A 72,089-nucleotide genomic window follows, 5' to 3' on the forward strand; every position below is an offset into this window, starting at 1 on the left:
ACCCGCTATTTTCCGGGCACAAAATACCGATCATAATCCGGCCACCGTTACCCAGCTTGTTTCTACTGAGACCAGAAAGGCGAGCACATGACCCGGCATGACACGGCAACCGATTACCCAGATCGTTTCTACTGGGCTTGTTATCCGGTATGACCCGGCACGGCACGGCATGGCACGGAATTTGGCCCTCAGTAGAAACACGCAGTAAGACATATAGCTGTATATGATGTGCTTTAGAAAGTTGGGAAATATCTTTCATTAACGAATTATGTTACTTTAAAAAGCAAAAACGTTGACCCCCAAAAAAGCTCGCGGGACAAGTTGAAGCCTGTGAAAATCGAAGATCTTACACTAGAAGCCTAAATTTCACACCTAAGTTTTGATCAATACTTTTGTATAATAATATTTTCCTATTCCTAGTTCAAACTGACTTTCAGGACAAGACTTTCAGAGACATAAATGACCACCGCAATACAAAAGCGCATGGTAGCGCTAAGACATTATTTTTTTTATATTTATCCTACTTATTTTTTGGTCTAATCGAATTCTTAATACAGAACCACGTTCGTTATATAAATTAGATTATGTTATATCATAACCAACCGGTCCCAATATCTCATTGTAAATCCAAACGTTTAGGTTTGAAACACTTATCTAAACATTTCGATATGTTTACTTGTAGCACTAAATTGAACAATGGTAGTGAGCTTTGGTAACAATTGCATTGATCATTTCATAGCATGTGTGTAGAAGAATTCAAATATCACAGATATACTTTTGTAGGTCCTGTGGTTCTTGAGTTATGTCTGTTCTTTCAATTTTTAATAACAATAGTGCTTAACTTTAAACACTACATGTTTATTCATAAACAGGGTGTTTTGTTCTCAAAAGCAATTAGATATTATTTTAATCTAAACGTATGAATTTACAGACTCGTCAAATTGCTTTATTCTTGTTTTTTCACCGCAGGTGCTTTTCTCATTCCGTACTTTTTAATGTTAACATTATGCGGTATTCCGTTGCTCTTGATGGAGTTGGGTGTTGGTCAATATTGTCGTCTTGGGCCGGTTGGAAGTTTAAAAATGTTGTGTCCCTTCCTAAAAGGTAAGTAGTGAGGATATCATTGGGTGAACAAAATATCGGTATCAAAAAGACTTTCAGTTTGGAATTTGCATAAAACTAAAATATCAGCAGGATTAAAAAAAAAGGACGCGAATGATGCGGTATGAGCGGATTAATGTTCGGAAAATGTTTTTGCTCATTCGTATACACTTATATTATTGTGCAGCAAGTTCGGAAATATCTGCTTCGTTTCCACGAGGTTTGGTGCAGACCCTCCTCGGGTCCATGGATATGTGTCGCTTTTAATCAACCCAAAACAAGGACCTTCTGAATCTGGACATAGTTTGGTAGCTACTTCATTCAATAATGCAAAATAACCCTTATCCTAACCAGTAACCCATTGATTTGAGTACCTACCCATAGTTTGGCTTCCATGAAGCAAATGTCATTTTGATGTTGATTTGCTTACAAAACACAAATTGTGCACTCTTCTTTAGAATTAATATCCTCCAAATGTATATAGATAAAAGAGATTTGACTACTGAATGTTTGGATATAAAGTCTGCATAAAAAGTAACGCAGCTGTTATAAATACGCATATAGATTCAAAACAAATAATAATTATTGTTTTCACAATATTTCAACATAGAGAGAAGGATGATTTATTTACACGCATTTTGATACCCCATTCGTCAAATGTTGTTCAATATTAACGATACAGTAGTGCTTTTACAGAAAAATACCCGAATTTAAAAGTTGCAGTTTACAGCGATCAATGGTTATAATGCCAGCAATGTAAACACGTAAAGCCCGCCGTTATCTTCGCGCTTACTTCAAATCAATACAAATAACTGCAACTTTTAAATTGGGGGTATTTTTCTTTCAAAATACTGCTGTATTGTCAATATTGATATAATATTGATGGCTGAGCATGATACCATAACATATCGGATGAGTCATAAAAATATCGGACGAGCCAACGATTATTTGTATGACGAATCCGATATGTTATGGTGTCATGCGAAATAAGCCTCAATATTATCATTATTAGGTTTTCTTAACTCCTAATAACCCTGAAAACATAATAATGATATAATATTGGATGGCTGAGCATGGTACCATAACATATCGGATGAGTCATAAAAATATCGGACGAGCCAACGGCGAGTTCGATATTTGTATGACAAATCCGATATTTTATGGTATCATGCGAAATAAGCCATCCAATATTATCATTATTAGGTTTTCTTAACTCCTAATAACCCTGAAAACATAATAATGAACAAATGGGGTATCAAAATGCGCATAAATAAATCATCCTTCTTTTTATGTTAAAATATAGTGAAAACAATTATTAGTTCTGAATCTATAGGCGTATAGGCCTATATAACATCTTTATTTGAGACGCACTTGTGAAGTATTAGTATTACGAAGGACTTCAGCAACAGTTGTAAGGTGACCTTGTTACTGGCATTTACTTTATCTTCTCATATCAAGGTACTGGAGCAGCTACAGTAATGATAACATTTCTACTGACAACATACTACAATGTAATTATAGCGTGGGCTATATTTTACTTCATTGCATCATTTCAAAGCGAACTACCGTGGAATAAATGTAACCAGACTTGGAACACCGATGATTGTTTTTCAAGTGAAGATTACCTGAGACTAGGGCCTGGCAACAAACCTAATAACACTGTTGCCTCGACACAGGAATACTACGAGTTAGTAATAATTTTCACTTTGAATTATGGTAAAAGCAATAACATTAGGTAAAACATTTTATAAAGATGTCTAAAAAGATTTGAAGCCGTTTCTTTTTAGGAAATATTTACCGGTAGTTTGTTGATAAACAATGATGTCAAGTGGTGTAGGTAGTTTCCCATGCATGAAATAGTTGCTTGCATAATACATCACTCATTGTATAACGTGCATATCTATATCTATAGTGTGCAAAGAAAAAAAATAGCCTGCTTCGATGAATAAACATTACTATAGTCTGGTCGATACAAAATGCGCATTTTTTAAAAAATTTATCTGAAATTAAAAGAACCACTTTTTAGGTAATAAACAGCTGAAGTTGTGGTAGTATTGAGATACAACAATATCATGATAAACAAGAATATGTTCTTCTGGTAAACATTTCTATTGTCTCCGCACATAAGGTAAAAAATAACTTGTTTTTCATTTAGATCTTCAGGCCGCGGGAAACAAACATATTTTGCCTAATATGAGTACAATATATAAAACTCCGGGTCTTTCCCCCATACTGCAGTTACTGTCCGTTTTCCTATACACAATACACAGTGCTCTCACCATTGACGCGTGACCCCTACAAATGATGTACGTTGCAAGAATGGGCACTTGCCTAGTTAACATCACTGTGTGAAAAATAACCAGCCAATATGTTAGGTATTCTCCAAACTTCTAGCAAATATATTTCTCTAACATGACCTAAAATTACAGCTAGGTTAGATGTTCAGAAATAGTCGCACTTTTGTAAAATATGAGTGAGGGCAAGGCATAGCTAGCCAACTCCCCGTGTTAATTGAATGGAGATTTGACCGAAAATATTGGTATCGGACCGCTCACTTCTGAAGGATGCCACAAAAAAACGGTACAAGCTACATCTTAACTATTCTCTGGCAATCATCATGATGAGTTTCTTATATAGTATGCCGAAATTGGGTACTGTAGGTGATTGACAAAGGGTCGCACTTTTCTGATAAATAAGTGACAGTGAACATGAAATATCAGCGCCCATAAACCCAAGTTAGTAGCTAGTTAGTGGAGGCCGTCACGGACTGATTATTGATTATTGAAGTGCCTTATTAATAGATACGCACGATTTAGGGCAAGAAAAACAAACCGGGACACTTTTGGAGACATCATCATCATCATCATCATCATCATCATCATCATCATCATCATCATCATCGACATCATCATCATCATCACTTTCTACATTTTTTCTAAACAACATAGGGCCTACCGTTTTAATATTATATTTTTCTTGAAATGCATGTAACTATTTTTATTGTTTAGAGCGTGATGAAATAAACACTCGATTTTCATCACAAAACAAATATAATGCATAAGAAATCGTTTGTTTTAGAGCGTGATGATGAAATAAAACATCACGATTTTCATCCCGAAACAAAGTAATACATAAGAAATCAATTTTTCGTGAGTGATGAAATAAAACATCAAAATTGTCATCACGAAACAAAGTAATACATGAGAAATCGTTTGTTTTAAAGCGTGATGAAATAAAACATCACGATTTTCATCACAAAACAAAGTAATAGGCCTACAAAAGAAATACATTTTTCGAGAGTGATTAAATAAAACATCACGATTTTCATCACCGAACAAAGTAATACATAAGACATCGTTTGTTTGATTGCAATCAACCGCGACAGTTCGTCTCACACACATAACAATGCACTGCGATCAAATAGGTTGATGACAACATTTGATTGAATGGACTGCACTGCGCCATGATTACGTGCACCGGTTCAAATCCTTTGTTTGGAGCCAATCAATAATTTCACGTACAGCCTCTATGTAATTTAGAGTTTACACACGCTGCAGCTGGGGTAATCGACCGAAGCTGATTGCCGTTAGTGATCGAATGCATGAGCTTATTTGCTTTACTGAATCGATTTACTGGATTAATTTCCTGTTAACTGGGTTTAATGCCACAAAGGTCGAATCGCCTTTGCCATGGACCATGACTGCATCATGCCCAATTATAACGATATTTGATTGGTCACAGTGGTGTAGGTTGGGGTGGGGGGGGGGCAAGTGCCTTTTTGTACTTGCAACCCAATTTTCATCAACACTTCTTGCAAACAACAGCAAACCTGAACTTCTTACACTGCACTTACTATTTGTTCATTAATTAAAACATAATCAACTTTGCAAATTAAAACATTATTTAAAATGCTTGCTTTTGTGTGACTTTAAAAGTATACATTTCGCCAAAAATGTAAAATTAATTACGATAGTTTTGCATTCTGTCGACCATAATTGAATCGTGCCTGAAGTAGGTATGATTAGTGCAAGATGGTCTAAAGATGTAACCATGCGGAACACCAGTATTTACTCTATCCAATTTACGCATATTTGTTACAGTTACAGAGTATTAGACATCAGCACTGGTATAGATGACCCAGGTGGTATTAGAGGGGAGCTAATTGGCTTACTTGTTGTAGCGTGGATTCTAGTGTTCTTATGCTTGTTTAAAGGTGTTGCGTCATCTGGAAAGGTAATACTACATGATATAAAATCTGTAAGCTATTTAGTTGATTGGCTGATCGATATTGCATAGCATATACACATTCCAACACGGGATTTGAACCGGTGTACTTCGCCGTAATCAGTAGCGCAGTGCAGTACATTCAATCAAATGTTGTCATCAACCTATTTGATGGTAGTGCATAAATTTGTTATGTGTGTGAGACGAACTGTCGCGGTAGATTGCAATCATTTGTTAAATGCATTTGAGTAGTCCGCCATATTTAGGGTATGACACATCATATGCACAACATCTATAGCCGTACATGCGCAGGGTATACGCTGGCGAAGTTACGTAATAATCGGATTAACTACCATAGCAATAGGTGAAAACAGTTTTTGAATATACCGCGCTGCACTGATACCTTCACGTGGTACCTCTGCATTGAACCATATCATGCTGATCACTTGCCCCTGTAAGATTAGTATCTTTGAAAAGACCAGTATTGTATTCAATCTATGATTGCAGACATACACAGGTGATGAGTGTAACCTGATTGTAGTGCAGCGCGATATGTTCAAAATTGTTTTCACCTATTGCTATGGTAATTAATCCGATTAATTACGTAACTTTGCCAGCGTATTGAGTACATTATCATTTACATTATGATCATCCTCTCGTGGCAGTGTGTGCAGTTCTCATGAATATTTGGCAAACAGGCCAATGGTGCTCCAATTGTATTGGCGGTGGACGGCGAGATGTAAATTGGGTGATGATGTCACAGCTCAGTATAGTTTGTCACTCGGTCTGTGGTAACTTGTTGTAATGTTCGGTGGTGTCAAATTACATTAAGGTTATTGTTTTATATAAAGGTTAGTCTTGCTTTCCTGCCCCGCGGGGCCCTTATATTGGGGTCCCACTTGTTGTGTTTAGTCGTTGTATGAGAGTCGTCGGCTTCGGGCCTGCCAACCCTGCGGCCTTGATGTTTTACTTATCAAGTAGGACCCCACTATATGGGCTCGCAGGGCAAGAAAGCAAGAGCAAGCTTAATGTAAAACGCATTGAGGTACTTTGTAATAATGCGCTATATTAAGTGTCTGTTTATTATAATAATAATAATTATTATTATTATTATTTAAAAACAAAACATATTCATAGTGTTTTCAAACTGCGCTTAAAAGTTGCCTGAAAACATTCTGAAACGTTGGCACAAAACATTGGAACACATTGTGTAAATATTGACAACGGATTATTTGTCTTATCACAAATAATTTCCAATAACGTTTTCAGCACGTTCTAATACCAATTTTTAATACAGAATGTTTTAAAACCTTGTTTTCGTGACCTTTTGATATCCAGACATTAAAAGTTATGAAAACATTTTATAACTTTTGAAAAAAATAATGTCTTCAAACGTCTTCTTGGTTGCTAACGTTTCATTCGGTGTTTCGTTCTCCAGGTTGTTAACTTCACAGCAACGTTTCCGTATCTTGTACTCTTTGCTCTTCTTATTAACGGGGTCATGCTTGAAGGTGCAATAGAAGGCATCAAATTCTTCCTGATACCAGAATGGGAAAAGTTACTAGAACCTGGCGTAAGATTAATTTGATTATATATACATTCAAATATTCTTACATACATCCAATGACAGTTTCGTGCTAAGACCTGGTACTTTCTGAAATTGTATAACAAAGTCCAGCTCATTATCGGTTGCTTAGTGTTGTCGTCTACCGCAAGCTCCAAGAGGAAGATCGCACTCCGTAGTCAACAATTGTTCCCTTTCAATAAGAGAAATTGTTCAGTCTTAGCATGAAACTGTTCTTGGGAATATGTGACATCGTCATGTTTGATACTTATATCGGATGAAATGGGCATAAAAAGTCCCATGTAATTTGCATTTACTTTTTACTGACTCAAATATGCGTTGTTTTACTTATTTTGTGGGTTAAAATCATACATCCAAGATCAAGTAAATGAAAAAACAAATATCATGCTAAAGTGTTGTTGTCTCGACTGAAGACACGATGCAATCACTATGTCTGTCGGGGAGTGTAGTAGGTGTGTGTATGTTATCAATTTGGTTTTAAGTTTCGTAAAATATAGAAGTGTCATTACTAGGGAACTGTAACAATGATCATTGGATGGGAGAGGGGGCTTATAATACCTTAACGGATGTCGAGGTCAAAGGTCATTTAGAGGTCAGAAAAATAATTTGGTGAATATAAAAGCAAATCAGAGGTCACTGGAGGTCAAAGATTATTCATGGGTCAAATTTCGAAATTTCTCCAATTACACTCAATAGTAATTCAATTGTGAATGATAAATTCAGGCGAGATTTCACCAGCATAGCTGCTCTTGTTTTTAGAAGATAACTTATGCCGGTGTCATAGTTTCTGCCCCTTGCCGCTGAGCGGCGTAACGCTTCATATTATGCCGCTTGTATTTTTCTGCAAGCGGAGCGGCACGCGGCAGCGGCATGACTATGAAAGCCCATGTTGCCGCTCAGCACCGCCAAAAATCGTTTCCTGTTCTCATACGTCAGAGCAGAGCCGCTCCCGATTTGACTTGAGGTTAACTACTAGCGATGCTACCGCTTGGACAAAGCGGTGGAGGTGGAGTGATCGATATATCGGCTTGCCGCTGGTCACCTTTAGCATTTCTGGTGCGATTGCGCAGTGAATCAAAATTGTCGTTAGAGCGGCAAGGCGGCAAGCGGCAGAAAAGTATGAAACCAGCATAATTCTTACGAATTTTTCTTAACAGGTATGGGTTGCGGCTGCTGCACAAAATTTAGGCTCGATAGGAATCGCCTTCGGCTCTATGATTGCATTATCTAGTTATAACAAATTCCATAGCGACACTCTATTACGAGATACCTTCCTTGTAAGCCTGTTGAATGCAGCTACCAGTATATTTGCATCATTTGTCATCTTTTCTGTGATTGGTTACATTGCTCATATTCAGGGTGAAGATGTTGAAGATGTTGTTACAGATGGTAAGTCTTATTGATACAAAACCTGTAGGGCCTCTTACCACTTGGGAATAACGTTAGCGAAAAGTGGCAAAATATTTGGGTTTGGGTGAGTTTGAGATTATGCAATTTCTTTGATTATTAGATATTTGTTTAATCAATATAGAATACATTTTGTGTAATTTTCGGTTAAGATATTCTTGTCGTAATATGTTGATCAAATCGAGTAAATTTTCTACATATTGCATGACATGGATGGGTACTAATCATTTTGGACTGTTTCCCTTCGACCCACCTCGTCACGAAAGAGGCAATTGAATACACTCTGAAGACGAGTGGGATGACAGGGGCCATATCAGGTTTTAACCATATTCACATAGATCTTACAGTTCTTATATGAAACGAAACTTTTGGGCGTTTTCCCTCGCTCTCGAAAAACCGGCGGCGGCGACATACTTTTATCAGGCCTTGGAATCTCCTTTATAGAACCCATATCATTCCTCTTGTGTCTCAGCTTATTTGTGTTAATATTTGAGTGCAAACACCTCTAGGTTATGCTCCCTTCCGACAGCCTTAAATCGTCTTTTTACTGCCCGTTGCACTGTCGTTTCAGGTCCTGGTCTAGTGTTTGTCGTCTACCCAGCCGCCTTTGACACCATGCCAGTACCTCAACTCTGGTCAGCATTGTTCTTCTTTATGTTAATATGTCTCGGAATTGACAGCCAGGTATAATAGTAGGTATATCACCTCAAAAATAAGGGCAGCAGAAACACGTTATTTAATGTTTCTACATGAATGACCTTTATTAAAGCATCAAAAATCAAAAAACCGAATTGAAATCGGTCAATGCATTGTGACGTAGTCTCAATTTTAAGATGCTCATAAATGGAATGCAAATCTGCCACAAATTGCTATAATTACAAAATTGACACATTTCGAGATTTTGAAGGTTTATTTGGACACTTGCTTGAAAAAGCAACGTTAATTTAAGTATCACAGGTTAATTGCCTATCTTTTTTAACTTCGCCAAAGAAAACAAAATTAAAAAATCTATCATTAAATCATTATAATAAATTAACCAAATATACTATTTTAGCAATTCCGGCCAATCTGCAGACAAATAAAAGTTGAAAAAATGACTAAGTTCAGCTAATTAATATGCAAAATTGATGCCAAAAGAAAACCGTACATGATATCAGGGTGCGGTTTTTTCACAAACATATGTATACAAAGTTCTTTCAATTGATAACAAAAAAATACACAAAAAAGTAATCAATTATGCAAATTAGCTTATTACAGCTAATTATGTATTCATGATATTATTATGTAAATTAGGCATGAGTAATTTTGTTTTGTTTTTCAATATTTAATGAAAGTCTTTTCATTCATCATGAATTTGTCAAGTATGAACCTGTTATGATGTTGAGTAAAGAATCTGCAGTTAATTACTTTAATATAATACAAAAAATACAAACTGAGACATTTTGATGGTGTCTGGAATAGAATTTTAAATTTTTCTGTAAATATGGTATGTGCCACCATTGCTCAAAGCCAAATCCGAAAAGTAAAAATAAAAAATCAATTGCAATGAGACTTTAAATTAACATTTTGTTATCTGGATTAATAAGGGAATAGAAACGGTAAAAGGAACAGCCCCTCTACTATAGCGTGTATACAAAAATGGTGTGGCCTTGGACACACACAATGACTTAGAGCTATTGTGGTTTGGAATATTACTCCCTTTAAACTCACTTAAAAAATGTTTTGTTTCAAATCGTTTTCCTCAAGTGTGCCATTCGTTGTCGACGGAAATAATTTACATGCTTAGAAAGATTAGTATTTCAGCTAAATGGTGGTAGATCTTGATTTTTCAAAATTCCTATATTTATTGATTTATGAGGGATCTTCAACAATCCATAAAAACAGGTAGTAGCTCTTAAACGAAGCAATATTTATTTTAAAGAAACCCGATGGTAGTCACAGAAAGGTTTCACACACCATATATCAAAAATTCAAACAATTGTGATAAATAGCACATATGAGGAAATTAATTTTTCGGCATGGATGTTTGTCAAAATTGAACAACTTTTATGCGCGCGCTTTTCAATTTACTGTTATGCTTGCATGCACAGTGTGGCAGAAGTATTGTGCAGCCACTGTGACATGCCTAATAATAGTATTATATGAAAGTACATTATGCATGTGTTTTCGAGCATTTAATTATTTAGTGTTCCTAAAGTGATGAAATCTATGATGAAATAGGACAATTCTATCTAGGAACCCAGGACTTGCTGCGTTACATAAACTTAATGTTAAAGTCCCATTCAGTGATCCCAGCGAAATTGTTTATTAATTGCTTAAAAGTGAAGAATAAGTCATTTTGAAATGAAAAATGTGGCAAAAAACAAAGAAAACGGCAGTATTTAAATACTGTCAGTAAATAACAGATTTCCTATTTCATTATATATTTCATCATTTTAGGAAAACCAAATAATTAAATAAATTACAGATACATGTAAATGCCTTATTTTGTCTTAAATACATGGCTTTCGGCTGAACCACTAACAGGCTATGTCAATAACAAAGGTACCAAAATCTGAATTTCGATGATTTTTACAATCGTCCGGATTAGCAAATCACTGAATGGGCCTTTAAGTAATGAGTCATATTCATTTTCGAAACAAGTGACGAGAGCTGACTTGCGTTACCTTAATTCTTTTAAATTTAAGAAAGTCCATTATATCCATAACTCTATAAGATTAAACTGTTGTTGTTGTTGATTTCATTTTATTAATAGTTTGCCATGGTTGAGGTTGTGGTCGCTACCTTTCAAGATGGGTTTCCTTCTCTTCGCAAATTTTATTTTAATCGTAAAGAGATCCTGGTAGCTTATATTTGTATATTTACCTTGCTCCTTGGATTACCTAACGTCACCAGGGTAAGTGAAATGATTACAATTCGAGGGCTCGCTACCACAGTAAACTCTAAAATAGCAATTTTGAGAAAAGGAGAGAAAATAATCTCCATAGAAATGCAATATTTTGACACGGACTCCTGCATCTGATTTAACTGGTGTTGTCAGCTTCATTTATCAAAATGTAATTTTCACTAAAAATTGCCATCCCATATCATTGTTGTCAACGGCAATTTTATCATCATCATCATCATCATTATCATCATCATCATCATCATCATCATCATCATCATCATCATCATCATCATCATCATCATCATCATCATTATCATTATCATCATCATCATCATCATCATCATCATCATCATCGTCATCGTCATCGTCGTCGTCGTCGTCGTCGTCATCCTCCTCATTATCACCATCATCTTCTTCATCATCGTCGTCATTCTACACCACCTCCACTTCCTCATCCTCATCATTATCTCCATCATTATCATCATCATCATCATCATCATCTTCATTGTCATCGTCGTCGTCGTCATCCTCCTCATTATCATCCTCCTCTTCTTCATCATCGTCGTCATTCTACACCACCTGCACTTCCTGATCCTCATCATGGGTTGCATCATTATCTCCATCGTCATCGTCGTCGTCGTCATCATCATCATCATCATCATCATCATCATCATCATCATCATCATCATCATCATCATCATTTGCAGGATATAAGCAGCTAAACTTATATCAATAGAGCAAAGTATTCTACTTTGAATAGAGGGTATGATAATGTGTCGCCTATAAAAATGAGCTGTTGATACGATTTTTTCTGATGGGTTTTTTTTACTTATCTTTTCTTAAAGGGTGGTATTTATTACTTTCAAGTGGTGGATTGGTACATTGCTGTTGTTTCCGTATTTTTCATTGCTATATGTGAAGTAGCGGCCGTTAGTTGGTTTTACGGTAAGCTCCTTCAATACATTTTCAGTATATTCACTGCTAGAAGTCCTCATGGTCTTTAAAAATAGTCAAAAGCGATCAACCTCAATACCAATAATGGCAATGTCTATTACCTTAAATCTAATATTTCAACCTGTATCATTATCAAACCATGGCTAAGTAATTAGCCCTTTAGTCGTCTCTTTAAATCGAAGATTAAGGCCGCTACACACTCCAAGTATTCGACGTAGAATATTCGATGTAAGGGACTGTTGCGTTATTGACCCGCAGAATTTTCCGGGTCGGACGATCAAGGTAGACTAATGCATAATCGGGCCGTGTTCTGTACATCATCGTCCCCTGGAATCACTGAAGAATGAAAAGGTCATTCATAAACCAGATAATTGAGATGAGCATCACGACCGCCCGCCGTGAGAATCGATCTTGTAATTTGCCGGTACTCGATGCTATTGTTATAATTGGTAATAACTTCTCAAAACCACTTATCACAACACAAAAGGAAGCTGACCGCATGTAATTCAGTATCGAAGTTACGTAATGTTACTATGTCAACGGGATCACGCGCTAGAGTAATGAACCACGATCGAAATGATCACCACATAAAGTATATGGCACTCGAAGGCATACCAAAGTAGCGTGATCCGGTAACCAAGAGAATTACGTAACCACTTCGATGCTGAATAGCATTTCGCTGTCAAATGTTTGATTCTGATCGATGATTGCTATTATAATAAAATAATTATAAGAAACATTTTATTAAATTTCATCATTAATTTTATAATAAGTGTCATATTTTGTTTCATTTTTTATTTTTTACTGACGCAATTGATGTTATACCACGTAAAATACGGGCCGAAATTGCTATCAATACATACCGCGGCGAAAACTCCTGACGAAAACAACGATAAAACATTGCTGAGAATGACTTGTCATGTGACAATTTACTGTATAACCCTGTCCCAAAAGAAAAAAATGGTCTGAACACCTTTATTTCATACCTTATTCTTTATCTTGTTCTATTTCACTCTGTTTTTCCGTGTCATGTGTGAGTTACTATATATATAGTTAAACTTTTTTTTAAATAATAATAAGCATTAGGCCTATATACAAATTTGCTTTTGAAAGTTATTTATTTTAAATCTTACACAATCTAAAAAAAAATAAAGTTTTATTAATTCTATAGTCAAAAAGTCAAAAGTAGAGAAAAAAACCTTCAGCAGTATTGACATATTTTCTTAAGAACTATTCGATCTGTTTGGAAAATAGTAGGCCTATATGTTTTTAATAATTTTGGCTAAAAACCTAGTAGGCCTACACGCAAATTAATAACTCAAAATGTATACTGGTAGCACGCACTATATTTTGGATCTGAGCCAATCAGCAGTGGTATAGCCACTGGGAGCCGGAGGTATATAACCCCCACAGAAATTTTTCAGGGATAAAATGGGAACAGCAACGAGAAAAATGTCGTTAAAATTACTAAAAACGGGACGAGAAAAATGACAAATGGGACGAATATTTGGCTATTCTACTTCACTCTAAAAGGCTGGCTATACTGTTGCAAATCATGCTCTCGAATCACAACCAAGTAATATAAAAACACGATTTTCTTAAAGTGCATTCTACTTTTAACAGATTATATGATGAAATATAAACTAGGCCTAAACGAAAGCCCCCAAAGTTAAAATTCAATATGACCCTAAAGATACATAAATAAATATGTCAAAATAAAAATGAATTACTATTGAATAAAAAACAAGAAACGGCTTAAATATTGAAATGAAAAATGAATATGATAGATGAATATTAAATAAATAAATAAATAAATAAACAAATAAATATAAAGAGTTAAACAAGCAAATAAATATATACATGGTCAGATATTGAGATGGATATTCATGCAAATAAATCGGATAGGTCAATAAATGGGTAAGTTGGGGCAAAGATAAGTAAACAGATAGATAAATTAATGAATTAAAATAAATAAGCAAATGATGCGTATACGTAGCTCGATGATTGCGACATGGTCAAAACATTTTTTTTGGGGGGGGAGTTTTGTCTCGCAATTTAAAAAAAAGTAAAAGCAAGAAACGTACACTAATTATACCTTCATAATCAGCATTGCCTCCGTCACATACAAAGATGATCAGATGAGTGGAAAGTTGCAAAGAGTTTGAGAAAGGAAGGAATTTTTTCATAAAAATACATCACGTATTTCGATAAATTTATCATCTTGAATAGATGCAAAATTGTGTCAAGCAGTACATATGTCCGCAAACGTGCTTGATAAATGCATAATACGTATTACCGTCAAAAGAGATAACATGTTTGCATCCAGTTCTTTTACGTCAAAAGTTATAGATAAAATTGTAAAGCTTTTTCAATGAAATAAAAATTATGTTTATACAGCTAAAACATGTTTAACATTGTCTTTCTTGTTGCGAAAGTTTAATCGAATAAATGTTTATAGCTTGGGCAGGATCGTCCATAAAGCATGATAAGTAGGCATATTATAATATTGCTCGTGATTTAAATGTTGTATCATTTTATTTATTATTAATTAAAGAAATATATAGTAATTTAAGACGGTTTAATCAGGAATCGGAATAACATAGTTTATAAAAACTAGTCCAGTACTCCAGTTACAATCAATGTAATCGGTGATAAAACTAATTGACCACTTCAGCATAGCAAAGCACTTGAAATTGGCCACCGCAAATTGCTGTTTGAATACACGATCGATCTCGGGGTCATCATGGTCATGCTTCTTCCGTCCCGGTCTTTGAAGTTCATCGGGTAGCTAAGCTTGTTTCGTCCCGGGTCGTCCCGGGCAGGTCTTTCGGGTCAATAACGCAACAGTCCCTAACATGTCTTCGATATTTAATATATTCCCATATTATTTCCAGCAATGTTGAAGTTATAACGAATATTTGATGACGTAAAACCGATATATGTTATGTAGAATATCTGGTGGAAATGTATTATGAAGTTAAACATTACTGGAAATAGAATGGGAATATATTTTCTTTGCATTCACTCCTTACTTCCTGTGATTGCTGTCAGTCATGTGCCAACATTTTAATGTGATAGCAACGTGATCTGTCCATTTACGTAGGCTACCCCAGTTTAAATCCTTACATGCCCTATGATATGGTCTTATTACTTCACATACGGGTGTGTTTTTAAAATGGAGCCACCCATTCAGGTAACCCCATTTGGAATTCACAATCCCTGTGTGGAAGATTAAGGTAATGTCTTCCAATTGCAAGTGGAATAGCCCAATGCCACTGTAAAAATATGTGCAGTTTGCATCTCAGTATTATGAATTTTAAAACATTTAACATGTTTAATATGCAAGATTTTCTATTTGTGTGACATTTTTCTTTTTAATGCCGTAAACAGGGGCCAACAGATTGGGTCGCAATATTCGACAAATGACTGGGTCTTACCCTAATATATATTTCCGATTTTGTTGGTATGTGCTGTCACCAATATTTATACTGGTAGGTGCTGTATACGACCTGTATGATTGTCAGATATTGATTGAGAATTTTAGTGTAGGAATACCCTCTTTGCAATAGCTGCCTTATAGACATTTAACAATTCCTGCATCTATATTTTACACAGCTACGAATAAGACACATGCATGGCAGATATGACAGATATGGTATTCTTGCACTAAGCCCTCGACATATTCTTCTAGAAATCTAATATTTTAAAGAAACAACCACAAACTTGCACCCAATCTTTAATAAGTTAACATCTCAAAAGGTAATTAACCCCCCTTAAATAATGGCCATTATTCAAAAACCAATACCTGTACTCTTTAGCTCTGATTTAAGACCTTATTTGTTATAATTGGTTGAGAATTAAAGAAACGGTGATCGAAAAAATATGCGGCTATTGGCTGATGGTTCTTATTATGACATATCAATCATTCTGTCTTTGTTTAGGATATACAGCGGGTGAACGTAACTGGTACCTTAATTTTTTGGCTTACTGTATATAAACCCACGCGATGTACCTTATAGAGTTGTAAAAATCTATCTTTAGCGACCTGTATTAGTTTGAAACGCTAAAACGTTAAGACCAAAAAAAGCTCATGGGCAATGTACAGGCCTGTAAAAATCAAAAATCTTACACTAAACGACACAATTTAAATTTCATGCCAAATGTTAACACCAGGATATTTGTTTAAATATTTATCTAAGCACTATCGTCATCTGACATTACTCTAAAAATACTATTATTATTTTATTTGACCGAGAAAATTAATTTCAAAGCAAAAAGGTGTATCTCAGAATTTTGTTGATTTCAAGATGTATCGATCGACTTCCAGCACGACTATGCATAACAATAGAGAGTCGTCAGTAGCGTTCTGAGTGATTAGGCAAAAAGAGGCAACGCCATTATATAAATTATTTAAAGCATTAGAAACTAAGTTAGATACTGTACCATTACTTTTATTTTTTCAGGTCATACTGGTTTTCAACATTGTTGATTTCAATCCCGTTAAATATGGCGAGTACGAATACCCATCGTGGGCTCAAGGGTTGGGATGGTGTGTTGCCGCCCTTTCCATGATATGGATACCGATTGGCACTATACATGCTCTTATTAAAGGCGATGGATCCATCACCCAGGTAAGACTAACAAACCAAAAAGGACGAAAGATATGCCATCACTGCTCGTTTAGCATTTGGTTCTCGTGAGACAGACACTGAAAATGTGTGATGTGAAAGAAGCCACAATGAAACGTTTTTCTACCTCTCTCAACCGGTCAGTCTTAAAAACGATGCAGAAATATCTTGATCAGACATAAAATAGAATGTTTCGTGAACTCTGAAAATGTAAAACTTGGGAGAAAATATATCTGCATTATCTTAATGATGGAGCCAAATAGTGTGAGAGTGTATATAATAATAATATATAATTGTGTATATTTTACATAATTATACTAGTCCAGGTTAAACACACTCTCGTACTGACGTTTCGATAGCTACCAGCTATCTTTCTCAATGCTACTGTTGTGGTGATGATCGTTGAACAGGTGTTTTCGATCGCTGCTTGGCAACGGAGTTGCCAGACGATTTCTCCATCAACAGGTCGTCAAAGATGTCACTTAGATTATATTGGCCCTCGTCTCAGTTCATTGTGGTGCCTAACTTTCTGATGGTGGTGGCCTCTTTTATCCATCTGTCTTGTGTATTTATCTCTCTCTTTACCGACAATCTTGTTGATGGAGAATTCGTCTTGCAAAGATCAACAACAGCTGTTCAACGATCATCACATCAACAGTATCATTGAGAATGATAGCTAGCAGCTATCGAAACGTCTGCACGTAAGTTTGTTGAACCTGGACTAGTATATGAAAAATATATAGTATTGTGGAACAGTTCTGATGAATTTATTCAATAATATATAATTGTGTTGTATGTTTTCTTTTGTTATTCAATTCAGCGGTTACTAACCAGCTTCAAATCTGAAATAGACGAAGGCACATATGAAGGAGAGATGGATCAGACTATTGTGACTTGTGAATTCCCTCCTTCTTATGACGACACTATGGCAGGACCAGAGGATATTGACATGAAACAAATAAAGCACGAATCCTAGTTGCCACTGACTATTAAGTTTTGTGATTGTAACGACAAACGCGACATGATGGCTCTTGTTTCTGCTTCGACACGACACTGAAGATTCATGTACGATATATGAAGCTATATGATATGCTCTTGACTGACGTGATTATCGATATATTTGTTTGTACCCTTTGTTAGAAACTTAAAAGTTATAGCAAGCAGTTTCGGATTTCATTTCAGTTTGTTAATCGTTTGGTTTGAAGTTACCTGGTTTAAATATACAAAAGGAATGTTTAAATTTCGCAGTGCACTATTCACGAGCAGAGAAATCGAACATGTCAATTTACATTCCCTGTGAAAAAGTATAGACCATTGAATTTTTTGCTATCGAGATTACAAACGAATGATATAAATGATACTCGAGTGATATAAACAACATCTACTCATATGCTTCTCGCATGCAGGAGGATATAGAAAGCTATATGACTTCCAATATAGGTTATTTGACTTTGATTAAAGTTATCTATTACTCGAAAGAAATGAGAAGAGAGCGAGAGAGAAGAGAGAGAGGGAAAGAGTGTGGGGGTAAGGGGAGGAAGAAAGAGAGCATTGGAAGTGGAAAGGGAAGGAGGGGAGAGGAGAGCTCGAGAGTGGAGTTGAAGAGTGTGTGGGGAGGAGATATCGAGTGTAGGGAGAGGCGGGGATAAGGAGACACTGGGGAGAGGGAAGAGGGGGTTATATAGGTTGAGGAGAGGGAACCTAGGTAATTAGAGGTATGGGTTGTAGTCCGGCTGCCAGTGACGTTGTTTTGGTGTCCATAGTTTTGTTTATGATGGATATGGCTTCTCAAGACCACCAACTTCAAAAATAAGTTTACTGGAACTCTGTCAGCATTGAGCATTTTGAGATACGGCGAGTCAAAGTTCACACAGAGGTCAAAATTCAAATTGCTCGAATGCTGTTGAAAAGGTCTCCAAACTATTCCTCTTGTCATGGCGATCCAGAAAAAGTATACTTTTACCTATCTGAGACATTCCCTTCTGGAGTTATAAGCAGAAACGTCAAAGGTCACGATTTGACCTCCATAGGGGTCAAAACCTAAAAAATACTCCGATTTGTATGAAAATAGTCTCAGATTTTTTGTCTTCTATTAACAATTAAAAAACAGAATAGTTTGCCATAGCTAGGATATTTCGTTACTATGGTAACGTGGTGATAAAGGTCAATGTCCACTGAATCATATATAGACCTGGCCCTTTTGCTATGTTACCATGGTTACCCATGTAAGGAAGCATCATACACAATACAAACTTTATTGCATTTTTTTTCTAATTATTCTGCATGGATTTTCTATGATGAACAATTTGAGACTATTTTGGTGAAGATCGGAGCATTTTTCAGGTTTTGACTTATAACTTTTGCTTATAACTCCAGAAGGGTATGTCACAGATATATGTAAAAGTATACTTTTTCTGGATCGCCATAACAAGAGGAATAGTTTGAGGAACGTTTCAATAGCATTCGAGCAGTTTGAATTTTGACCTCTGTGTGAAATTTGACTCGCCATAACTCAAAATGCTCAAAGCTGACTGAGTTCCAGTAAACTTATTTTTGAAGTTGTTGGTCTTGAGAAGCTATATCCATCAAAAACAAAACTATGGACACCCAAAACAAGCTTCTGTGGCAAAATTGAGTTTGGCAGCCGGACTATTGTACTTTCCGGGGACAATAAACTAATTCATAATCAAATCATCTCCATCACCATGCATCGTTTATGTTTCATACAAACAAACAAACAAACAAACAAACAAAAGTTTTTATAACGATTATATTTCCAGCACCCATGCCACGCCAGTCCTGTTAGCGTCCACTTGTGATTGATATCCGATCCATATACAATTGTCTACATTCAATATAAACACAACCGGATATGTATCCGATATATGCTTAGGACACTTATGTCTGAATACACTTCTAGTGCCCGTTTCTATTCATCGTTATGTATTCTTCTCCCGTGCATTATTTTTGCGAACTACCCTTCATAGCCCAAATTATATAAACCTGCACGCTAAACAATGCATTATCTAAAACCCGCACGCTAAACAATAGATTCTAGATAATACGTGCACGCTCAAATACTAGAAATACTACTTTCACATAACTATGAGTTAGGTGGCGCTTTCGACACAGAGGTCACATAACTATATAATTGTCTGTTCGGTATATATACCATCAAAAAAGTACGAATATACATTCTGTGGTGTTAAAATGGTATAGTTACAAACGTGTTCTATTTTGCAAATATCATTGTCATAAATTATGATAAATGACCTCAAATAAATCAAACATCAAATTAGAATAATCGAGCTTCTATTAATTAAAAAGGGCCAAAAACAGGTGGATCATAATTATACAAGATGACACCATTGCAAAAAATTCAGCATTTTATAAATGAAATACATGTAGGCCTATATCTAAAATAACATGGCCTGGCCCGGGAAAAACACACTAGCGTATAATATCATGATCATGCTTTATAATACTGAACAAATTGTAAAATCCCAATGTCGTGTGTTTTAATGTAAGTAGATTTTTTAAAGTTCAAATTATAGAGCTATAAAGTCCAGTTGATATGTTTTTTTTCTCATCTCAATTCACCGTAGTACTAGTCGGACATCTAAATCGATCGTTTCCAGTTGAACTGGTTCAGTGCTCTCTGTGTTCGAAACCACGATATTAAATGATCACAACATAAAGTCAATTGGTTACAAACCATGCGTGAATAAGTTATTAAAGTATGACGTATGGCGCAATCGATACCATTGATAGTTAACTTATACAGGGATTGATTTTCTTTACCAGTTAAATTTTACCTAGCTGGTCAATGACCTGACGGTGTTTTTAAAATGTAAGATATTTTCCCTAATATTAAAACTAATATAATGAATGCAGCAATTAATATTGCCTATTGTTTTAATACACTCAAAGTGTATGACGGATAATGTACACGTGCAAATGCATTCGTCAAGATAATTGCACTTGCCATGGAGTTATTGCATTTAGCTCTCGAGCCTATCGGCTCTCGAGCTAAATGCAATAACTCCACGGCGCGTGCGATTATCTTGACTAATGCATTGCACTCAGTTCATTATCCTTATCATACACTTCTAGTGCCCGTTTCTATTCATCGTTATGTATTCTTCTCCCGTGCATTATTTTTGCGAACTACCCTTCATAGCCCAAATTATATAAACCTGCACGCTAAACAATGCATTATCTAAAACCCGCACGCTAAACAATAGATTCTAGATAATACGTGCACGCTCAAATACTAGAAATACTACTTTCACATAACTATGAGTTAGGTGGCGCTTTCGACACAGAGGTCACATAACTATATAATTGTCTGTTCTGTATATATACCATCAAAAAAGTACGAATATACATTCTGTGGTGTTAAAATGGTATAGTTACAAACGTGTTCTATCTTGCAAATATCATTGTCATAAATTATGATAAATGACCTCAAATAAATCAAACATCAAATTAGAATAATCGAGCTTCTATTAATTAAAAAGGGCCAAAAACAGGTGGATCATAATTATACAAGATGACACCATTGCAAAAAATTCAGCATTTTATAAATGAAATACATGTAGGCCTATATCTAAAATAACATGGCCTGGCCCGGGAAAAACACACTAGCGTATAATATCATGATCATGCTTTATAATACTGAACAAATTGTAAAATCCCAATGTCGTGTGTTTTAATGTAAGTAGATTTTTTAAAGTTCAAATTATAGAGCTATAAAGTCCAGTTGATATGGTTTTTTTCTCATCTCAATTCACCGTAGTACTAGTCGGACATCTAAATCGATCGTTTCCAGTTGAACTGGTTCAGTGCTCTCTGTGTTCGAAACCACGATATTAAATGATCACAACATAAAGTCAATTGGTTACAAACCATGCGTGAATAAGTTATTAAAGTATGACGTATGGCGCAATCGATACCATTGATAGTTAACTTATACAGGGATTGATTTTCTTTACCAGTTAAATTTTACCTAGCTGGTCAATGACCTGACGGTGTTTTTAAAATGTAAGATATTTTCCCTAATATTAAAACTAATATAATGAATGCAGCAATTAATATTGCCTATTGTTTTAATACACTCAAAGTGTATGACGGATAATGTACACGTGCAAATGCATTCGTCAAGATAATTGCACTTGCCATGGAGTTATTGCATTTAGCTCTCGAGCCTATCGGCTCTCGAGCTAAATGCAATAACTCCACGGCGCGTGCGATTATCTTGACTAATGCATTGCACTCAGTTCATTATCCTTATCATAAGCTATTGTATACTTAATGGTTCTCTCTACACTAAAGTTGTATTTATTACTCTATCACTGAGCGAAAGAGCGAAAATCGGTTGGTATTTGACCAATGAGGTAGAAGTGTTTTTCCCAACGCAACAAAAAGCGCTCTACCTCATTGGGTAAAAGCCAATCGCTGTCGCTCAGCTTTAGATGTTATGATTGCAGACTAGTTCTGCCCCTCTTTTTAATCGGCTGATATTTGATTTCTGAACAATAGATGTCTTAATTAATTTTGAACAGAAAGAAAGAAAAAAGAAAAATGATACATTTCAGCATATAGCTTCATATTGAATGAATCAATTCATTCACTCGAAAATTTAACCCCAATCACTCAATGATAAGGCAAAATTGGTGATGTTTTAACGTGAAATTTGTACAATATTTTCTGTTTGCTGTTTTTTGTGTAGGATCAATTTTGAATATGCCACAAATCCATGTTAAACGACCAAGATTTAAAAAAAAAACATTATTTCGGCTTAAATTTGTTTGGTAATTTTTGGTAAAGATTAAGATTTGACAGGAATTTTACATTATGGCGTTAAATGTCAATAGGCATACACTCCTGTATACATAATTATCATGTGGAAGACGAGTAAATTAAGTTGAAACTGCTTCTGTTATTGTTTGTGTTTTAATGAACTAAAAGACACTCTGTACTTTAATTCAGTTAGTGGGGTGACCTTGATTGCAATCATACATCATTATCTAAACCAATAAATCCCCCACTTTGTACAGGTGCTATCACTAGGGGTAGGTTAAACAGCCTTTTAAATAGGGTGATGTTTCATATTTCTTAGGGAACAGGCTTATTTGATGCAGTATGATCTCCTGAGCATTTTGACACCACTTTCATCCAAATCTACAAATGAACTGTAATGCTGGCATTTTCACTTTTGTTTATAAAGATGTTGAACAGGTAACTTGTCCTCAAGTTAATTTTTAATACAAACTTGGATCTGTTTACTTTCAACTATTTGCAAGTGTCATCTTCTACAATCCCAGGCCAGCACTTTCGTTCATTCAAAGCACCAAGTCCTTACCAGTATTGTGTAAAAATGTGACAAATTTGCTTTATTCACTGCGTTTTCTTTTTAAAGACATTTCTTGTTATAAAGATATTATGAGTTGTCGGAGCTCTCTATGACTTGAGCTAGCTTTATAAACATGTTGCTAGTTGAGCTCGCTACTGATTGAGACTTCTAAACGTTGTTGCAAGATCTTTACAAACCATAAATTCTCGTTTTTCGTTACGTCTTCGTGTAGGCGTGGTATCGAATTCCACTCCTTCCAAAGGACCTCATATGCAATTAATGGAGCAGCTAATGAGAGAATATGGACCTCCATTTTGTCGACCTGTCCGCTAGAAATAACTGTAATGCTGGCATTTTCTCTTTTGTTTATAAAGATATTGAATATGTAACTTATCCTCAAAATAACGAGTAGTGAAATCCTTTGTTTTCATAATAATAAGCTCTGAACACAACCTCATTTCTTGAAAATTAGACCACTCATGACCCATCTCAACATTGTCCACATCGGGTGTCACAAGCTTCACCTTAATTATTAGCGATAAATAGTAATATTTATATAATGCTTCAACTAACTTGACATATATATTTTAAACGGTACATCGAACAAGATTAACTAAGTACAAGAGTTAATTCAGTGAACGACACCCTCATATCATTGGCTCTTGAAGGACTCACCGCTAGTCATTTTCTGAAAACCAATGATTAAGAGTCAGACTGCTGGCTAGTGTACACGTTAATCCATCCACATGTGAAGTAAAATACAATCGACTTGTATCGGATAAATATGACCAAGTGGAATTCTCACTCTTCAGTAATAAGAATTTGATATGAAAGAACGGCAAATAGAAGAAACTACACAGGACTGATAATTTATTTTACGAGATGTTTCGATGGGGACATGGATATTTGAAGTATATTTTCATCCTCCATTATTACAACGGTATGTATACAAATATGCTGCAATTTGTTTCCAAGTAAGTCAGTGAAATTGATACTTATTATTGTAGTGACCCTCATTCGACGTGAATGATACCATTTAACGGTCGCCGCTTTTTGTTGCAAAAATGAAACTACATTGGATTCATTTTATCAGAAAGAAATCTGAATGAATAAATGAATGAATGACGATTTCATGAACGAATGAAGATTACCATGTTATGCACGTGTGTGTATATAATTATGGCGTAAATATGCACTCAGAACGCTGGTGAATCGATGGCTATTGTTATACGAGGCTAACTCAGTCATTTAATGAGGCAATGCAAATGATCGAATTTGGTGTTGAAATGAGCAAACTTTACAGTTACACCTTTTCACTGTAACATTAATTTTCTCGGCCAAATGAAAAGGAATAATTCTCTTCTTTTTTTCATATGTCAGGAAAAACTATAATGTTTGGTACCGTGTTTTTTTACCGTGTTTTTGTTTTGTTTTTTATTGTTGTTGTTAAACTTCAAGTTTAAGATTTTCGATTTCCACTTGCCCCATGAGCTTTTTTGGGGTCAACGTTTTTGCTTTTCAAAATGACATAATTCGGTAATGAAATATATTTTCCAACTTTATAAAGCACATCATATAGGGCTATATATCAAAGTTTTGTCAGAATTTCGGTTTTGATTGCACCATTTTTCAATTCCGACTACCAATTTTGTCAAAATCAACTCAAGAATGTACCCATATCGATTACTTCTGCTGGTTATATAAAAAATGATGAGTTGGACATTTTGGCATGAAAAAAGGTGAAATCAAAATGAATATTCTGACAAAACTATAATATATGGACCTACACGATGTGCCTTAGAGGTGGGGGAATCTTTCTTTAACGAACTATATTAGTTTGAAACGCTAAAAAGTTAATTCCAAAAGAAGCTCACGGGCGAAGTTGAGGCAAATAGAAATCAATAATCTTACACTAAAAGACACAATTTCATGCATTATTTTAACACCTGGATTTTTTAAAGGTATATCCAAGTGGCATGTAAACCATAAATTCTCGTCTTTCTCTACGTCTACATTTAGGTGTGGTGTCGCATTTGACTCCACCCAAAGGACCTCATATGCAACTAGTGGAGCAATTAATGAGGGAATATGGACCTCCATTTTGTCGACCTGTCTCTGAATATAACAAGACAATAGTGGTTGAATTCTTCATGTTCATTAACCAGGTTCTTAGTTTCGTAAGTAATAATATTTTGTTCGATCTTCTGATAAATGAATCTTACGCAAACTAAGCAGGACATAACGACTCTAACCCTATTCGTTTACTTTCGTTTATTTAAAACAAAATACATAAATGACAACGTTTACGATTTCAAAATTTCAAAAATACAAGTTTTTATATTGTTTTTGGTTTCCTTATATTAATAGAATGAACGAGATCAGATGCTAAAGGTGAGCGGGCAGCTTGATATGGTAAGGCTTATTAAACATATCACATTGGTAAATTACAATAGAACCACAATTATTTTTTATTAAGTTGTAGGGAAAAGCATTAGTTAATAAACAAAACACCTCCTACAGAAAATCAATATTACTGCGCCAACAGTGGCCATAAGCGTACAAAGTCATTATGTTTATATCGATATTAGCCATTTCATATTTGCACTTATATTAATTACATTTTAGTTGCATTCAGAGCGTGTCAGGATTTCTAATTATTTAATGGCTGACAATCAATAAAGGTTTGCTATAAAAAGCTTTCTTTAGTAAGCAAAATTACAAAAGCTTATTGTTAATATTTGAAATAATGCCCTTTTAGATCATTCTAAACGGATTTTGCATTGAAACGAAATCACTATACCGACATAGAAAGCATACATCATAATTTCATCAGGATGTTATTTACTTTAATGGGTGGAAGGATACATTAACTATCAATGATTGAAAATGAAGGTGTATCAAATGCCGCGCACAATAAAAGAAGCATATTTAAGACGTTAATTATAAGGATTATTATTGTTTTTCAAGACGTGGTACGATGAGTATCTTGTATGGAATGAAACTGAATACCCAGCAGTTGAAACTGTTAAAATACCAATATCAAAGATCTCGCATCCTGAAGTACATCTTTATGAAAGGTAAGGCATCATAACAGTCACTGTGGATACCATTTCCAAAATGGGCGTGTGTGAATTCAAAAAGCCACTTCTATAAACTTACTGATCGACCAACAATAGCCAATGAGAAGTCTGCCTTGAGACTAAGAGCTGCCATTATCAGTTTATACTATAGGCCCTATAGACCCAAAGCCTTGGGCCAAGGCTACTATTGCTTTAAGCAATGCGTAATGTAAAGCCACAATATTTATTATTCAAGGTCTGACCGTCTGTCATCGACCTGACAACAGACACGCGCACGGTACAAACAGTTGTAACTTGTAAAAGATATTGTTTATTGCAAAAAGCATTAAAAATGATACTTTAAGGTATTGTTTTGTTAATTTCTGTATTTCGTTCGTGCATGCACTATTCGCCGTAGAAGTGATAATGTAACAGGATTAACTACCATAGTAATAGGTTAAAACAATTTTTGGACATATCGCTCTTCACTACAAGCAGGTAGCACTTATCACCTGTGTATGTCTGCAATCATAGATTGAACACAATACTGCTCGTTTCAAAGATACTATCTTACAGGTGCGAGTGAATAGCATGATATATGAATATTCTATTCGCCATCGAAGTGACGTAATAAATCGGATTAACTATCATACCAATGGGGTAAAACAATTTTTGAAATACCGCGCTGCACTGGTACGTTCACGAGGTACCTCTGCATTGGACCATATCAAGCTGATCACTCGCACCTGTAAGATTAGTATATTTGAAATCTATGATTGCAGACATACACAGGTGATGAGTACAACCTGCTTGTAGTGCAGCGCGATACACTCAAAAATTGTTTAATCCATTGCTATGATAGTTAATCCGATTATTACGTCACTTCGACAGCGAATAGAATTACGATCCCTGCTCTTTGACATCTATAGTTCAATGCAGAGGTACCGAATGAACGTACTAGTGCAGTGCGATATATTCAAAAATTGTTTAAACCTATTACTATGGTGTTAAATTATCACTTCAACGGCGTATATGGATGGTTGAGAAGTTATTATTTGCTCACTTGCTCAAGGAATGCTTATTTAAGATCAGTGTTTGTAACTTCCTTATGGTTCATAAATTAATAAGTTCATCAATAATGTGGTGGGGTGGGGTGGAAAAGTTGGCACCTTGGACATTTGGTGCCCCCCCCCTTTTTTTTAGGGTCTAAATTTTGTTGATCCCCTCAAGACAAAATTGTGGATACTTACTACTTTTATAGTACTAGTATATGCAATTTGAAGTCATTTCTAGTCACATTGATGTATTTGCTGTTTCTTCAACTCTGATATCATCAGTACATAGATACTTCACAAACAACTTCGACACACATATTTTAGGTCAGGGGTTAAAAGTTTCTATACAAAATATCATTATAGAATAAAGTAGTTGTCACAATCACGTTAAGTTGTATAACGTTGTGGTGTTAGCAGGGAAGGACTGGATTTCTAACCAAGATCTTTTCCTTCTCATATAAACTCCTCAACGAAAGTTTGGAAAGTTTTTTCAAGCATCTTTATCTCAGATTATTTGTGACAGTTTCATATCATGTTGCATATCAATGGATAGCTACATTAGTTCCCTTTACAATGACACCACATTTGAAACGATCTCTTTTTTCACGGCTGAGTAAACGTCTTGTGAATGTAGTGAGGTCTCAAACAGAATGTGCCAAATTGACCATTATTCTGTGCTCAAACAACACTAGTCACTAACCTCAACGGTTGGTAAAGCCATATGCAGCCAGCACAGCCATCACCTCCTCCTCATGTTGCTCACCAGCCTGTTAGCCCCCTGTTCACACATTGCTGTGGGATGGCACTCCATTCTTCAACCAGGATTCGTCACAGGTCATTCAATATGGTTGCATTGGCTACTCCGTTACGCACAACACGTCTAAGCTGGTCACACAAGTGTTCAATCGGGTTGAGGTCTGGGCTGATGGCGGGCCATTTCATTCTCTCTATTCCCATATTCTGCAGGTAGTCATTGACTACCCTGGCTCTGTGGGGGCAACCTTGTCATCTGGGATGATTGCCTTAGGTCCCAAATTGTGAAGATATGGAATTGCAGCTTGGTGCACAGAATAATGGTCAATTTGGCACATTCGGTTTGAGACCCCACTGCATTCACAAGACGTGTATTCAGCCGTAAAAAAGTGATTGTTTCAAATTTAGTGTCATTGTAAAGGGAGCAATGTAGGTATCCATTGATATGCAACATGATATGAACAGGTCACAAATAATCTGAGATATAGATGCTTGAAAAAACTTTCCAAACTTTCGTTGAGGAGTTTATATGTTTTTGTTTAAAATCTACCCATTTATAGTGCGTCTTTGTGAAAACCAGCGATTGCACAATGTTTAAACATTAAAATGTAATTATTATGCTCATTATTATGCTCTGAGCAATTGAGGACAACGTTGTGACAACGTTATTATGACGTTTAAACAGTTCACCACAAGACAATACAAAATAAATGTCTGACGAATATTTTAATATCCAGATCATTAGAAGAGATCCGATAGTACTTCCTTTGTAGCGTTGCCATTGGTTTCCATTTATCACTAAAAGGTTTGGTCGGTTTGAATGGTTACCATGTAAAAATGAAATAATATGAAATTTGATTAATTGTGCTGTCTTATACACTGAAAAGAATAATTTGTCAAAAAAGTGGTCTAATTTGACAAATTATAAAATCGTCATTATATATGAAATATTTATCATTCAAGATGAAACTGTTTTATGTGCTTGGGATGTCGAGGAAACAATTTATAGCAATTAATTTTCATCATTACAAATATTTTCACGACTTATAAATGTTCATTTTGTAATGACGAATTGATAATGATAATGAATAATTTTATTTAAAATGACAAATAAATGTAATACGACAAATATTTTTAGTGCATGACAAATTCAATGACAAAAAATGACTAATTTTTAATTCATAATTCATCATCAATTTGTCATGCACTAAATTTGTTAATGCATTTCCTGTGTTTATTTAGCCATTTGTGAAATAAAGATGTTGAGAATAATAGTAATAATACTTAGTAATAATCGTGTAATTTAGCTTATGGGCTGCGATTTGATCAATTGTATGTAATAAACGTGTTGTAGATCAAATCAGAGATACTGTTGTTAATTCAAACTCAACGCACGCTTTGTTGAAGCTAATGACCGTTGAGTCTAGATTTATATACTTTCTCATTTGCAAGCAAGAAATGGCTGTACACCATGATATTAATTATCATCACATAATTATTTTCATATTTTCATCCTTGATTTAAAGTTCAGATTTTGCAACTCTAATCGATGGCCTTCCGTGGATATATCCCGATGGACGTATCTTTTTGGCTGTACCAATGATATTTACTACAATGTGTCGAGTTGACGCTCGATTTTTCCCATTTGATACTCAACGATGCCAATCAAAATTTGGATCTTGGGTATATCCGACACGACATATGAATCTGGTCTTACCAGAGCGTAATGCTTCAGATTCAAGTATAAACTTTGTGGAAAATGGTGTTTGGGACTTAACTGACGTGCTGTTTCATCGCAATGATACTCTTTACGTTGAATATGGCAATTTTGCAGAGATTGTTTTTACGTTAGTTCTTACTCGACGTCCGACATTCTACGTATTAACTGTAACCATCCCCTGTATTCTTTTGTCTGTGATTAATGTGATGGTTTTCATTTTGCCAACGGAATCCGGTGAAAAGGTGTCATTGGGTATCACTAATGTATTGGCACTGGTACTTTTTCAACAGTTGATTGCTGAAATTATGCCACCAACATCTGACAAGTCACCTTTGATATGTAAGTACGAAATAAAATACATAAAACAGCGTAATTATGTTATATCAGCATGATTTATTACTCGGAGTTTCACGCCTAAAACGGCGATCATCAGATAAATAGCTGAACACTGTAACTCCAAAACAAAACAAATAAATTCACAGCGTTGAAGGCGTACGCGTCTTCACTAGAAAAGCATGACAGCACGCATGTTTAAAAACGAATGACACAGTATATACGCACGCATGTTTAGCGAATAACGCGATGGGCGCAGCAACTACGCATGCAATGAAGTGCGTAATTATTTCTTTTCATACACGGACGCACGCAATTTTGAAATGCGAAAAACAAATGCACGCATGTTTAGCGAAAAACGCAATAGGCGCATCATATACGCATGTAATGAAGTGCGCAATTTATTTCTTTAAAATGCGGAAGGCGCAGTAGGCGTAGCAACTACGCAAGTAATGAAGTGCGCGATTTATTTTTTCTTTGCGCGGCTTGGTGGTTTCCGACCGTGTCGGCATTTTGCGATGAGTTCGGTTTTATTATTGAGGGTGTTAGGCCCTTTCGCACGCAGTATTTCTAATTTCTCTTCAATGCATAGGTTGCATTGTCCTGAGTCACGTCTGTGTGTGTTTGATTCTTTCAAGATTTCCCAGTAGATAGAGTAGTTACTTCCTTTTCTTTTAAGTTGCCATACATATTTTGAGAGTTCTGTTTCCTTCTCATATTTGTCATGTTTGAATGATTTGGTGTGGTTGTTGAACCTCTGTTTAAAGGTTCCGCCTGAAAGTCCTATATAAGATTTAGATTCTGTATTCGAAGTTACACTGGCTTTATATACTAAAGCACTAGTCATGCACTTTCCACGGAGGGGACAGGTTTCTTTGACCCTACAGTTGCAACTTTTTGTTGATGGCATTTGGTTGGCTTTTTTGGTGATTTGTGAGTTGTGGGATTTGATGATTGATTTCATATTTTTCATACAACTGTAGCTGATTTTCACAGTGTTCCTGTTAAATATTTTGTTGAGTTTGTGTCCACGCGGGAAGTGCTTGGTTAGAAGCTTGATGAATGTACTCCCTACATTTCATTTCACGGCTTTGTTGTACGGAGGGTTAAACCAAATGACTTTTCTGGTGCGGCGTCTTTTCTTCTTTGCTGGTGGTCTTGTATGTAACGAAGTACGAAACATTATGCATACAGTGGTTTAGCAGCTTTTAGCTAGCGGGTACCAGGTTGAAGGATGTTTTTCCTTTATTGAATGCGGGCAGTGATCAATAGAGTGAAATTTCGCTCCTTTGAAAGAGAACTGCACTCCCCGTTGCAGAGTGACTGTCACTCTAAAATCACGAAATTTACAGTATTTTCTCTTCACTCCATCATTCGAGCCATTGGAGGAAATCACCAAATCACTACGGACATTCTGTTAGAATGAAATTGACTCGTTGATTTATTTCGAGATTTAATTTGGTTCCCGTACACGTACAATGGTCCCGAAAGTAAGGTTCTCGGATACGTTTACGTACTAACAAGCCCAACAAGTAATGTCGAATTTGTCTTTTTACCTTCAAAATTACAAAAGAAGTAATGCGGGAAAGGTTGGACCCTTTAAATTGGGAGCAGTGACGTAGCCACGTGGAGGAGGAGTGTGGTCTTACAAGGGGAGGACATCTTCACCCTTCTTGCTCCCCAGTGGGATTCGTGCCACCGTTATATTTTTGGCATTTTTACCACCCCTCCTCTCTGGAAAAATCGTGGCTACGCCACTGACTGGGAATGAAAGTTACAAATGCAATCCTATGATACCCCTTCTCACAAGCCTCTTTCACATTTTTTTCATTAATCTACAGCTTACTACTTCACACCTATGATAATAACAGGATGTCTTGCAGTTATGACAGGTGTCATTGTGGCATATTTACACCAGCAAGATGGCAAATCAGACGTCCCCAAGTGGTTTTGTTTATTAGCTAAGAAGAGTCAGATTCAAACGAAACCAGTATACAACTGCAGCGTTGGACAGAATATCATTGACAGTGACAATGAAGGAAATGGGAGTTCGGATCCCAATTTATATGACAAAAGTCAGATTCAAAAGCACCAGACATTAAGTTTAGAAGAGAATAACGCAGAAATTGAGAACACTTATACAAACTTATACAAATCAACAGATGCCGGTACCAAGATGGGAAATACTACTAGCATGTCTGATACCAAATACAATGGTCATTTGTTTGATGATATTGTAGCGTGGAAAGACATTGCCACAGCTATTAACCGCATCATGTTATCTGTTTGTCTTTGTATCACGGTAGTTTCAATTGTTGTTATCGGTTTTTGTTTCAAATTTATGTCACGGGATTGTTAAACGTCTGTTACAAAGGCCCAATACGTAACAATTGATACGTATTGGGTTCTTTCTTTAACCTATACCAAAATCTGGCAATAAATAAATCATCCTGCCCAATATGTAAAATTTCATTAAATTTAAAAGTAATTAAAATTAAATTATTCATACTCCCTCCCTCTGTAGTGAATAAATTGGATTTGCTACGTATTGGGCGCTGGTTGTTTTTAAAGCAAATCATGGGCAGTAGTTGCATGTGTTTTTATAGAAATACTTTATACTAACCCAGTAACTCATTTTTAGTCATTTTTAGTCTCTTAGAACAAGTTATTTAACAGCGTTTTTCCTCTAGACTTAGAATATTTGTTTCGTATTGGGCTATGGCTGTTTTGAGAGCAAACTAAAGGTTTTAGAGGCATTTGTTTGCTATTTAATTATTTTATATTGACCCGGTAACTCCGATTTTAAGTCTTTTTAGAACAAATTATTTGTCAGTGTTTTTTCCTTTGTTACGTATTGGGCTCCGGTAAGACCGCAACATATCTAGTCTTCTTCTTCAAAATGCTTCTCCTCCTACATATACACACGTTACACCTTACAATTACCTCACTTGCTATATCCAGTGCCCATAGGGTGTACATAGAATTGGGGTCAAATGTCATTTCCTGTATATAACCAAACTCCTTCAAAATGCTTCTTCTACCACAAATTACATAACACAATAACGTCACTTGCACATATGCATCGGCCATACCCAGTGCCTATTATAGCTTGTACACATAATTGCATTATCTGGACATCTGTAAGGGGTAATGGGCTCAAACGTCATGACCAGTTGAACATTTTGCAGTGGTTGGGTCAAAGGTAATACAAAGGTCAAATCTTAGAATCTTGGACATCTGTAAGGGGTACGGAGCTCACACTTGGTGACAACAAACTTCATGACCAGGGGAGCATTTTGGAATATTTTGGAACATTTTGCCGGGGTCAGGTCAACGGTCATCTGGTGTCAAATCTTAGAATCGCATTATATGGGCATCTTTAAGGGGCACTGGGGCTCAAACTCAGTGACAACAAACCTCATGACCAGGGGAACATTTTGCAGGAGTCAGGTCAAAGGTCATCTGGGGTTAAATCTTAGAATTAAATTGTCTGGACATCGGTAAGGTGTATGGGGCTCAAACTCGGTGCAACAAGCCTCGTGACTAACTTTTTAAATTAGCTCTTTTAAAAGTTGGTGTTTTTTTTCCATAATGTGTCTATAGAGAAGGGGAAGAGACAGACTCAGTCTGAGTTACTTATTAGCGAAGCAAATGTACATGTCACGAAGGGACCGATTCGACCCCGCTCTCTTTCGTGCCAAGTCTTATGCCCTACCAATTAAGCTATAGGCTATGCTCGTTAGATACCATTAATATGCCAACATTAATAGATTGGTGTTACAAAATTGGAATGTACAGCCACCTGTATCGGTAATATATTTGCCCAAACCCTAAGGTTTAATTCTATTGAGGGCGTCTCGTTGGTCTATGCCTGTAGACAAGGTCATACGGTATCCAAAGACAGACAGAAAATGACATTTTGTCGAATGTACATGTAACTAAGATTTCATAATTGAAAAAATAAATGAGATATTTAGATCTTTCTTTTTATTACGAAAGCATTAGTTAAGATGTATAAAGTAGTGCTAAAAGATGGGAACAAATTGATTGCAAATGTGGTTTCTAGAAATCTAGTGAATATGTTGTGCTGCAAAAGGGCGTACATCTACAACAGGCATGATATAAAATAAATAATAAAAATAAATATGAAAGCTAAAAATGATATACTAAACCTGTTATTTTAGTTTCAATCTATTGACACCAAAATAAACCAGTTCGAACCAGTAATATAATGCACAATTAAAATAAACGGGTGTTTTCAAAAATGTAAGCTCTTTTGCAAAAACACTTCATCCTTTATGCACATAGACGATCAGCCGTATCACATAGTGACGTATTCGACATTTTCTGACTATGAATGTTATGTTGCTTAATTAGTGAGAAAATTAATTAACCTGGCTCTATAGTGCTTTATTTTAAAGTGTCCATTTCACATTGCGGGCATATTTACTAAAAGCCGTTCATTTACACGTGTTTTATCATAGTGACCTATCTTGCCGGTCTTGAAAATCGTGAAGTATTTGCCGTCGTATTTGTGTTTGTGTAAAAATCAATGTTTTTGCGGTTTCACATACCGACGTACTCCCGCGTTGAAATGTCTTTCCGCAGTAACAGTTGTTGAATTTTTAGTAAATAATACTAACTTGAAACCTATTTATTTACTTCAATATCATCTATAATACCTTTAATCAGTTTTAATCAACTTTTCAACATCAAAACATTGCTGGAAAATAACGAAACAAACTTTCTTATGATCTCATGAAAAACATGTACAAAATGTATGAAAAGTGGCGGCGCTGTGCTTAATTAGCTAATTATGACGTCAGTCTTTGACGACCACCATAACAACAGATGACGCCCGGGGTATTTTAAAACATGTGATGCATAACAAATGATCAAGGTTATGAATTGTGATACTAGAGGAATAAAGGTATCTTCCGATTACAACGGATTAGTAATTTTTATGCGATTATGTTATTTGCCACGATCCAAAAGATATAACTTCCATACAGTTAATATCATGCAGCCTCACTACAGGCATTTCCTATCTAGCAGCGCATTATAGTTTAATTTCGACTTCCAATATTGTTCATTTTTAACATCAGATCAGGCTCAAAATGACAAAAATTAACGATCACCAAAAGGGAATGATAGAAGCATATCATAGTGAAGGAAATCTAACCGTAAAATTGCAAGATTATCGAATATTGACGAGGGATCTGTTCGATGTAATTTGAGAAAAAAAAAGAGATTTATGGCTCAATGGACAATCGCCCAAAATCTGGACCGCCAAAAAAAAAAACACCAAGAGGATCGGCAGCTGATACGAACTTCGCGCCGAAATCGTTTTTTGACTGCGCCAGCATTAAGACAGGAATGTAACATGCAACACCTGTCAGTATCACTTGTAAAAGACCGTTTGGACGAAGCAGGACTCAATGAACGCATTGCCAGACGGAAACCAAAATTAATGGATGATCATAAGAGACGGCGACTGGAATTTGCCCGGGAACATTTAAATTGGACACATGAACAGTGGAGTCCTGTGGTCTGACGAAAGCAGGTTTGTGCTATTTCAAAATGACAAGAGCCGCCAATATGTTAGAAGAGCCATCGGTGAGGAGTATAATAACGAGTGCATCCAAACCACTGTTAAGCATGGTGGTAGAGGAATCATGATTTGGGTATGCATGAGTAGAGATGGGCTTGGAGAGTGTGTCCGCATTGAAGGGAATGTTGACCAACATATTTATCTTGACATTTTGCAAGATCATATGCTACCATCAGCTCATCATTTAATTCGACCCGATTTCACATTTCAACAAGATAACGCACCATGTCATACCGCAGGAAGAGTTACCGATTTTCTGAATAACCCAACCCCTAATGATCTTGCAGCACTCTGAATTAATTGGAATGTCAATGTCATGTTGTGGCCCGCGCAGTCACCGGATCTCAATCCCATTGAACATTTGTGGGACCATATAGAGATGGCGGTAACAAGAGATGCCATTCCCCGTGGAGGACTAGATGACCTTTTCTCAAGAGTGAAGGAAATATGGGATAACATTGATGTGGACGTTTGCAGGAACTTGGTTGACTCGATGCATGATCGCCGTCAGGCAGTTATCAATGCTCGTGGAAGTTATACCCGTTTTGAAATTTGCCATAGACCTAAGATTGGGTAAGTAATTGATTTTGGAAATGTTGATTTAAATGTTGACTGATAATTATTAATAATACCAACCGAACCCAAATAGCGTTTGTATATATCAAACATTGTTGATCGGATGACCAGCAGTGCAGTCGGGATAACTGCAAGTCGATCATGATAACTTTTTGATAGCAACAGGGTAGTGTGGTCATAAAAAGCCTCATTAAACAGCGCCGCCACTTTTTTCAATGTATTTTTACTGTGTAATTTACCGATAAATAAATGATTACATTTTTTTTAAAGGCGGTTCTCGACAGGCACATACTCGTAATTAATTGCCTCGGGGGTTTTAACTAAAGGCCCGGTCACACTATGACGGACGATAAGCAACGAAAGGTGACGAACGTGAAAATCACAAAATGTTGACGGCAAAACGACGGCAAAAAGAGGAAAAACGAGATTCGCTGACGAGTGGGAACGACCTTCAGCGACAACACGACGGCAAGGGACGAAAAGCTGCCGCAGGAAACGGAGACTTGCGCCCAAAACCGGACGTTGTCTGGGCGACGAGTGACGATGTCTCGACGGAGCCCGACAACAAGCAACGAGGTCGGACGGCTGGCAGCGGATTTGCTTGCGGCAAGGAACGGCAGCTGACGGTGGATTGCGGCGATGATGACGTGACTCAGCGGCCGACATCAAAGCCTGTGTGTGTGCGGGTCGTATAGTCCACTTTGGCGTTCCACTCTTCACAACGTTCTGATCATCCACTCAAAAATATCAATGATAATCAAAAATATTAACATCAATATCAACAATAATCAACAATATTAAAATCAATATCAATAATAATCCAAATTATTAATATCTATATCAATGATAATCAAAAATATTAACATCAATATCAATAATAATCAAAATATTACACATATCAATAATAATTTAAAAAAATAATATAAATATCAATAATAATCAAAAATAGTAAAATCAATGTCAATAATAATCTAAACTATTAATATCTATATCAATAATAATCAAAAATATTAACATCAATATCAATTATTATAATCAAAGGTATTAATAAGAATATCAATAATGATGAAAATTAAAATATCAATAATAATTTTAAAAAATAATATAAATATCAATAATAATCAAAATATTAAAATCAATATCAATAATAATCCAAACTATTAAATCAATATCAATAATAATCAAAAATATTCGTGCCGGACAGTCTATTGAAATCAATAACGTCAAAAAATGTCAAAAATCGCACAAAAGGGTTAAAATCGTGGACCATTGTTTAAAGATCGTAACCCATCGCAGACCACCGTTTCAATGCCGCAGGTACTCGCAATCGACCCACGATCAAAAGTCAACATCCGTCACCCTCCGGCCAAAATTCGTAAGTCACTGTCGCACCAAGATCGTTACAATTTCGTTTACTTACCACAATGTGTCGTCAGAGATCGAGATGTGACGTTACTTGCCGTTGTTTTTTCGTCAATTGTCGTTGACAACGACTACCAACGAAATTGTGACGACCTCAAAACGACTAAAGACGGCTTCGTACGGCATGGAAACGTCAAAGAAATGAGGGTTGCGGTCTCCAACGAAATCGGAACGGAATCACAACTACTACTTCTGCCGTCACAACATTTTCAACATGTTGAAAATTTGCCGACGAACGCGACGAATAATTTCGGCCGTCTGCGGTCGCTAACGGATTCGTCAGCGACAACTAACGGCAACACACGATGAGTGACGGTAAATTCAAAATTGCAATTCGCAGCTTAAAGGCCCGGTCACACTATAACGGACGATAAGCAACGAAAGGTGACGAACGTGAAAATCACAAAATGTTGACGGCAAAGCGACGACAAAAAGAGGAAAAACAAGATTTGGTGACGAGTGGGAACGACCTTTAGCGACAATACGACGGCAAGGGACGAAAGGCTGCGGCAGGAAACGGAGACTAGCGACCAAATCTGGACGTTGTCTGGGCGATGAGTGACGAAGTCTCGACGGACCCCGACAACAAGCAACGAGGTCAGACGGCTGGCAGCGGATTTACTTGCGGCAAGGAACGGCAGCTGACGGTGGATTGCGGTGATGATGACGTGATTCAGCAGCCGACATCAAAGCCTGTGTGTGTGCGGGTCGTATAGTCCCCTTTGGCGTTCCCAGTCTTCACAACGTTCTGATCATCCACTCAAAAATATCAATATCAATAATAATAAAAAATATTAACATCAATATCAACAATAATCAAAAATAGTAAAATCAATATCAATAACAATCCAAACTATTAATATCTATATCAATAATAATCAGGATTATTAACATCAATATCAATAATAATCAAAAATATTACACATAGGCCTATCAATAATAAACAAAAATAGTAAAATCAATATCAATAATAACCCAAACTATTAATATCTATTTCAATAATAATCAAAAATATCAACATCAATATCAATAGTAATCAAAATATTACACATATCAATAATAATAATAAAAAATTATATAAATATCAATAATAATCAAAAATAGTAAAAGCAATATCAATAATAATCTAAACTATTAATATCTATATCAATAATAATCAAAAATATTAATATCGATACCAATAACAAAAAATATTACACATATCAATAATATTCAAAAATATTACACATATCAATAATAATCAAAACTATTTATTGATTATTATTGATATTTATATTGGTTTTTTTATATTATTATTGATATGTGTAATATTTTTGATTATTATTGATATTGATGGTAATATTTTTGATTATTATTGATAAAGATATTAAAAAAACCAATATAAATATCAATAATAATCAAAAATAGTAAAATCAATATAAATAATAATCTAAACTTTTAATATCTATATCAATAATAATCAAAAATATTAACATCAATATCAATTATTATAATCAAAGATATTAATATCAATATCAATAATAATAAAAAATATTACACATATCAAAAAAATATAAAAAATTAATATAAATATCAATAATCAAAATATGAAAATGAATATTAATAATAATCCAAACTATTATATCAATATCAATATATCAATAATGATCAAAAATATTATCATCAATATCAATAATAATAAAAAATAACAATGTCAATAATAATCAGAAATATTAATATTTTTGATTATTATTGATATTATTTTCTTTTTATATGAACTTTAAAATTGCATCGTGTCGGGTAGTCTATTGAAATCGAAGTGACGTTTACCAACGACTACCAACGAAATTGTGACGACCTCAAAACGACTAGACACGGCTTCGCACGTTATGGAAACGTCAAAGAAATGAGGGTTGCGGTCTTCAACGAAATCTGAACGGAATCACAACTGATTCTTTTGCCGTCACAAAATTTTCAACATGTTGAAAATTTGCCGACGAACGCGACGAATAATTGCGGCCGTCTGCGGTCGCTAAAGGCCCGGTCACACTATGACGGACGATAAGCAACGAAAGGTGACGAACGTGAAAATCACAAAATGTTGACGGCAAAGCGACGACAAAAAGAGGAAAAACAAGATTCGCTGACGAGTGGGAACGACCTTTAACGACAACACGACGGCAAGGGACGAAAGGCTGCGGCAGGAAACGGAGACTAGCGACCAAAACCGGACGTTGTCTGGGCGGTGAGTGACGAAGTCTTGACGGAGCCCGACAACAAGCAACGAGGTCAGACGGCTGGCAGCGGATTTGCTTGCGGCAAGGAACTGCAGCTGACGGTGGATTGCGGTGATGATGACGTGACTCAGCAGCCGACATCAAAGCCTGTGTGTGTGCGGGTCGTATAGTCCCCTTTGGCGTTCCCACTCTTCACAACGTTCTGATCATCCACTCAAAAATATCAATATCAATAATAATCAAAAATATTAACATCAATATCAACAATAATCAAAAATGGTAAAATCGATATCAATAATAATCCAAACTATAAATATTACACATATCAATAATAATCAAAAATAGTAAAAATTAATATCAATAATAATCCAAACTATTAATATCTATATCAATAATATATCAATAATAAAATATTAACATAAATATCAATTATTATAATCAAAGATATTAATATCAATATCAATAATAATAACAAATACTACACATATCAAAAATTAATATCAATATCAATAGGAATCAAAATATTAAAATCAATATTAATAATAATTAAAATTATTATATCAATATCAATATATCAATAATTATCAAAAAATATTATCATCAATATCTATAATAATAAAAATGTTAATATCAGTATCAATAATAATCACAAATATTAACATCAATATCAATAACAATATCAATAATAATCAGAAATATTAATATTTTTGATTATTATTGATATTATTTTCTTTTTATATGAACTTTAAAATTGCATCGTGCCGGGTAGTCTATTGAAATCGAACTGACGTCAATAAAACGTCAAACATCGCACAAAAAGACTTGATTAGAATTTACAGTCACTCATCGTGAGTTGCCGTTAGTTGTCGCTGAGAATCCGTTAGCGACCGCAGACGGCCGAAATTATTCGTCGGGAAATTTTCAACATGTTGAAAATTTTGTGACGACAAAAAGTTAGTTGTGATTCCTTTCAAATTTCGTTGGAGACCGCAACCCTCATTTCTTTGACGTTTCCATACCGTGCGAAGCCGTCTCTAGTCGTTTTGAGGTCGTCACAATTTCGTTGGTAGTCGTTGTCAACGACCATAAAAAAGACTTGATTAATTTCTACAATCCTACAAATGCATATATATCTATTTCATGAATCGCACAAAAAGTTTAAAATCGTTGACCATCGTTTAAAAATCGTAACCCATCGCACACCACCGTTTCAATGCCGCAGGTACTCGCAAACGATACTCGCAAACAATATCCGTCACTCTCCGGACAAAAAGTCACTGTCGCACCAAGATCGTTGCTTGCCGCAACGTGTCGTCAGGGTTCGAGATGTGACGTCGCTTGCCGTTGTTTATTCGTCAATGGTCGTTGACAACGACTACCAACGAAATTGTGACGACCTCAAAACGACTAGAGAGGGCTTCGCATGGTATGGAAACGTCAAAGAAATGAGGGTTGCGGTCTCCAACGAAATTTGAACGGAATCACAACTACCTTTTTGTCGTCACAAAATTTTCAACATGTTGAAAATTTCCCGACGAATAATTTCGGCCGTCTGCGGTCGCTGACGGATTCGTCAGCGACAATTAACGGCAACCCACGATGAGTGGCGGTAAATTCAAAATTGCAATTCGCAGCTTAACGTCGCTTGCCGTTCACCCCTATTCGTCACAGTGTGACCGGGCCTTAACGGATTCGTCAGCGACAACTAACGGCAGCACACGGTGAGTGACGGTAAATTCAAAATTGCAATTCGCAGCTTAACGTCGCTTGCCGTTCACCCCTATTCGTCATAGTGTGACCGGGCCTTAACGTCGCTTGCCGTTCACCCCTATTCGTCATAGTGTGACCGGGCCTTAACTGGACATTTTAAAAGGTACATGGAACAAGATTAACTCCCGGGGATTAAGTAATCATTGTCAAGGGCGAACTCAGGTACCCTCACTTCATTTATTTGCATTGAAATATACTATTACCGCTAGTCATTTTCTGTCAACCATTCATTCAGAGTCAGGCTGTTTGCTACTACACGTTTAGGTCCAACTGCATGCAGAAGCATAGACCCTGGAAATAGAATCATATATCGTCGTGGTTTTTTTGACGATCTATATGAATGATAAACACTAACGATTGAAAAGGACTAAGCAGAATTCTTACTTATATCAATCATGAAAAGGTGATAGGAACGGCAAATAGAAGAGACTGCAGGACCAGTATTTACTATTCTACAAGATGTGTCGATGTGGATATGGATACTTGAAGTATATTTTCATCCTCCTTTATTGCAATGGTTCGTATAAACAGTGGACTTCGGTTGTATATATAAATGCGCATATATAAATGCGCACGTGACCAGATGGCCAGTGCCATGTTCGTGTTACCTCACTGTCAATCACTGAAATTGCGACACAGTTCCAGGTGGTGGCCGCATTGCATTCTCTAAATTCAGTAAATTTTCATCGTCAACCGTGTAATTGAATGGGATTATTTTGAAATTTTAAAACGCTTGAAATATCACAAACAAATAGGCCTATGTTGATAAATAATATAAATACAAGCTAAAACCGTTGGGGTTCGATAATGAACCCCACAAAATTAACCGACTATATTGGAAAATGTCATACGGCCGGGCGGTTTCACAAGTTGCCGGCTCGATCATGTCATCCGCCGCCTGCACAGTTCTGACCTTAAAGCCAATCATGTCCCCTTTCATACTTTCATGCCGTTGCGACAAGAGGCATGACTGTTCAGCCATTCACAAGTCTTGATTGTGTCTGTTTGTCTACAATGTGCGTGTGCCACGCCGCTCGGCGGCAAGCAGCATGATAGTATGAAACCAGCACTACGTCATAGATATGGCCAATTGGCACGCCCATTTAGCACGGAAATTATGAAATATAAGTTTGTAAATCAGCTATATCTAGCTTTTCCGTAGTTAATTTTTTTTTCCGTGATGGAAAACGTTAATAAAGAGTTTATCTTTCGGGTCAAGTTATTTTACCCTTTGCAATCAATGCCACTATTTTGCAAAAGCAATTTTCCTTGCGACCTGTCATTTTCCCCCATACTTTTGCACGGGGAGTTTATGTACATCCGGGTACCTTATATCGTTTAATACGGTATGGCGACTTGTAGATGTCACGTGCGCATTTATATATGCGCATTTATATATACAACCGAAGTCCACTGATAAATCTGCTGCGCTATGTTTAAGTCAGTGCAATTGATACTTACATGTAGTGACTCTCACAAGATGTGAATAATATTGTTGGCGTTCGCAGCTTTTGTTTTTTGCCTAAATGAAACTGCGCGTTTATATGTTTTTCATGGGTTATTGTACATTGTGTTAGGGGAAATGGAATGGTCCCGGAAGGATATTACAAACGCTGTTGTTAGCAAAACGTTGAACGGGATGGGGTGGGGCGGATCTAGACCAGTCAAAGAATTAAGTGGGGTTTGACTACATAAGATTCACAATTATACACTATGATCGGCCATGGCGTCGCGCTTGCTCCACAGAGTTCGAGTTGGAAAAGGTTGACATATTTTTTAAAAAGAAGATCCAACTAAAACAATTCCTTTAATTATTTTTACACTCTTATTGCTTTAAACAACAAATAATGTGTACAGTTGTCCAGGCAAGAAACTTGAAATATCCATAACAGCTTCGGAATCCAGTGGACCAATTGAGATACAGGTTCTGTCTTGTTTCTATAGCAGTGACCAGCAAACCGAGTCCTTCTTTCTCTGATCTTGTCTGATAACTTTGGAAGCTCTTTGTTTGTCATAATATGTTGTTTCCAGTGGACATTGCGCATTGACCTCAACAGTCTGGTATAGCAGCCACCCAGCTCTTTTGACAGTTTGGAAGTGACTGTCCATGCCTCACGCCCATTATAGAGCAGTACCGATTCCACTGTTGCTGTAAATAGGCGCTGTTTGAATCTTGCTGAGAGCGATGACTTTCAGATCTTGGCCATTCTGTTACAAGCTCTCCAGGCTGCTGCTTTTCGTATTTTTACATCCTTTTCTGAGCTCTTCATCCACGCCCCTAGGTACTTGAAATCTGGGACCTCCTCAATCTGTGTTCCACTGTTTGTCTTAATTATTGTGATACCTTTGTTATGCTCTAAATTATCACAACCCGGTTTTGGATTTTTATAGGCAAGAAGGAATTCGTGAGAGCTCTGGGTGGGGCCCGCCCCTCCTGAAAACTTTGATTTTGACCAAATTTGTGCAAAATGTCTTTACTCTGAGGAGGAGGGTACCTCTCAGGTTCTCCAGAATGGCCCATAGACATGATAAGTCACATTTGCCGTAAAATTTGGGAGGAAACTTTTTCATGATTGGTCTTTCGGCCACTTTTCTTTCAAACCCTGGATCCGCTCCTGATTATAACATGATAACAGTGGGTCTGGTAGAGTATGTGGAAAGCTAAGATTAGGATATACTAATGGAGTAAAGAGAAGATAATACAGCCTGATGTAAATGGAAAAAGAAGTGGAGGAGCAAAACATCTATTTAGAGGAGATTTACATAATCTAGCCCACCAAGAGCAATTATGAGGCTGGCTACCTCCTTGTTTGGTATTAAAATGACAAGAAACGCCGATCTCAAAAAAATATGCAGCAGTATAGGCCTACATGGTATGAAAAAGTACATCATGTACGGGCGAGTTTCGACGAGAAGGCGAGTTTCGACTGACTAGACGCGATATCGAGAATTGGCTTCTTACCCAAGACGCCTACACTCTGCATAAACCGAGTAGGAGGCGATTTCCCAGAAATATTTATTTCTCTGACGGTATCGATCAAACGTGGCAGATCGATCCGATAGAATTTCAGAAACTGGCCAAATATAATCGAGGATATAAATTCGTCCTCACCTGCATCGACGTGTTTTCGAAATTTGCCTGGGCGCGACCCTTGAAGGACAAGAAAGGACCTACCGTCGCATCGGCGTTGAAAAATATTTTCGAGGAAGAAAGGCAGCCTACCCAGTTACAGAGCGATAAAGGGAAAGAATTTCTAAACAAAGACGTGCTAAAGCTCTTGAAAGATAAAAATATCCATTTCTTTACCACTCAGAACCCCGATACCAAAGCGTCTATCGTGGAAAGGTTTAATCGAACTTTAAAAGGTCGCATTTTCAGATACTTTACGAGAACGAACAGTTCCGAATACCATCGCATCTTGCAAGACGCGGTCCACGGTTACAACACCAGCTACCACCGCTCCATCAAATGAAGTCCCGCGTGACTAAAGACAACGAAAGCGCCGTATGGAAGACATTGTACGTAAAATATAAACGTTCGAGAAAAACGAAAAAGCAGAATCTCCTCGAGTCCGGCGACCTGGTACGCATCTCCGTCGAAAAACTTCCTTTTAGAAAAGGATATCTACCTCAATGGTCCGAGGAACTGTTCGTGGTGGCGAAGAGGATCGATAGACGAATACCGGTGTACGTGTTGAAAGATTTCAACGACGAAGAAATCGAAGGCACCTTCTTCTACGGCCGGGAGATTCAAAAAGTCACCAAGGACAAAGACGGTCTGTTTAAAGTGGAGAAAGTAATCAGAAAGCGAAAACGTCAAGGCGTTACCGAATATTTCGTCAAATGGTTAGGTTGGCCCGACAAGTTTAACAGTTGGGTCGTGGATCTGGAAGATTCCGTATAATACTCGTACGTAACAGTCTCCAATCATCACTCGTAGTTCAACATCCGATCATGGCGGTCGACGCTGGAGAATTTTACGTTACGTTACCTAGTAATAGTTCCTTCGATTATTACCCCGACAATACTCTGAACGATTTCACCACCAAGTTATTCAAACCTATTGATCTGTCCGGTGATTGGGAAGTCGCTCTGACCGAAATTTCCTTCCCTCACTCGTTCTACAATATCGTCGAACCTTTCAACAACGTAGTCTACAGCGGAGATGGGACGGGAAGTAACCTCAAAATGTTTACCATTCCTCAGGGTTATTACCAAAACCTGAAAGAGTTATCCCTGACCATACACGAGCTCATGGACGATCTCGGAAAAGAGAACGTGAAAATAACTTTGAATAAAAACACTCAAAAGGTCAAGGTGAGACTTCAAAACAACGCCTTTATCGAATTACATCGACAGCTCCTGTCCATCCTCGGATTTACGAAAAGGGACACTCTGATCGACAAAACTACCGAGGCGGATTTACCCATGGATCTAAACGGAGGGCTGTACTCTCTATACCTCTACACCGATATCGTCGAAGATCAGATCGTGGGGGACGCGTTCGTGCCCCTCTTGCGTTACGTTCACATCGATAAACGCGACGGCGTGGAAGTCGTTACGCGTACTTACCAATCCCCTCATTTCGTCAAGGTAAAGATGAAACGTTTCGATACCATCACCATGAGTGTCAGACAAGACACGGGCGAGAAGATTTTATTTCAGCGCGGCAAGATCATCGTCAGACTCTGTTTCAGAGCCGTCAAAACGGGATTCTTTAAAAGGTAAAACGTTACGATATATACGTCATTATCATCATGGTTGGCAGACAACAAGGAGGTTACGTCCAGACGAGTCGCGGAGATTTCCCAGTTTTTAGGGGATCCCGAATGCAAAGGGGGTACGGGTTAGGAAGTATTCTCTCCGGAATGTTCAGAGCGGCCGTTGGGTAAAGAAGCCCTTAGAACGGGAATCAACGGCGCGTGGGTCAAGACGTATTGAGCGGTCAGAAATTAAGAACCACCGCTAGACAACGCGGTCTGGAAACGGTACGAAATGTTCTTTCAACCAAGAAAACGACCGTAAAAAAGAAGAGGAAACAACGTCGAACGTCTAAACAACCCGTTCAAAAAGGTATAAAGCGAAAGACGACCAGGAAATCGGTCATTTCATCGCGAGTTAAGCGAGCGAAAAGACCTCTGGATATCTTCGACCGTTAAGTCTACGTTACACCAAAATGTCTCTCGTCAGTAATCACTCTTGTCCCTGTTCCAAAACGGAAACGGATTTATTCAGCGTTCCACCGACTCAGACCGATATTCTAAGCAGTCAATTTCTCGAATATAAACCGTTGAACACCGTGACGTCAGACGGACCGTTGGAATTTACGGTACCTGAATCACCGGATGGTTACTTGGATCTATCGCAAACTCAACTGTATATCAGAGCAAAAATCACGTTGCCCGATGGAGCCGATATACCGCAAGACGCACCGGTCGGACCAACGAACCTGTTTTTGCATTCGATGTTCAATCAGGTGGACGTCCACTTGAACGATAGAATGGTCAGCGTCGCTTCCAACACCTACGCCTATCGCGCCATGATAGAAACTCTGCTCACCTACGGATCGGACGCTACGAAATCGCACTTGACATCGGCGCTCTTCTACAAAGATACCCCTTACAAAATGGACATCTGCAATCCCGCGCTAACGGGCGATGAAGCTAACGTAGGACTTAAGAAACGTGCCCAGTTTACCCATAATAGTCGAGTCGTGGATATGGTCGGGATGATTCACTCGGACATTTTCTGTCAGGAAAAGTTTCTATTGGGAGGCGTAGACCTCAAACTCAAACTTCACAGGAGCAAAAATGAATTCTGCCTACTCAGGGGTATCAGACCTCAAATTCAACAACCCGCGTATAAAGTACAGATCATGGACGCCACTCTCTGAATCCTACATTGACCATGTCTCACGCCAAAGAGTTGGAACGCGGAGTCACCTCCAAGTACCCTATTCGTCGTGTAGACGTCAAGAGCTTCTCGATCCAGCAAGGTAATCTCTCATTCGTCCGCGAAAGCTTGTTTACGGGACAGATACCCAGACGCATCATCTTTGGACTCGTGGATAATACTGCCTACAACGGAGCGTACGCCAAGAACCCGTATTTCTTCAAACATTTCAACTTAACCTACCTCGCCCTACACTGCAACGGAGAAACCATTCCGTGGAAACCCCTCAGACCGTGTTTCGAAGAAGCCGACGCTCAACCTAACCTTCAAGGACATATAATGGCTTATCAGACATTGTTTCAAGGCACAAGCAACCCGCACAAGGACCGAGGCGTACAGATAGCCAGAGAAGACTACGCCGGCGGATACACTCTGTTCGCCTTTGATCTATCGCCGGACGCTTCGGACGACGCTCACCTCAATATTTTACGCAACGGATCGGTTCGTCTCGAATTACAGTTTCAAGTACCCCTTCCTAACACGGTCAACCTGATCGTCTACGCCGAGTGGGATTCCATGCTGTAAATCACCAAATCTCGCAGCATCGTCATCGATTACGACCATCAAGATGGATACGGTAGATCTGCTTCGATGCGTCAAATCTGATCCTATCATACGCGACATATTCGCGAATGTTCTACCCAGGGATAAGATCGAGAAACCTTTTCCTCGAGCGTACATCGTTAACACGGATACCAGTCAGGAACCCGGGAAACATTGGGTCGCTTTTTACTTCGAAAACGAACGATTTTTTCGACTCTTACGGAAACGCTCCCAAACATTTTCTTTTGAATTTGAGACTTTTTTAAAAACGTAACGTAGAGAATTACGAACATAACGTCAAAAGACTTCAAGGAGATTACAGTACCATCTGCGGACAATTTTGCCTATTTTACCTCTATCATCGTTGTCGCGGTTACGACACGCGAGAAATTGCTCGAATGTTTTACAAAGACCCCGAGCTCAACGATATACTGGTTAATGAATTTATCAACGAAAAGTACGATGCCGATTTCGAAGTGACGGATTTAGAGTATTTAGTAAATCAGATTGCTCGACCCTTCATGAAGTTGAGCCGTAAAAAGTAGCTATTAGATTATAATAAAGAATAGATAGCTTAATTTTAAGTATTAGTCTTAAATGTTCCTAATAAAGGTGAAAGAATAAGAAACAATTCTCGTGTATCTCGTTTGTTTTTTTCATCGTTTGTCAAACGTCCTTAAATATTAACGTCCCTAAATATTAACGTGGACTCAAAATGGCGGTATTTCCGGTTGACCTTTCAAAATGGCGGTATTTCCGGTTGACCTTTCAAAATGGCGATATTTCCGGTTGACCTTTGACCACTTCCGGTTGACCTTTGATCACTTCCGGTTGACCTTTGACCTCGTGACCTCATGAATATTAAGTAGGCTCTAAAGACGTATTTACTACTAAGAAGGAATATTGTTTCGAGTGAAAAAGAACACACTTTCATCTCCTCAAATCGATGGTAACACACAAACAAAACACCATTTACAATCGATTCAGCCCATGGAATTGCATTATTTGTGATCAAGCCTTTAAAAAAAATTAACGCGTCATTTTGTACGTGACCTTGAGGATATTATGCCATTTTCAATTTTGGAAACATACCATTTCGTGCCCAGGACACATGTCCCCATCATCTGGTATGTAACAAAACCGATTTTGAAGACCCAACGAAAGGTTTTTCGCTGCGGCCCAGCTCATAGACTGTACTGTGTCATATAATAACATGGAATAAAGGTTGCTTTTAATAAATGACATCAATGAAAAGCAACCACTTTCCAAAGCAATTTTCATAATCAAAGCTCGAGCTATATATTTAATTATGATCATTCCATTATAGACGATATTGCAAACTCTATATCGATTTGTGTTCTTTCCGGGGGCACTCCTATCCTCTCGTACTCTGGTACTTACCACGGACGTAGGTGTATTTCTAGATGAGTAAGCCTCACGGTTAACGGTTGAAACCACGTCATCTCACCCTTTATCCAGTATATTTTTTCCTTCAAATTTTACGAGGCTCTGCTGTCCTAATAATGCCACATTTTCCTCTTAAAAGCAGATCCGAAGTTTCCCTGATATATGTTAACAGGAGCACCCCTAGGTGATCAAACAGGAAAGTGCCACGTGCCGGGGCCAAGTGGCAGTGGATCAGGTAGTCGTCATGTTTGTTACATTTGGGCACCTGGATTACAGATGAAGATACATCTTGATATATACCAAGTCTATACCATTGGTGTCTCCGTGTCTGAAACGCAATAACTTTATATGCAGTCGTAGTTTTGATCAGCCCACATTTACTAAAGATTAGTATCAAAATCTACAGATTCTTGTGTATGAATAAAACGCAAAATGATTAGAATGGAATTGGACGTTTCTTTCTTTTTGGCCATCATCGTTGCAGGTAAGTTTACATATTTTGCTCACTTTATCAATAAATGTTATGGCTTATAACGGATAGAATGTCACAAAATGCCGTCTGATACCATCCAACCAAATACAAAATGCTTTATCGAAAACGTTTAAACGATTATAGAATAGGGCATATAAAGGGCATAAAACGTTTTCATAACCATGATAACATTCAGCATCTGTAAATACTTGCTAAAAACATTTGAACAATTTGACATGTTAAAATATTGTTGTAGTTGTTGATTTTTTCGTATAAAACGTCATAAAAACCTTTTTAACCCGATATTTAAACGTTATTAAAACATTTGGACCAAAACCATAACATATTTATAACAACACGGTTTACGTTTCACCGTTCCAAAATGTGTTTGTGTTTGCTGAGAATGAGTTTTAGCTGCTCGTTGCAAATATTAGCAGGAAAAATGACTATGCCAGATTTGTCACCCGAAATAAAGTAACAAATTCCCAAAACAATTATAAAGCGCTTCGTATCTTTTGTATTTGAGAAGGGGCTTTCTCATCTTCTCTGGTATTAGGAATTAAAACGCATGAAACGAAATCCCTTTAAAGACATTCTGCGTTTAAAGGCATTCTGCGTCTCCGCACTGATAGCAAGTCTCCCTTTTCTATTTATAGTGTGTGGGGTGCGCGCGAGTGTGTGTGTGGGATTCTTACTATTTAGGAATTGTTTTAATATTTTCACAAAGTTTTTATTACTCACATCAATATGGAAAAGTACAACTCTGGATTAGGATTCTTTTTGTTACAAAAGCTGTACATGATTTCCCGCAACTCTTTAACATTTAAAAAGATGAAAATCACGCAGAAATTATAACCTAGTCCCAAAACACTTTCCTCTCGCCAAAATCACAATAATTAATTTAGGATTTAGTATAAGCTCTTACGGCGAAAAAAGTAATAGGCAATATAATAATTGAAATTGTACTTCAAAAAGAATTAAGAGATATGTAAGCAAATTGCAACCTACTATATGAAATTTTGGAAACTGTATGACCAAATTGTTTTTAAAAACCCAGGAAAAAAAACCCCAAAAGGTTCAAATCACTCAAATCACATAAACCGTTAATCTCGAGTATTGTTGCAGATGTTGAGAAAATGCAACTCAATGTATATCAAAATAAATTTAGATTAGTAAATTACACGGTGTGTACAATGTGTCCCGCCAGAAGGGTTGTTCGCGGACATTTCGTGGTTGTTAAAAAATTAAACAATTGCTCTTTACACACTTGGAAATGACCTCAAGTAACCAGTGGATGACCTTTGACCTCACACCTGTTGATATCACACATGTCAATGTACCCAATGGTCATTGTGTCCAAGTTCCATTGAAATCAATCAAAGCATGTGGGAAATCGAGATATCATCAACAGAATTTGGGTTACTACTTTTTTGCAAAACATTTCTGCACGGAGACACACCTCCCTTAACATACATCGGAGCTCATTATTATAATCTCCTTTTTGAACTACGTTTGGCGGAGACAAATATGCAAACGTGAAATGTCAAATTTATTAACACTTACAAAACACAAGGGCATATCTTCAAAAGTTGTGAGCCGATTGAAATAATTGAACTCACCGCTTACAGTTGGTTTTTGCGGTATATCAATTTTAAACGTCTTATTTTCTCAAAAAGGAGTCATTTTCATTGTCCTCATAATATTAGCTTGCCAATGTTGTCCGAGCAATATATTGACCCTTAAGTGATAGCAATATTTCTAATGTATTTATGAATATTATCAATCATCCAGGTAGATCAAATAGTTGACTAAATTATAATTCTATTCAACTGGACTTACTATTTCATGATGGCTACGGTATCACGTTTTTATCCATGACGCATCATCAAGGACGTTACTGTGCTTGATAAAGCTCTAGGTTGACCTGTGAAAGAGGTGAAGTGAAGCTATATATCGCAGGAGGAGCCAACTTTGAATCGCGGAGGGGACTACGCCAAACTTGTCCAAGAGTTTGTTTAACCCTCCTGCAGACATATATAGCGTACGAACCGACCATCAGGAAGATCCCTCGACGATTCTCGTGTGACGTCACTTCACCATCGTGACGTCACAGGTCAAGAATACAGAGCCAATTCAAGACCAGTCGGCCTGATGATGCGTCATGGATATGACGTGATACCGTAGCCATCACAAATAGTAAGTCCAGTTGAATAGAATTATAATTTAGTCAAATATTTCTAATGGATGAAATGAAGTATGAAACGCCAGAAATGTAACTCGTATTCTTAGTTATCTACAGTTTTTATTAAATTAAATCGCATCGTTCCGTGTCTTAAAACCATAGCAACCGCCAAAATTATGAAAATTGCTCGTCATTGCGGGAAGGTAAGGCATTTCTAGCTTTAAACAAATAGGCCTTATACATGTATTGCAACATCATATTTAAAATAAAGGATAATATTGGGTGTCGTAATTTTGGCGAAAATTCCTTTACAATTTTTGTTTTGATATCCGAGGCATGTCTGTTTACCGGTGGATATGGTTATTCGAGGAATGGCATAAACTTAGATTCTTCTTCAGATTTTTGACGCTGTGTCAAAATTGAAAAATAAAATTTAATGTAGTGATAATAAATAGCTTTCCTACAGCTTCTTTTCACATTGCCCATATTTTGAACTGACATGACTGATGCTGACGACATCATCCAACTTCTCCGTGTCGTCCTCATCACAACATATTTTAGTTTTCGGGGACAAATCTACCGCCAGATTTTTGGTGCTGCGATGGGCAGCCCTGTCAGTGCGGTCGTCGCAAACTTATTCATGGACTGGTTAGAGAAGAAAGCGGTTGCCACAGCGCCCCTTGATTGTTAACCCAAGATCTGGAGAAGATACGTGGATGATGTGCAGGAGATCATACAGAAGGACAGCACCCAAAAGCTAACTGATCATCTAAATTCTGTTGATCCGACTGGAAATATAAAGTTCACCTTTGAAGAGGAAGATCAGGGTAAAATCCCTTTCCTGGACACATTAATCGTCCGCAAACAAGATGGGTCCATGAAGCTGCTGGTTTACCGAAAAAAAAACCGCACACGGACCAGTACCTAATTTTCAGTCGCAGCACCCCCTGCACCAAAAACTTGGGGCCATCCGGACTTTGATGGATATGATGGACAACATAGTGACAGAGGAAGCAGATAAGAAAGAGGAGGAAATAAAGATCAGAACAGCGCTTACTGAGTGTGGCTATCCAAAATGGTCTTTGGATAGAGTAAAACAGCAAATGAAGGACAAACAACCGGCCGAAAGCAAGAGAGAAAAAGAAGGATGACACACCATCAAAAGGCATGGTGGTCATATCCTACGTAGAAGGTTTGGCGGAGAGGCTACAAAGAATATTAAAAAAGCACAACATTTCCACGGCAATGCGACCTACCAACACGCTAAAAAGCCTGCTAGTCCTCGATCCCGAACAGACAAGCGATGTCGTCTACAATATCCCGTGTAAAGGTTGCGGCAAAACCGACGTAGGGGAGACGGGAAGACAGTTTGGGACAAGCCTTAAAGAACACAAGAAAGACACTGAAACAATAGCGGACAGGAAATTCACAAGAGCAAACCGAAAAGAATCAACTTCTGAACAACACAAATCAGCCATCACTGACCACATCGCTCAAGAGAACCACGTCATGGAAGGGGCGAAAATTCTTGACAAGGACTCCTCAAACGCTTTCACCAAAAGAGAAGCAATCCAAATTAGAAAGAAGGGGCCAAAGCAATCAACCGCGACGAGGGCATCGTCTCTCTAGATCACGTATACGACCCACTGCTCAAAACAAAAACATCACCACTTCCGAGAAATGTCAACAAGCCGTTTCGCGGGAAAAGCAGTGGACCAAGTCACTTGTGATCAAGCCGTCAGACCAGAAGGCGAAAGCTAAAGTAGTGAGTTACTTATTTCATTGGATTTGCCTAGCAAAATGTTTGAATTATTGTGGCAAATTTCATGAGCAACATCATATAGGAGCTTTATTTTTCATTGGATGCTTCTGTTTTGAGTTATATGCAAATTAGCTAATTAGCATAAAAATGCTCAAATTTTGTCCAAAAATGTATCGTCCTTGTTACCAAAATGTAGCAAATTTCATAAGCAACATCATAGAGGAGCTTTATTTTTTCATTAGACGCTTCTGTTTTGAGTTATATGCAAATTAGCTAATTGGCATAAAAATGCTCAAATTTTGTCCAAAATGTATAGTCCCTGTTACCAAAATGTGGCAAATTTCATAAGCAACAACAAAGAGTAGCTTTATTTTTTCATTGGACGCTTCTGTTTTGAGTTATATGCAAATTAGCTAATTACCATCAAAATTGTCAAATCAAGACAGTGTATCGACATTTGGTTAGGGGTGTTATGCTGAATTAAGGGGATGTCATGGTGGATCGGGGGTGTCATGGTGGTTTAAGAAGTATCAGGGTAGGTTTAGGTGGTGAAGGGGTGCTAGGGATGTCATTGTGGGTAAAGGTTTGTTAGGGTAGAAAACATGGGCATAAATATTCGTGTTTGCTCAAAAACAGCTGTGCAATCTAGTTTGTATTGTGCTATAAACTGATCAAAGAAATAATGTCACCATTTACCAGAACCAAACGCGGCACCGATTCAATTTTAGAAGCATATTTTAACGAAGGTATAACATGCCAGACACAGGTTAACGTAAGTCGTATTCTTAATTATCCGACAGTTTTTATTAAATTAAATCGCATCGTCTACATCTACTTCTAAAGAAATACTGGACAGGACCAATTGGTATCGACGTCCAGATTCTGGTGGCATCACAAATGTCTAAAAACAACTCAACTGAGGGTGCATAATCCAAGGGTGCGCATAAAAAACAGTGGCTGGTACAGAGTGGCTTAGTTTGATGAGGCTGGGGTTGAATCTACGGGCTCGCCTGTGTACAGCTGAGCTGAGTATGTCTGTATGTAGCTCCAGACCTTGGTGTTGAATGATTTGGTTGATGTTGACTCATGAATGATGGATGCAGGAAGTATGTTCCACTGGGTGATGGTACGGGGGTAGAAGCTATACTTGTGAGACATGGTTCTGGCACCGTGGTTGATGTATTGGTTTGGTCTTTGGCTACGGGTTTCTGCTCTGTCAGGAATATCATCAATAGATATAAACTTCTCGGGGATGGAGAGTGGAAGATCACCTGAGTTGATCTTGTGCAGCATGTCTTAAAACCATACACTAGACGAAATTGATGGTGGGTAATTTTACATCCATTAGCTCAGTCGATAAATTAAAAAAACGAGTTTTAAGACAATCTTGTAAATGACAGCAATATTTCTAATGGTTTAATGAAGTATAACAAGCCAGAAACGTAACTCGTATTTTTAATTATCTACAGTTTTTGTTAAATTAAATCGCAGCGTTGCGTGTCTTAAAACCATAGCAACCGCCAAAGTTATGAAAATTGCACGTCATTAAGGGAAGGTAATAATAATTATTAGAGACTTTGCGAAGTGAAGTTTGAAACCACAAACTTCAAAACCACTCTGCCATTAAAGCCGCTTGAAGTAAAAGTTAACGCGGGAATATATAGTGTGCCGTAAATTATGATGAAAATACGTCATAATTTAGAACAATAGTTTGCATATTTCCTCATAGACTACATAATTACCACTTACGTATTATCTAGTTAATAGACCAATTATTGGAAATCTAATTTGGTTTGGGTAAAAAACATGCTACGTGTTGCTGAAAATTATTGATTGAATTAGATCAAAATAATTTTTGTTCCAAACGTCACACTTGATATATACTTTTGTGTGTGCTCATGACGTACACCAAATCAGTTTTGGCTTGACTTCAACGCCAATGGGATTTAGTTCCCGTAAAAATGGCTTGATTTTACTTGAGCCAGCAGTAAACGATACTTCTGGAAGAGTAAAGCAGGTGCATAAGATATATATAACATGTCATAGGTTGTGCCTGGTAAGAGGGGGTAGGGAGGAGGAGAGGGAGGGCATTGGAAATGGACAGGGAGGTGCTTTGCCGGTAGCCAAGGGTGGGGGCAGCTCCCTCGTTGGACATCTTGTCTTCCTTCTTGACCCTCCCCTTTTGGATACTGGCCGCCGTGATATTTTACGCTTTTAGGCCTTTTTCTGCCATTTTAAGCCCATTTTTGTAAAAACGTTTCCCTTTGAGAATCGGCCCATGCACTCCTAACAGAAACACCCTGACAACGTCACTGGGGAGGGGGAAACAGGAGTGCGAGTGGGTAATTATAGGAGGGTCAAGTTTGAGAGAGCGAGTACAGATAGAGGGGAGAAGGAGGGGGAAATATGGATAAGGTAGGGAAGGGGAAACAGGAGGGGAAGGGGAGAGAGATTCAGCAGGAGGGGAAAGAAATAAAGAATATGCATTTCAATAGGCTTTGCGTAGTAAATTGGAATATGAAATTGACAAAGCTGACGAGCCTTTATTAAATAATATATATATAGGCCTATAATTATCGTAAGAATATTAATTAAAACGTATAGAGGCCTTGCATGTGACGTATCATCCCGTAAATATGGTGGACTACTCAAATGCATTCAACAAAAGCATGATTGCAATCTACCGTGACAGTTCGTCTCGCTCATATAACCCTGCACTACGATCGAATAGGTTGATGACAACATTTGATTGAATGGACTGCACTCCGCCCTAACTACGGTGAAGGACACCGGTTCAAATCCTTTGTTTGGAGCCAATCGATAAAAGAATGCAAGGCCTCTATAGCTAGTTTCAAAATAATATGATAAGGAGATTAACGCTGGGTCCCGACATTTAATCCATGTTGAGTGGTATTGCGAGTTCATTCATGTTTACTCAAACCATGGAAGTAAGAGACATGGAAGCTGGTCGATCCAACACCTATTGAATTATTTACGTAACATTCTATAGAGGGTACGTATCAAGCTATTGTGATAACAATGTAGTCATCGTGTCTTTGATGTGGATCAGACTTGCCGCCTTTATTGCCAGTTCGTTTATTTACAGGTTTATTATTTTGAGCAAAAATCGTGTTTTTCTTGATTATGTTTCAAGTATTTTGTTTTTATTCGGAAAAAAGTGACAGGGATGTTAGATTTGTAATCCATAATTACAGAAATCCATTCAAAATATCGATTTCTACCCTATACTTACAGATTTTCTTAAACTTCAAAATATTGGAAATCATGTATTTACGTCTAAACCGCTAATTAGCGGTAATAATTGATATGCGCACTTGGCACATGCTTTACATTATAAAATGAATCCTGCATCTATTTGTGTGCCTGGGCTGCCTGAAATTGCTGTTGACCAGAATGTTCCAGAGTCGGGTATTATCTTTACATTTTGCGTAAAATAAATTGTATTTCATTTCATTTTCTGTTTTAAAACTGCTATCTGAAAGTCTAGCATATATATACATTTAATCGGTAGGTGTTCACATAATTACATACTTTTAATAAAATTGTATAAATTAAACTGATAGCATTCTGACCATTACGTAGGGATTTTATAAAATCTGTTTGTGTTCATAAAACTAGTCATGCACTGCGGTAATATAACACAGCCCATTGTCAGGACTTAGTACACGACCTCGTACTGCTATTGATTTTTAAGCGGGAACTTTGATTTTAGACATGGTACACGTTGACCATGCGATGACTCAATTGTTCCACTTTCAACTGTACTGCTTTTGTTCAGTATCGCGGCAAGTATGATACTCACTTTGATGTAGTATTTGACCAGCTTCCATGTGTATTACTTCCATGCTCAAACGAAGCTCTTAAGGTAGAGTCTTTTGTTTTGAAGTGGGACTTGTAATATTAGTGGAATGAATGGACACGGAGACGCATATTATGTAATATTAATATCAGACTTTCAGTTTAGTTTTATTCATCTTGGCGGCCATGCTCCAATCTGCCCCGAGTGTTGCCGGTTCATTGCATACGAGTGTGAGTGTTGCTGTTGCTATGTTGATACAAGCATGTACTAGATTCAGAGGATATTACATCTCTCCCCTTTTTTTTTTTTTTGCAAAGTTTGTACAACAATAACAGATGTTGCATTAGCCACTGTGTTTTATTTGTGTGCACTGTATTAGTTCACAAGTAGCTGGTAGAAGTCAAAGTTATGTCTTTTGTTTGTAAATAGCAGATGTGAAAGTTTGATTAAAAACTAGCTAAACTAGCATGATCAACATGCTTAACTTTTACAAGTGAAATGCTTGGTATAGCAGCAACTAGTCTAAATAACTTTCAAAAGATGAACGTGTATTTGAACATGAATAACAAAATACATGTTCATGTAACAAAATGTTTCTTTAAAATGCATGCAACATTATCAAGTTTGTTTATCATAGTTTCTTCTTTCTTTTATGAACAACATTTTGTGTTCATTTTTGACTCAGTTTTTTGTTTTTGCTTTGTTCATTTTGCTCAGTTTCTTTTATGAACAACACTTGTGTTCAACTTCATTTTGTCTCACTTTCTTTTATGAACATTTGTGTTCCTTTTGTTTTAAACACTTGTGTTCCTTTTGTCTCTCTTTTTTTTAATTTTTTTTATTGAACAACATTGTGTGTTCATTTCGTCTCAGTTTCTTTTGTGAACGTTTGTGTTCGCTTTGTTTTATCGACATGCTATGTGTCACTTCCTTTTTTTTTTTTTTTTTTTTTTTTGGTTTCGTGAACCATTGATCATTTAAATGTATGTTTGAGTTCATGTCAACATCCTGTGTGCCATTGTCGTTCATATGTCGACAGCATGTGTGTCGTTGTATAAGACAGCCTGTGTGTCGTTATTCCAGACAGCCTATGTGTCGTTATTCCAGACAGCCTATGTGTCGTTGTACCAGACAGCCTATGTGTCGTTATTCCAGACAGCCTGTGTCGTTATTCCAGACAGCCTATGTGTCGTTTTTAGACAGCTTATGTGTCACTCGTTTTAGACAGCTTATGTGTCACTTGCTTTAGACAGCGTATGTGTCTCTTGTTTTAGACAGCTTTGTGTGTGTCTCTTGTTTTGTTTTAGACTGCTTATGTGTCTCTTGTTTTTGACAGCTTATGTGTCACTTTCCTTTTTTCTTTTTTTTTTAACCATTGATTATGACAGCCTGTGTGTCATTGCTTGTATTTGTAAATGTTGGCAGCCTATGTGTCAGTCTAGTATAAAAATATGGACAGCTTGTGTGTCAATTTTGATAGAGAACGCCTTTGTGTCTGCTATTTTATTAATTTCGTTATGTGTTTTTGTCCATGCATAATAATAGACAGCCTTTGTGTCTATGTTTTGGACAGCATTTATGTGTCACTTTCCTTCTTTTTAGAACATTGATGATAATGACAGCCTGTGTGTCAGTCTAGTATTATTGACAGCTTATGTGTCAGTTTCTTCATGAACAGCCTTTGTGTTCCGTTACCAACTTTCATAAACAGCACTTCGTGTCTATGAGGCCTATGACCGAAGCCTAGCTTGTAATGTATGATTTTATGAACAGCACTTTGTGTTCAGTTTCTTCATGAACAGCCTTTGTGTTCCGTTGCCAACTTTCATAAACAGCACTTCGTGTCTATGAGGCCTATGACCGAAGCCTAGCTTGTAAAGTTGTAATGTATGATTTTATGAACAGCACTTTGTGTTCTCTTTCTTTTTTGAGGCCTACAGTGGCCTAGTCTGCGTTTGAACAGCACTTCGTGTTCAGATTGTTACCTTTTCATAAGCAGCATTGTGTTTATCATGAAGGCCTAGTAAAAAGTATGACAGAGGCCTAGCAATGACAGTGGCCTAGTATGCGTTTGAACAGCACTTCGTGTTCAGATTGTTACCTTTTCATAAGTAGCATTGTGTTTATGTAGGCCTATGACAGAGACCTAGTATAATAGAATGAGTTTGAACAGCACTTCCGTGTTCAGTTTGTCTCCTTTCATGAACAGAACTTTTTGTCCATGAGGCCTACGACATTGGCCTGTTAATTACGTGAACATTATTTCGCCCAGTGTGTGAGCTGATGAATACTGAATGTATGAGTCTCTTGCCAAAATCAAAGTTACTTTGTAGTTTCCAGATTATTGTCTCTCACCCTGAATGCTGCTAGATCGTTGTTTTAGATTTGCACCTCCATGCTTGATGCATTGCTGCAATCGTACTCCACATTTCTCGCACTGCGGAGCGGGGAATCACGAGACTGTTTAGCTGATGCGTTTTCACCACGTTTTCCGGATATCTCATTCAATCGGCACTGATTTTCAAGGTTTAAGGTGGCTGTGTACTCTCAGACATGCATGTAGTAAAAGTGCAATAACTTTGTAATTATTCGCGCAAAACATATAAAAGTATACATTTTTATGAAGGCAAGACATCAATAAATCTTAATATAAATACAGATTTGGGGTAAAAACAACAATTTTGAAGAAAATCACAAAAAGTGAGTTTTTGGCAATATTTGTTAGGTACATCATAACAAAACAACACTCTTTCCAAAATATTTTATTTTGTTTTTAGCTCAATCTTGAGGCTCCATTCCAAAAACGTTTTATTTTTTTGATATTGGCCTTATTTTTTGAGATATTGACCATATAAGGCATCAAAATGAACTTTTAAAATTCAAAAACGCCTATTTGCACAAAATGATGCCCAAAATCGGAAATAGACCAAAATATAAAAAATGAGAAAACCGTTTCTTGAGTCGATCATGCTTTTTACGATGATCATATTTGCTTACCTATAGATGCTGTATTTATTGAGTTATCGTGTACCTAAATAGTCATTTTACCGAGAAAATGAACATTGAAATAATGGCCGTTGAAGTTTAAAGTGGTCACATTTTGCACTTTCATCGAATCTCACAGGAGAATGCGACAGTTTTCGTTTTTGTAACTTATATTACGTGAACATCGGGTAAATCCACAGCCCCTTGAGAAGTTTGAGCGAAATCCATTCATAACTTGATATTTAAATCGGGGAAAGAACTTGAAAAACCCACATTTTATCAGCTAAAACGGAGCCATTTGACCACTAGGTTTTTGTGAAATCAGTGCTTCCGTGGTGTTTCCATAAGATGCGCCGCGCATGCAGATAAGCGTCGCGTATTTGTGCGTTAACAAATTGCGCGATACGCAACGCGATGAGTTGTTTCGCGCGTGTACCTTGCTGGTACAACAAAGATTTTCTTTCCTTTTCAATTTCAAACACGAGTGGAATAGTGAAATAAAATCCTTAAAATATTGCAGTTGGAGTTTACAAATCTGGATTTTCATTCCTTGTATTTATAAAAAACATAACAAGGTACAAACATATCATAAAAACTCAATTTTGAGAAAGAAACAATGGCTAGAGTACACAGCCGCGTTAAGCTTTTGCGTCTATCGCCTTCTGATAACGCTGACAATCGGTCTGCAGGTTCCTTGATCCTTCATACTCGTCGCCATTGTAATATTAGTGGAATGAATGGACACGGAGACGCATATTATGTAATATTAATATCAGACTTTCAGTTTAGTTTTATTCATCTTGGCGGCCATGCTCCAATCTGCCCCGAGTGTTGCCGGTTCATTGCATACGAGTGTGAGTGTTGCTGTTGCTATGTTGATACAAGCATGTACTAGATTCAGAGGATATTACAGGACTAATAACCACTTGACTAAACAAAAGAGAGACATTTTGATGTAGTCGGTTACAAGCTCTTACACATGCCCTTCTTTTGAGCGCACATTGATACACATGTCCCGAGTTTAAGCGACAATACGCTGTTGTTCCAGTAACCAAACATACGTTCGTAAATTTGAGCAAGAAATCCAATCGATATTTCTGAAGTTGCCGTTCCAGTTAAAGTAAATTTTTCAAACTTCACTTCGCAAAGTCTCTATTAATAATAATAATGAGAGACTTAAGGATACGATACACGACTCACCGACAAGTTACTCATTTCGGAATGCGATCATGAATTTTGAAGGAAAAAAAGTTTTCACAGGCTTCGATGGGACTCAAACCAACGATTCCAAGCGCCATTGATTATCAGTCACGGTCTTTACCGCTCGGCCACGGAGGCAGATGAACAGAGGAGTGTAATAATAAAAGATACATCTCATAATGCTATCTTTGGTACGTAGATGATATTGCATAAGTCGGGGAATATCTGCGTCGCAATGTTTTGTTTTGATTTTAGGAATTTGACCTTAAAATTTACGACGTTAAGACATTATCATTCGAAATCAGCAAAGGATATTTCAGCAGTATATGGCCCCATACTTTCTCTAGAGTGTTTTGAACATGTATGTGAAATAGCTTCAACAATGGATCGCTGTATAATGGTAAAAACAGCCTTGACCTTGAAAAGGGCGAGAGGTGCCATATTTACGGATTCAGGCTAAATTCAAAATTGGTATAAAACGCTTGTTTTTTGATCGATTACAAAAAATCATTTTTGGCATTAAACGAAATTGTGTCTGGCGTGAATTACTCCACAATTTTTATTCCTAGGGCTCTTTGATTTCTTCAAATATTTTTTATAATGATAGAGTGAATCCCCTGGCCCTCTATAATTACGCACAAAAGATCGCCTCCCCTTAATACAGCGCCCAGCGCTGATAGCTTCTGGGCGCTGAACAAATAAAATACCGTAACCTACAGCTACAGCTAACCTTAACTTAAACATGATAAAGAAGGATATTTCTGACACAAGCAAAACATAAAAGATCAAAGCACATAGTTTAAAATATCATAGATACAAAGAGACCGTGACCAGCACAATGAAAATGCAAACAAGATGGGAGTTGATTCAATTAACAAATAAAATACCTTAAGCAATACCTTAAATCCTGAACTTAAAGCCTTAATGTACGATCTTTTTTCAGCATATACCTTTATTTTTTTTCAAAACCGATTTTTTGGCATATTTATAATACTTACACATCACATGTGAAGAGTTTGTTTCCAAAACGCGCTAAATCTAAAGGCTGCTTTATGTAAAATTCAATTGCAAATATTCCTAGGAGTAGCAGTAACCTTGCCAATCTAATAACATTGGACCACTAGAATAGTTATAACAATTCTTTGGATATCTTTAAAAAATAATTGCAAATCTCTTAAACCTCCCACGTGCGAAGACGAAAATAATAAATATAAAAGAAACTTGATTTTTTTTTTGTTCCAAGAGGAGCTAAATCCAATTGCTGCCATTTCAAAACTTTGCATTGGAGAATTTTAAGGGACGAAATGATTTTGAAAATAGTTAGAAGATAAGAGTTACAAACATATCTATTCCAATCGTTGAATGTCATTTAAACTTTTAAAATGTTAGAAAATATCATTAAAATGTGACACAAGGCAGCTATTGGATTTAGCACCTTTTGGAAACAAACTCTTCATGTTCCAACTTACATCTATGAGCAAATTGTCAAATTCGCCCTTTTTGTTGTAAAACGGGATGATTTTCTGTTGGTCCGACATATTATCATAATTTTCAGATTATGATAATATTTATTATGATAATATGTCGGATGATCGCAAATCTTAGTCTCCTACGAAGCCAGTTTGGTTACGCTCCCTCCACACATGTTGAGGTGTGGGGGAACACTACTCTATTTTGCATAACAATATGAGGGAAGAGTGGATTTATAAAATGAAATAACGAGCATGGTTACCCATTTTAGATTTCAGTGCAAAATTTGTTTTTAAAAAGTCCAGTGAATGGCTGGAGCGAACAGGTGCCAAGCACCTCTAAGACCGCCCCACCAAATCCAAAAAAGAAGGGAAGGGAAAATAAATTAGAGGGGGAAAATGCAGGTTAAGTTATATTTGCCTGCTATTTGGACAATTACAAAAAGAGGTCCAAGTGCAATATTATTTGTCATAACTCAAGAACTGTAATGTACACGGAAATATAAATGCGACCAGTGGCTTCCTTGACTCATTTCCTTATACAAATGTATTGGCAGAAATAAATTGAAGAAAAACGACCAGAAGGTTTCGACTCGTCGGAGGTGCAATTTAGATGAAATATATATGCATGCTAAATGTCAACAACATATGATTTGGTTAAAATATTAAAAATTTAAAAGTTTAAAAATGGAGTTGAGTGTTTGTTTTATTTAGATTATCATCATCATAGGTACCTTTAAATATTTTTTTTGGCTACAATAATATTATATTCAAAATCAAAATTGCGTTCGTGACGGACAGACAATGAGATATATAATAGTACTTCGTTATATACTTCACAAAATAGCATTCCCACTTACTTTAGTGGAAACCGTTTGACTTAATTATACCAGGTCCAATTAGTTTAATGTTGTCATTTTCCAATCGTATCAAATTTCATTCAACTTATTCGTCAAAATATCTCTTTCGTAAACATGAAAAATGCTGTATCAAACTTCCAACAGACAAATATGTGACATGATTAAGTGGATCACATGTCGACCTGGTCGAAAATGAGTTTTATATATGTTTCTAAAGAGGATATTTAGAGCTTTCAGAAACTAAAAACCTCATGTTGATACGACTTTTCTTTGCAAAGTTTTAACATCAATTTATCAATCGCTAAAAACAATATAAACAAAAGAATTTGAACACTTTCTTTCTCAATATCTTAAAGGATGTTCTCTAGAGTTCATGAACTTATCCAATCTTAGTCAAAATTCTCCGTACAAAGTGCTTAAATGCAGTTTGCCGATAAAACTGTTAAACATAATTTTCATAACATGATCTATTTAATATTATCATGATTATTCATGTCAACTTCTGGTTTCGAATAAATGTTTTCTTCAATTACAGCTCATCTGAATGTTGTACAGAGCCACCTTTGCGTTCTGGAAAAAAGACCGGATCCTTCAAGAGGCGGTGCCTTGAGATGGTCTCTTCCTTTTGCAGAAATATGTCTTTGTAGTCTCGTGGTAGCACCTGCAGCCAAAGCCTGTCCAAGAAAGGATAAAGATGGTGATCTTTGGTTCGTTGATGACCCACATCCATTCACCATGCGTCATAACTGGAAAAAAGACATACTTGATGACCTCTTGAACCGCACTACATATTGCAGTAAGAAGCTTCGTATATTCAAAAATAAAAGGCATGATGATGATGATTATGAATATCTTAATTATTATCATCATCATTATCATCATCATCATCATCATCATCATCATCATCATCATCATCATCATCATCATCATCATCATAATAATAATATTATGTTGACGCACCTAACCTAGCAACGTTAATAGGCTATTCAAGCTGAAATTCATACACCCCCTATGGAAGACATGACTTTAATCTCCTACACAGGGGTGTGTATTTCATATGGGAGTCACCCATCATGCATAATCCATAGATGGCAGCACAATACTAAATCCTTAAATCTTAATCTTTATTTAAGACATTCGTGCCACCAAAATATTGAGTAAAAATTTTCAAGAAGGGAGACAGACACAAAGCATCCAACTACCGTCCTATAACTCTCACATCTGTCAATTGCAAATTAATGGAGCATATCTTGCATACTACCATCATATCACACCTTGAAGAGCACCATAATCTTGTCAGATGCCCAGTATGGCTTCAGGAAAAAACGGTCGTGTGAGGTTCAACTGATACGCACTGTTCATGATTTGGCAAAAGGATTGAATGAGAAAACAAATTGACGCAATATTATTAGACTTCTCCTAAGCCTTCGATGTTGTGCCACATAAGCGCCTCCTTCATAAGTTATCTCACTACGGGATAGGTGGTAATGCCTTGGCCTGGATTGAGGACTTCTTATCCAATCGCTCCCAGCGTGTTCTACTTGAGGGGCAAGTCTCATCTGTAACATCTGCAACATCTGCCCTGGGCCCCTTGCTTTTTCTGGTTTTTATCAACGACTTGCCAGAGTGTGTCACATCAACCACGCGTCTATTTGCAGATGACTCTCTGCTCTACCGAATCATCAAATGTCCCGACGATACCAGATTGTTGCAAGAAGATTTAAACTGTCTGCAGACATGGGAAAAGCAGTGGGGTATGTCATTCAATCCAGATAAATGTGAAGTCCTGCGTATTACCAACAAGCGATCTCCTATTCACACTACTTATTCACTACATGACCAACATCTAGCCTTAACCATTGTTAACAACCAATTCCAAATACCTGGGAGTAATTATCAGCTCTGGCTTATCCTGGAATGCTCTGCACATTTAACACCATAACCAAAAAGGCAAACCAGACACTTGGTTTCCTGCGGCGAAATGTCAACAAATGTCTTCCTGCCATTAAGACCAAGTGCTACGAGAGCTTTGTCCGCCCAATTCTTGAGTGTTCATCATCTGCCTGGGCACCCCACACGCAACGAAATATCCAGAGTCTTGAAGCTGTACAGAGACGGACAGCACGATTTGTAACTAGTGAATATCGCCGGCCCGTACCAGTAGGGTCACTGACATATTATGGTGATGTGTTACACAATTGTAGCATCCATTGTGGATATTTCTGCTGATGACTACCTTACCATCAGAAGTGGCAGGAACATTGACTCACTGAGAGGCCACAGTCATAAGTACATCCAACCGCGTGCAAGAGTTTTAGCTTTCCAGTACTCGTTCTTTCCATATATACCATTAAGCTATGGAATGATCTCCCTCCATCCCTCATTGCAGCTCCGTCCGTACAAACATTTCGGCACGGACTTGCCAGCACCCAGCTTCCATAATTGCTGACGCTATTTTTACTCGCACGAAGCACTGTATTTAATAAACTTTCTTCACGTTCATCACTCGCACTTTTGTTTGCCTCGCCAAGTTAATATTCAAGGTGCAGCAATACTCAATTCTGAGGGATGAATAGCAAAATATGAAACATGGTTTTACATAACATGGGGTAGAAAAACAACCCTTACTTTCATGTATATTTACGTATATTTCAATGGGACTTTATTTAGTGGTGTGCGCCCAGATATCGACTATTTAGTGGAAGTAAGAACAGGACACAACGAAAATACCTGCATTACTTATTCCAAATAACTGTGTACTGAACGGTTAGTAATTTTACAGCATTTCAAAATTAGTTGTTTTGTCAAAAATTTCACCATTTTTACTCAATATCATGTAGCTTCAATTAGAGACGTCAGTCAAATTTTGAAATCTAAAATTCCCAAGGAAGGTTAATATATGTACAAGTTAGAATATAAAACAATACCACTTAATAACAATGGTATTCATACCTAACAAATTTAACTTTCCCGGTATAGATCTTTCTGGGACACCCTGTAGCGTAATGCATCACTTTTCATACACACAATAAGTGACAATTCTTTCCAAAAATTGACTTTTAATAAAATGTCTTATTTCTTACAGAATGCACTTTGACTACTGATAACTGTGACGCAAATGCTGCTTGCACCAACATCCCCGTTGGTTCCTTTACATGTGCATGTAATGCCGGTTACAGTGGAGATGGATTAACATGCGCAGGTTAGTCTATGTTGTACCATATATCACCATTCTGTTAATTTCAATAATTGTCAATTGCGAGTCAAAAATGTTTTGCAAATGGCGACTTCCTATCTATTGAAATTTCAACTACGATTGCTTTAAGTATTCAAACAAGTTTGTTCCAGTACCAATATTTGTGAAGTGATCAATTGAAAAATTATACACTTTGTTGACAAGTAAAGTCAGTTTATTCAAGCATTATTGAGATTGAAGATGTTTCAGCTTCTAAAAATCTATGTTTACCTAATATTGTGACTTATTTCATACATTATTGTACAGATATTAATGAATGTACTGTGAGTACAGACAATTGTGACGCAAATGCTACTTGCACCAATACTGCTGGTTCCTTCACATGTGCATGCAGTGTCGGTTACATTGGAGATGGAATAACATGCACAGGTTTGTCTGTTGTGCCATATCGCCATTTTGTTAATTTCAATAACTGTCACCTATACGTGAGCCAAACCTTTTGGAAATGGGGCATTCCTATCATATTATTGTCAACTATGATTGCTTTCAAAACAAATTCGTTTCAGTACCAATACTTGTGATTTGATCAATCAAAAATGATACCACTATGGCCTTCGTAATCTCAACAGCTGCGCCCTTGTTATTCCGTTTTCCCGATTCTCCCTGTCTCAAAAATCTTTTTTCCCATATGCACCCACGCTATGGAATTACCTTCCTGACAATTTAGTCAAATCTCCATCCCTGGCTGCCTTCAAATCTGCCATTAGTGACCAGGTGTGCTAGCCATCTCCTTTTCCACCTCATTTGTTTTGTCTTGTATTTTATTTTTTTCTCATCCTTTTGGTTTCTCCATTTTATGTCTGTCCCTTTTTATTTTGTGTTTGGTGTAATTAGGCCACCCTTTAATTTAGTGCATCAGGCACTATTGGGTTCTCGCCTGGTCTCTGACCGAATTGTTATAATTATAAATAAATAAATAAATAAATAAATAAATAAATAAATAAATAAATAAATAAATAAATAAATAAATAAATAAATAAATAATGATAAATAAATAAATAATGTTGCCAACAAAAGGCAACTTAAATTTATTCAAGTGTTTAATTATGTCATATTTCAGAGTACATAAAATACTTTTCTTTTGATCATACTTCGAAAGCTTTGTTTTATCTAATACATATATTCATACATTTTTGTACAGATATTAATGAATGTACTTCGAGTACTGATAATTGTAACGCTGCTTGCATTAACACCGTTGGTTCCGGTTACACTGGTGATTCATTAACATGCGCAGATTAGTCTTTTTTGTGTCATATCACCATTCTATTCATTTCAAATTATTATCACCTTCATGGGAGTCAAACTACTTTTTGGAAATGGTGCATTCCTGTAGTTTTCAAAACAAATTAATTTCAGTACCAATATTTGTGAAGTGAACGGTCAAACATGATAAATTATGTCGGCAAGCAAAACCGTTTAAATTGCTTTAAACGTTATTTAGAGAATAAATGATAGGATTTTGTCTTTTGCCTATCCAATATCGTGTCATAATGGATGGGCTGGCCAATATTTTGAGTAGTGGATGCCGGCGCATTCTTATTCAGTTTTAATGTAAATTTTGCAAGAAAAACTGCCCTTTTTAAGAAAAAAATAAAGTTACTTTTGTGAGGACATCCCCGTTGTTTTAAATGAACGAAACCATCACGAACATCTAAGCCGCCGAATCGCGTTCTTAGCTCGCACGTGTATTACGCGAACGCATTATCGCGCGATCATTGAGGAGCAACAAGCGTGCCGCCGTTGCGTGGCGGCGCGCGCCCTGACTAATATCACTATCAACTATTGTGAGATATTATACACCAGAAAACCAATCAAATTACGTGAATTCTTTACAAGACGCACCCATTGAATAAGAAATAGTTTTAATTGTACCATGTTGCAGAGTACAAGTATCAGGTTTACTTTTCTATTGAAATCTGTGTTTTACCTATTAATTTATAACGTATTTAATACATTTTTGTACAGATGTTGATGAATGTGCTTTAAGTCCTGGTAACTGTGACGCAAATGCCACGTGCACCAATACCGCTGGTTCCTTCACATGTGCATGCAATGATGGTTACAGTGGAGATGGAGTAACATGCACAGGCTAGTATATTTTGTGCCTAATACCATATTGTTATTTATACGCGAGTCAAACTACTCTTTGGGAATGTTACATTCCCATCGATAGTGTCTACTATGATTGCTTTAATACTCTGACATGACTACTCTGCATGCTAGCCATAGGCTTCAACATAAGAAGTCCCAAGTTTTGAGATATTTTCTCAAAATACCAAGAGCTATCTCAAGAACCACTGAACCAATACTAGTCTTGTTTGTACCCATTTTAATGCATTTTTCATGCTGATTCCATTATGGTCATGAAAATTCACAAAATTGACTTTAAAAAAAAAATGAAACTTGTCGTCTGCAGTCGACACCCGCGTGAAGAGAGTTAAATTTCCAAAACAAATTATGTTATCAATCGAAAATTATACATTATGTTATAATACAAAGCCGATTTTATTCAAGCAATATTGAGTTTTAATTATATCATGTTTCAGAGTACATGAACTATTTTAACTTTTCTTTTGATCATACTTCAAGATCTGAGTTTTACCTAATACATATGACGTATTCCATGCATTTTGAACAGATTTTAATGAATGTACTTCGAGTACTGATAACTGTGACGCAAAGGCTACCTGCACCAATACCGTTGGTTCCTTCACGTGTGCATGTAATGCCGGTTACAGTGGAGATGGACTAACATGCACAGGTTAGTCTATTTTGTGCCATATCACCATTTTACTTTTTGAAAATAATTATCACCTATACGCGATTCATTTTGTAAATGGTGCATCTGATGTTTTTATATTCTTTTTTTTTTCCTCACTTTTTACTTATATCTCAGTTTTATTGTCTGACACACGCTGTGCCTTTTCACTCTTGGCGTTGCCACCTTTCCTCGGCAGAGTGCATTAATTACATGTATATAATTAGTTATTCCTTCTTCTCGTTTTTTCAACTCCAGATCCATAAGAATATTTATCCAAGTTAGTTTATTTTTTGTACAAAATGTTTCTATTTCAATATTCCAGTTTGCATGGATTATCTGGGAATGCGAAATGGTGACATACCCGATGAGAATATTAATGCATCATCAGCGGTAAACTCTGAATACGAAGCCACAAATGGAAGGCTGAATGGTTCCAGTTCATGGCATTCGGCTTTGTTCCCGACAGGAATAACTTATATACAAGCTGATATAGGTAATCACATCACGCAGTGTAGAATTGGTAGCATTTTATTCTCAAATTTATGTTAAGCTTCATTTGCATAGACTCCTGATAAATAAATGGAAAATAAATGAATAACCAAAATGAGAACATGTATAAATGATTCAAATGACAAGGCCTACTAATCATGAAATATTTGTCTCAAATGCGAAACGTTAATTTATTTAGGGACCTAACTGATGCACCCTAACTACTTAACCTAAATAAACATTATTTTTCATCAGGTTCGCCGTCGCAAATAATAAAGGAGACAAGTAGATAAAGTGATCCCGCCTGGTAATCGAACCCAGGACCTCAGATTTACGAGACCTACACCTTACATTCGTGGTGTTCACCGTGTTGCCCCACATTAGATGCATGTTTGTTGTACGAATTCAAATGTTACAAAGGCACGTCTCTTGTCATAAGGATTAAGGAAATTATAGTTTCACCTTGCTGAGATGCACTGTTCTTAACATACAAGAAGCCATAGGTCAATAATTTGAGGGATCGGTCACCCACCTTTGCAAAGTATTTTTGTGGGACCTCAGAGCAGATGTAGAAAATGTCAGTTTTAATAATTTGCCATAAAATTTGTATTATATCTCGAATTTGAAAAATCTAAATTAAAATTTTCTTATTCAGAATGCAATTTGATGTTTTATGTGCTCTCAATTTCTTTTATCACCAGGTTACCAGACCTATGTAACTGGTGTTATAACGCAGGGTGATGGACAGACTGCAGGCGCTGACTATGTGACATCATTCAAAGTGTCAACATTCCTGACTACTGGTGCCAACGAGGTGTTTGTTAAAGATCAAAATGGAATTGCGATTGTAAGTAATGACTTTAGATATCAAACATTGTCTAGTATCATGCTCGCGGACATGCAGACCATCCAATCGTTATGATGTATCTTTTTCTTGCTCACTGAAATTACATTCTCTCCCCTACAGATATTTCCGGGCCACGTTGACCAGTACGCCGAGGTGACCACAAGTTTTTCTGAACCAGTATACGCTCGTATTGTACGCATCAACTGTCTGACCAAATTTACAGATTATTACGCACTGAGATTCGAAATATTAGGATGTAAAAATGACTAGATATGTGACTCAACGCGACAGAATAAGGCGGATGTCGGCATAATGTGTAAATAAAAATGCGGTAGATGACAACATTATATTCTTTGTGGGTGCCAGATAATGGATCTGTTTCATCTGTACATTATTTTCTATATTTTTGTTTTTTCTATATATTA

General features: G+C 36.9%; 5 protein-coding genes across 5 annotated transcripts in view; all 5 read left to right on the forward strand.

Moving 5' to 3' along the window:
- The first annotated feature begins 1,009 nt into the window (after positions 1-1,009).
- LOC140164847 (sodium- and chloride-dependent GABA transporter ine-like) lies at positions 1,010-18,321 on the forward strand. The gene is made up of 11 exons (XM_072188224.1): positions 1,010-1,104; positions 2,560-2,788; positions 5,202-5,334; positions 6,764-6,898; positions 8,068-8,299; positions 8,889-9,001; positions 11,073-11,213; positions 12,050-12,149; positions 15,549-15,649; positions 16,622-16,789; positions 17,607-18,321. Exons 1-11 carry the CDS (start codon positions 1,029-1,031, stop codon positions 17,760-17,762), a joined length of 1,584 nt encoding a protein of 527 aa, XP_072044325.1. The 5' UTR covers positions 1,010-1,028; the 3' UTR covers positions 17,763-18,321.
- A 5,514-nt stretch (positions 18,322-23,835) lies between these two features.
- Positions 23,836-32,705, forward strand: LOC140164009 (neuronal acetylcholine receptor subunit alpha-7-like). Its single transcript, XM_072187294.1, has 6 exons — positions 23,836-24,081; positions 25,161-25,318; positions 25,509-25,553; positions 26,109-26,218; positions 29,535-30,067; positions 31,903-32,705. Exons 1-6 carry the CDS (start codon positions 24,024-24,026, stop codon positions 32,418-32,420), a joined length of 1,422 nt encoding a protein of 473 aa, XP_072043395.1. The 5' UTR covers positions 23,836-24,023; the 3' UTR covers positions 32,421-32,705.
- Positions 32,706-46,832: 14,127 nt separating this feature from the next.
- Positions 46,833-47,549, forward strand: LOC140163684 (uncharacterized). The gene has a single exon (XM_072186999.1). The coding sequence runs from the start codon at positions 46,833-46,835 to the stop codon at positions 47,547-47,549; it is 717 nt and encodes a 238-aa protein (XP_072043100.1).
- A 14-nt stretch (positions 47,550-47,563) lies between these two features.
- Positions 47,564-48,133, forward strand: LOC140163685 (uncharacterized protein F54H12.2-like). The gene has a single exon (XM_072187001.1). It carries the CDS (start codon positions 47,564-47,566, stop codon positions 48,131-48,133), a length of 570 nt encoding a protein of 189 aa, XP_072043102.1.
- A 1,712-nt stretch (positions 48,134-49,845) lies between these two features.
- The window catches only part of LOC140163686 (uncharacterized), a 22,726-nt gene continuing 482 nt past the window's right edge, over positions 49,846-72,089 (forward strand). The window contains exons 1-9 of the mRNA XM_072187002.1: positions 49,846-50,042; positions 64,844-65,104; positions 67,394-67,510; positions 67,811-67,933; positions 69,533-69,655; positions 70,206-70,328; positions 70,651-70,821; positions 71,519-71,664; positions 71,785-72,089. The exon at positions 71,785-72,089 is cut by the window's right edge and continues 482 nt beyond it. Coding sequence (XP_072043103.1) covers positions 49,991-50,042; positions 64,844-65,104; positions 67,394-67,510; positions 67,811-67,933; positions 69,533-69,655; positions 70,206-70,328; positions 70,651-70,821; positions 71,519-71,664; positions 71,785-71,934 — 1,266 coding nt within the window. The 5' untranslated portion in view covers positions 49,846-49,990 and the 3' untranslated portion in view covers positions 71,935-72,089. The remainder of the gene's footprint in view (positions 50,043-64,843; positions 65,105-67,393; positions 67,511-67,810; positions 67,934-69,532; positions 69,656-70,205; positions 70,329-70,650; positions 70,822-71,518; positions 71,665-71,784) is intronic.

The sequence above is a fragment of the Amphiura filiformis genome, chromosome 11 (genome assembly GCF_039555335.1).
Source record: "Amphiura filiformis chromosome 11, Afil_fr2py, whole genome shotgun sequence".
Taxonomy (NCBI): domain Eukaryota; kingdom Metazoa; phylum Echinodermata; class Ophiuroidea; order Amphilepidida; family Amphiuridae; genus Amphiura; species Amphiura filiformis.

Bases quoted from the DNA above. Each gene is read 5' to 3' on its own strand.
- LOC140163684 (XM_072186999.1), top strand. From the start codon at position 46,833: ATGTCTCTCGTCAGTAATCACTCTTGTCCCTGTTCCAAAACGGAAACG.
- LOC140164847 (XM_072188224.1), top strand. From the start codon at position 1,029: ATGGAGTTGGGTGTTGGTCAATATTGTCGTCTTGGGCCGGTTGGAAGT. The intron at 12,150-15,548 runs GTAAGCTCCTTC...TGCCGTAAACAG, and splicing joins GGCCGTTAGTTGGTTTTACG to GGGCCAACAGATTGGGTCGC. The intron at 15,650-16,621 runs GTAGGTGCTGTA...TTATTTTTTCAG, and splicing joins TGTCACCAATATTTATACTG to GTCATACTGGTTTTCAACAT.
- LOC140163685 (XM_072187001.1), top strand. From the start codon at position 47,564: ATGTCTCACGCCAAAGAGTTGGAACGCGGAGTCACCTCCAAGTACCCT.
- LOC140164009 (XM_072187294.1), top strand. From the start codon at position 24,024: ATGTTTCGATGGGGACATGGATATTTGAAGTATATTTTCATCCTCCAT. The intron at 25,554-26,108 runs GTAAGGCTTATT...TTGTTTTTCAAG, and splicing joins TGAGCGGGCAGCTTGATATG to ACGTGGTACGATGAGTATCT. The intron at 26,219-29,534 runs GTAAGGCATCAT...CTTGATTTAAAG, and splicing joins GAAGTACATCTTTATGAAAG to TTCAGATTTTGCAACTCTAA.